Source organism: Eschscholzia californica, unplaced genomic scaffold (genome assembly GCF_041429995.1).
Source record: "Eschscholzia californica isolate CP2 unplaced genomic scaffold, dmEscCali1.0.p SCAF_3, whole genome shotgun sequence".
Lineage (NCBI taxonomy): Eukaryota > Viridiplantae > Streptophyta > Magnoliopsida > Ranunculales > Papaveraceae > Eschscholzia > Eschscholzia californica.
The window spans coordinates 30,529,678-30,601,766 of NW_028238420.1; the positions used below are offsets into that span (position 1 = coordinate 30,529,678).

Consider the following 72,089-nt stretch of genomic DNA (forward strand, 5'->3'; position numbering starts at 1 on the left):
GTTTTTGGTTCCACATGTTATCCCTACCTAGCTCACTCTAGAAAGGATAAGCTCAACCCGAAATCATCAAGATGTATATTCTTGGGATATATAGTACTGTGCATAAAGGATACAAACTAAGATGTTGTCTCAGATAAATTGCATATTTCAAGACATGTGATTTTTGATGAAACATCCTTTTATTACAAAACTCAATGCTTTGACAAGTCTAAATCAAGCTCTCAGACTTTATCTCAGCAAGTTACTCTTTCTATTCTTATGATTACAACTCATAGTTTGACTCAAGGACACAATTTACAACTCCCAGTACATTCTTCTTCAGGAAATATTACTGAGCAACCTATTTCTACCACTTTACCATGAGCACTGAAAATTGAGCATTATCACCTTCTTTTGTTCATCTTATGAACACAAGGTCAAAGAGTGGTATTCAAAAACCAAAATCCTTGCCTGATTATGTTGCTCATTATTCAATTTATCATCCTTTTCCATCTGCATTTGTTTCCGCCCTTCATAAGTTTCATAAGCCAACTTCCTTTAAAGAGACATATAAGTCCATAGAATGGTGTAATGATATGAAAGATGAGTTTTTGTCCTTACACAAGAATGATACATGGTCTCTAGTTCCTATTGATCCCTCCTCAATGAATGTTCTTGGATGCAAGCCGGTTTATAAAGTGAAACAGAGGTCTGATGGGTCTCTAGAGGGATATAAAGCTAGATTGGTTGCTAAAGGTTATAATTAGCAAGATGGTGTTGATTTCAATGAAACATTGAGCCCTGTGGTTAAGCCTACAACAGTTAGACTTATTCTTACTATAGCAGTCACCAAATCCTGGAGCATCAAACAACTTGATGTTCCAATGCTTTCTTACATGGGATTTTGGATGAAAAGGTCTATATAGTTCAACCACAAGAATTAATTGACAAATAAAAAAGGAACCATGTTTGTCTGTTACATAAATCTTTATATGGGCTGAAGCAAGCACCAAGAGCTTGGTTCAACAGATTGCTACCTTTCTTCTTAAGTTTGGTTTTGCCAAAAGTACCACTGATCATTCAATGTTCTTTCTACTTCAACAATGTGATGTATTAGTGCTTCTGTTATATGTTGGTGACATAATTCTCACTGGGCCATCTTCCATTTTGGTTGATTCTCTTATCAAGACATTGAGCTTTGAATTTGCTATGAAAGATCTTGGTCAATTGCATTACTTCTTAGTTATTGAAGTTATAAGGAATGGTACTGGCTCTATTTTGCTCACCCAAAATAAGTATACTCTTCAAATTCTTGAGAACGCTTCCATGATGTATTGTAACATCAGTAAAACACCAGTTGCTAGTGGTTCAAGAGTTTCAAAACTAGATGGTAATATTTTACCTGATTCCACCATGTATAAAAGCTTAGTGGGGTATTTACAATACCTATCTCTCACTAGACCAGATATCTCTTATGCAGTTAATTATACTGCTCAATTTATGCAGGAACCAAGAACTTCTCATTTACTTCTTGTGAAGAAAATTTTGAGGTATTTGAAAGGATATATTGGCTCTGGAGTCACTAGTAATCCAGGGAACTTGACTACTCTTCAAACTTACTCTGATTCTGATTGGGCAGGTTGTCCAGATACTAGAAGATCAAGAAGTGGTTTTTGCATTTTTCTTGGTTCTACTATCTTATGTTGGTCCTCAAAGAAACAACCAACTGTTGCTAGGTCTTCAACAGAAGCTGAGTATAAGTCACTTAGTGTGGCAACAACTGAAATGTTATGGATTAGCTATCTGTTAGATGAATTACATAAGCCTTTATCCAAACCTTATCTCATTTCATCTGATAATCAAGGAGCCAAGCATATTGCCTCTAATCCTATATTTCATGCTCGAGCTAAACACACAGAGGTCGACTATCATTTCATCAGGGATTTGGTTGCCAATGGTTCACTTCAGATCAAGTACATCCCCACCCATCTTCAATTAGCTGATATTTTTACTAAAAGTCTGCCTTTACCAAGCTTCACATCTCTCAAGAACAAGCTGATGCATTTTGAGGAAGCACAACTTGAGGGGGAATATAAGAGAGTTAAATCTAACTAAGCTGACTCAATTGAGCTGATTCAATAACTGACTCAATTAGTTAGTTTTGAATTATGATAGTTAGAGAAAGTTAGGCCGCGGCTTTGGGGAAGAAAGAAAAATCTCGAGGGAATAACAACTTAGTCAACTATGATTGACTTAGGGGGCATATTTATTTTTTGACCCAAAAATTAAGTAACTTGTCTCTTGCTCCCTATCTTCATCTTCCTTATCCTACCAAAAATTCCGCCCACCAACAATTCCGACCACCACCTTTGAAACTGATAGATCTTACAATGAGATCATCAAAACCTTCATCTATAGCATCATAATCAGCCAGGACAAGAAAACAATATTCCTAGTCGATATACACAACGAAATTATTGTTTTTCAACAAGGTCTATACTGGAGTCTCAATGAACAACAACTCGGAAGAAATACCTCCCAATTCCTGTAAAAAACAAATATTAAACAAGAGTGAATTACTACAATCAACAAAATTTCATATACATGAAACTGAATAATATTTTTTTGAAAGAATTTAAACAAAACTCAGTGAGGAAATTTATCAAACACTTAACATTCATCTCTATTATTTACAAAAATTGAGCAAAAACTGAAAGAGACCCCATTTCTAAAATTCAACTAACAATATCTGAACAAAAATCTAAGAAAAATGTAGAAAACCTCATTTCTATTATCCATATAAACTTGATGGAAGAAGAAAAACAGAAGAACCATATACCATAATGAGAAAATTTTGATTAGAAGCTCTTCTTACCTCTTAGGAATTTGGGGAATAGAGAAAATGATATCCTCTAAAAAACTAAAGATAACCCAGATGAGAGATTGGATCGGAGATGTATACGAATGCAAGGAAATTCGAGTAAAATGGAGAAGATAGAGAGAGAGGATGGTTAGAAAACAGAGTGGTTTTTCTTGTTGTAGTAACCTTTTTCAGAACTAAACAAAGATGGTTGTATCTGCTGCCCTGCTGTAACAATGAAGCCTTTCATTAATAGAAGAGACGCAGGGGTTTCCCCTTCATCATCTTCTTCAACTTCTTCAACTTGGAATATCACCTTCTTTAACTCAGATTCTGAGTTGAAGAAGATAGTCTTCAGAGATAGAAAGAAAGGGGAAAAGGGAGGAAGAGAGAAGAAAAATGAGGGAGAAAGAGAGAGAGGAGTTGAAAATGATGGTCAGAATCTATGGTGGTCGAAATTTGTAGTTCCCGAAATTGTTAGTGGCTGGAATTTCTGGTGGGATGAGGTGTGAGGCAGGGCCGTGCGGTGCCAAGTGCGGACAGGGCGTCCGCACTGGGCCCCGCAACCTAGAGGGCCCACAAAAGTCTAATTAAGTAAGGGAAGTAGTTAATTTGGGACGTGTTGACTGTTTCTCTCCGTATTTACTAAAAGAAAAAGATTGTTTCTCTCTCTAAACTTCTTTAGTTCTCTACGACCGTAGACGCATGTGGACGTGTGGCCCCACACTAAAGATTTTCATTTTCCACTTTCTATGTAACTGATACATTTTTTCAATTCTCTCTCTACTTTAATAATATTACCTCTCTCTTTGGTTTGTTTCCATATGTAATACTAGTACATACTATTCTTTCTCACTCTACTTTCTATATTATATTATATTTTTTATTAAAATAAATCTATATTATTTTTTTCACTTTCTACACAATCATAACTGGTCATACTTAAGTTCCTTTTATCTCTCCCCTATTATTTTTAATTTATTCTGTTTCTAAAATACCCTCACCTAAATGGATCCTAAATTATTTCTTATAAATTAAGAAAAGGGTTGAAATTTGCGTTCAATCTTGAGTTCTAGTAGTTTTCTGATTTTTCCTATCTACGAATTTTTATATAGCGATTACAAATTTACAGAGATGAAAAAATCATGTTTTAATTTGAGATATTTGATTTTTTTTCTAGTTAATATATGCGGCACCAAAATACAAAAATGTGGAAATTTGAAGAGGATGTAAAGTAAAAAAGGAAGAAAAATTGGTTCATACACAAATATGGTCAATTTATTTTGAATTTCTTTGTTATTTTGATTTTAAAGTATTTTTTTACCTTCGATTATACAAGGGCAGTGGCCCCAAATAAATTTGGCATTGGGCCCCCTGAATTCTCAGGCACGGCCCTGGTGTGAGGATGATGAAACTTAGGAGGAAAGAGACAAGTTTTTTGGGTCAAAAAATAAATATGCCACCTAAATCAATTAAAGTTGACTATGTCTTTATTCCCTCAAAAATTTTCTTTTATTCCCCAAAGCTGCGGCTAAAAGTTATTGTTTGAATAATGGTAGTTAGAGAAAGTTAGTTAAAGTGTATTAATAGTTAGAGAAGTTAGTTAAAGATTAACAACCTAACAGAATTTGTTAATAGTTGTTAATCACTCTCTACCTCTATAACGAACCGTTTCTCTCTCTCTCTCTCACACTAGATGGTATAAATAGAGATCGTCTCTTCTGTAATCTTTAATTGAGAAAAGTTACAGAGTTTATCAAAGGATTAATCAAAGTTCTCACATAGACACATCAAGATTCATGAAATGATTAGGTACTATAATCGTCTTATTTAAACTCTAAAGACTATTTACATTTGCCTTCAAAGGCCATCCTAAGTGCGTTTAAGGGTTAAAACCCATCTAATCTAGATCTACTTTATTTATACACAAGTTCATTAAACCCTAGATTTATATTTTCATGAGATCAAACCTCAAATCTTCGTGTTGCAGAGTGGGTATCAACCACTGCACCACAAGAGGTGGTGGACTTCTTTTCCTTATATATATACGCCCACCTATATCAATTAATTATGTTATCGCAAATTTATTTCTACAAGTAATTGAAAGCGAAAAGAACAATTAAGGGAGAAAAAACTGGCGCAATTTAGGTTGATATTAGTCAAATTTCATTATTCACATAATTCGAGTCTTAATTAGATTTTTTTTATATTTTTTTGTGTTGCAAGAGGTCTTTAGTTGTAACATTGATTGATAGTAGAAGACCCATTTCTAATTGTCCTAGTCAAAGAAACAATTAACATCTGCCAAGGCATTACCCACCAAGTTATTCGATCTGGGCATCGGGCACGTGGTCCTGCTCGCACATAGGTGCAACCAAAATGTTTCAGAACCAGAACCCTCTGGAAGAGATTCCCTATCATTATATATTGTAATCGGTCCTCAGCACCACTATGGTTTTGTTTTTCTCATGCAATATTACACCTGCTTCGATTTGATATAAACAGGTACTTGGGAGAACATGAACAAGAAGAAGAAGAATAAACTTAGTTTCTAAAGTTGTCGTTAAGTTTTTTATCCTCTATACTGAATTATATGAATAAGATTGAAAAATATATAACTGTAGTTGACACTTGACAACTTTCATTGATGAATCTATGTACACTTATTGGATTATAATATTTCAAATGGACTGTATAACGTTGGCCAATTACGATAGAATCAAGATTTGGACCCAAGGAGTGCGAAATTATATACAAACAAAAAAGTATTGCAAACACAATAATAAACTAGAGAAAAACTATCAAAATAAATACATTATATGGTATAGGGTATTATGAATGTATATCAAGTCAAGCGTGGAGCCAAAATTTTATTTTAGACTGAGCTGACCGTGAATTAAAACGGTATGAAATAAAAAATCGATACGTATGACTAGTTTTGAAGAAGATAATTATAGTGCGAATACAGGCTCTTAACTACATATGTTAATTGTCAAACAAATATTGTTGTTTCTTTTTTAAAGATAAGTGATAGTCAGGGGTGGCCCGTGACCAAAGCCACCAAAGCTGTCGCTTTGGGCCCTAAATAATCAAGGGCCTCATATTTCCTATTTCGTATGTAACTTTCGAAAAACTAACTATACTTTAAACCAATTTCAAGTATAATTTAAGGCTTAGTTTAGTGGTAAAGAGTTTAGATCTTGCATAAAAAGTCAAGAGTTTGATTCCGACTTTTTACATTGTTTAAATTTTTTTCTAATATCCATTGTATGGGGCCTCCCATATACTTGGGCAGGTCCCGGTAATAGTTTAGAAATCTTAAATTCATAATATTTTAAAGAGAGCAAAAATCTAAGGCCAAAAATCCTACCCAAAACCACAAACCCAGCCCAACACGGAAGATTATTCCAAAAAACACCCAAAAGATGAAAAGTCACTTTTAACCTCTTCAGACAATCATCCTTCCTATAGTATCCCTCCCTCATTTCCCGCTTTTTCTTTTTTTGTTTCAGCCTTCCTCCCGAAAAACGAGGGAAAAAGCTGTAATATGAAGCGACTTGACGTGACGCTTAAACCCTCTCTCTATTTCTCTCTCTTCATTCCCTCAAAACACAAAAACGAAATCAGACTCAACCATTTCTGGAGACATTTACAGCTATGTTTAAGACATTTGGGATTTTGTTTCAACCATTTAGGGTATTGTTGGTAATTTTTGGGTGTTTTACTTGGTAAAAAAGCTTATGTTCTTCTTTAAGCGTTTTCGAGGTTTTGGGAAAAATTTAAAGTTATGTTGAAGACATTTTAGGTTCTGTTTCAAACATTTAGGGGTTTTACTTGGTAAGAAAACTACTGTTCTTCGTTAAGCATTTTGGGGGTTTTTGGAGACATTTACAGTTATGTTGAAGACATCATCTGGGATTCTGTTTCAAACGTTCAGGGTTTTGTTGGTGATTTGTGGGTGTTTTACTTGGTAAAAAAAAATTTTGTTCTTCGTAAGCATTTGGAGATTTTGGAAAAAAATTTAAGTTATGTTGAAGGTATTTTGGATTTTGTTTCAAACATTTAGGAGTTTGTTGATGATTTTTGGTTGTTTTACTTGGTAAAAAAACTATTGTTCTTCGTTGAGCATTTTGGGAGGTTTTGGAGACATTTACAGTTATGTTGATGACATTTGGGATTCTGTTTCAAACATTTTGGGTAGTGTTGGTGATTTTTAGGTGTTTTACTTGGTAAAAATGCTATTGTTCTTCGTTAAGCATTTTGGTGGTTTTTGGAGACATTTACAGTTATGTTGAAGACATTTGGAATTTTGTTTCAAACATTTAGGGTATTGTTGGTGATTTTTGGGTGTTTCACTTGGTAAAAATCTTTTATTCTTCGTTAAGCATTTTGGGGGTTTTGAGAAAAATTTAAAGTTATGTTGAAGACATTTTGGGTTCTGTTTCAAACACTTAGGGGGTTGTTGATGATTTTTTTGGGGTTTTACTTGGTAAAAAAATATTGTTCTTCATTAAGCATTTTGAGGGTTTTTTGAGACATTTACAGTTATGTAGAAGACATTTGGGATTCTGTTTCAAACATTCAGAGTTTTGTTGGTGATTTGTGGGTGTTTTACTTGGTAAAAAAAAGTTTTGTTCTTCGTAAGCATTTTGGAAATTTTGAGAAAAAATTTAAGTTATGTTGAAGACATTTTGGGTTTTGTTTCAAACATTTAGGGGTTTGTTGATGATTTTTGGTTGTTTTACTTGGTAAAAAAACTATTGTTCTTCATTGAGCATTTTGGGGAGTTTTAGAGACATTTACAGTTATGTTGAAGACATTTGGGATTCTGTTTCAAACATTTTGGGTAGTGTTGGTGATTTTTGGGTGTTTTACTTGGTAAAAAAGCTATTGTTCTTCGTTAAGCATTTTGGTTGTTTTTTGAGACATTTACAGTTATGTTGAAGACATTTGGGATTTTGTTTCAAACATTTAGGGTATTGTTGGTGATTTTTGGGTGTTTCACTTGGTAAAAATCTTTTGTTCTTTGATGTGGTGTGAATTCACCACATTTATGTCACTTAATTTAAATGAGTTAGTCTACTTATTTTGATTAGTTATAAACTTCTTTTGATTAGGTACTATCTATGGAGTTGAACAAGAAAAACGGATAAAAATGGAAGAAAGGCGCTTGAAGGGCGAATTGGTCATTTGGACCAGAGGTGATTCAATAAATTTGTGTAAAAGTCAGAGGACCAATGAAAAGTAGAGCCAACGATGAGTCCAACGGTGAAGACAAGAATCGAATCGGAGTTCAGATGAAAAAGTGGTGATAGAAAGAAGTCGATGGATATTTCGGTCTTTGCTCAAAGTTAGAAGATGTAGAGAATGATGAGGGCACCCACTTTAATTTCTTAAAGAGAAGCAACAGCCCAAATTCCAAGCCCCAAGAGCCCAAGAAAGAGGAAGAAAGATAAGTTTTATGAGCACCCCTATTTGGCCCAAGTCAAACAACCAAGGCAAGGGACCTAGGTTTTTGTCTTGGAAACAAAAATGAGAGGAGAAGACTGATGGAGGGGACACGATTTTTATCAAGGAGGTTTTGAGGGTTCTTGGGAGGCGATTCTCAGAGAAGGAAAAAAAGAACGACTACATAGAGAAACCAGGGACGGATATTGGGAGGATTTGGTGGTGGCGGTTTTGATTATCTGGCTGGGTTGTTTCGAAGGCTGGTATTTGGTGGTGGTTTTGACGGTTTTGTGAAGATTTTGAAGGCTGTTTTGGTATTCAAAGGAGTAGTTTAATGTGGCTGTTTTGGGTGAGATTTAAGAAGTAGATTTGGGTTTTTGAAGGGCGGTTTTGGCTTCATTTGAAGTTGGTCTGTGGCTGAGAATTGAAGTGAGGATTGGAGCTGTTTGGACAAGAGAAGTGGTGAGCAAATCAAGTTGGACTAGGGTTTGTTTGGCTGCAGTGTTAATCAAATTTCAGCTGGGAAAACCCAAAACCTCTTCCATTTTCTCCCTTGTTCTTCCATTCTTTTTACTTGTTCTTTATCTTATTCAACAACTCCAAAAGCATATTAACTTGTGTTAAGTTACTTTTGTCAACTCATTTGTGATTCTTAGTATTTCAAATTATAAAATCATGTGTGTGGTTTCTTCTTTAACCTTGAATCTCAATATTTGTTTGACCATGAGTAGCTAATCAATTTGTTGAGGTCTAGGGATGAAATCTTGATATGTTTATGTACGTGTTTGTTTGATTAGATTAGTATGTTTGATATCTCTATCATGTTAGGTTAATCGGTTAAACTTGTTTCATGTCTTATGTCAAGCATATGTCATATAGATACTTGTTAATCGATCTTTCCGATCTAGACTCGATGTTAATGGAATATGATGACCCTTTGAGTAGTTATGACCATTAGGTATATCTAGCACTTAGAGCATCTAATTTAGAGTCGAGAAGACTCAAACTTGAGAATCGACCCAAACAAGCATCTACGCAAATATATCTCGATGGATTCTCGAATCCTTAAACTCTCTCATATTTAGAATAAAACCCTAGTCTCCCGAGAATCTTTAGTTAATAGTTCAAGTTTACGTATTTCTCTTCTATTTCTTTTTGGTCAATGCCTAATTAAAACCCCCCTCTTTACTTTATTTGTTTCTGTTTTTCTTCGTTAGTCATCCTTTCATACAAAAATTCCTTTTACTTGTTCCGATTTAGGTTTTCGTCACTTTAATCCTCTTTAGCTTGTATTTTAGTTACACTTGCCGTCTCGTGGATCGACCACGGTTTTACCGGGTACTACTTGATACCTCCGCTTGGGTTTGCAACCTTTTCGGGTGCATCAAGTTTTTGGCGCCGCTTCCGGGGATAGCAACGTGTAGCTTAGATATAAGTATTATTTTCTTTTATCCTAGATTCTAATTAGTTTTGTTTGCTTTGTGTTTGTCAGAAAAACAAAAATAACAAAAAGAGATACGCACCGAGATTCATTATCAATCAATACCAGATTTACTTTTAATCTAGACAGAAATATAGTAGGGACTGCTCTGACACCTCGTACGAAAACTATTGTAACTCCTCGCTCAGAACTCCAATTAACTCACCGTTTGAACCACTAGAAATATAGCTGGACACCTAGATTCGTTACCAATCAATCCAGATATATTTTTGAAGTTAGATCAAAATATTGTCCTATATAGATATTTTTTGGAATTCAAGATAAAACTAATATCTAAATCATTCAATCATTCTTTATAGAACTTATGTGATTAATAATACTAAACTTATCATGGAATAAATTGAAAAAACCTACAAAAGAATTAGGAGATAAGAAATCTACCTCTTTTGCCTTGGATGACATCAAGACCACAATCATGCCTCTTTCTCTCTCTGGAGAACTCCATCTCTACCTCTTTTCTTCTTTATCCATTCTTCATTCACTAAGAGTGGCTTGTTGAAGATTAAGAAGATATACTAACCATAACATAAACAATACATAGATTTCTTCAACTTACTCATCAAAATCTTCTCCAAAGAAATACCATTTCTCTTTCTCTCTCTAAGTTTTGTTCTAGATCCACAAAAAGAGCTCTAGAACCCTTTTTATATAATTAACTCAAGCAACCCTAGTTTTCCTTCTAACCCACTTCTATTTTATGATGCTCAAGCTCACACTAACTTACTCTTCATATTAGGCCCAACCTCAAATTGACCTAGAGTTTTGTTATTTCCACCTAATTTAATATATATATAGAAAATAGGGATGTTACAAGATTGAACCTTATAAGATAAAAAAACACCAAGAACAACCTCATTAATGGAGCTTCAAATAAGTAGATCTACAAATCTATACGAGAAAAACAAAAGAAATACAAACATTACCTGTACTTTTGGGTGAAGAAGATGATAAAATAGAGAAGTTTGGAGCTAGAAGATGATGAATCTCGATCTTTTTGGATGTCACAGATATTAAGATAAAGACAACCCAAAAAAAGATGAAGCTTTTGAAGGTCTGAAAACGAAGAAGATGAAGCTTTAGAAGTCTTAAAACGAAGAAGATGAAGCTTTAGAAGTGTGAAAACGAAGAAGATGATGAATGTTTTCGTCAAACAAGTTATGGTTTCCTTAAAAACGAAAGAAGATGGTGATATGAAGAGGAATGAACACGATGAAGAGAGATAAATGGAGAGGAAAAAGATAAGTCTCTGATTCCAAATAGAGAAAGAGTGAAATGTAGAGAGATAAAGATGAAAATTTTTTAGAGAGAGAAAACCAATAACTGATTTGATAGAGAGGGAGTGGAAATATTTGGTGAAGTATATATAAGAGGGTAAATGGGGAATTATGGAAATATAAGATGTCTTGGAGATGCGTTTTTGTGAGATATGGCACATAGGGATCCGTATTTGGGTTTGATATGAAATAATATTTGGGTTTTGGGTTTTATATGAGTTACTATTCCGGGTTGGGTTTTTTTTTTTAGATTAGGTCCCAAAAATTGGGTTTTTCATCAAAAATTTCTATTTTGTTTAAACATATGACCTCTTATGCCTCAATTAAACCAACAAACAGGGACATCACGAGAGTGCCGAGCTTCTTCATTCTTTGGGAGTGAGAGACTAGTCCCATCTTTTTTGTCAAACTACTGCGAACAATATCTATGTAAATACTTTTTTGCAGGTAAGCTCACATCCGGTGGAGCATTAGATCCTGCTGGTTTAGTCGCCATTGTCGTGGCACATGCCTTAGCATTGTTTGTGACTGTGTCCATAGCCGCCAATATCTCAGGCGGTCATGTAAATCCAGCTGTCACATTCGGATTGGCCATCGGAGGCCACATCACCATCCTAACTGGCATCTACTATTGGGTTGCCCAATTGCGCTTAACTTTGTTAAACTACCTTTCGATTCATCACCAGAACAATTGAAGACACAATACAGAAAGGTACGCTTCACATGGCAACAATTCTTCATCATGAGTTTACGAGTCTATTCATATTTAGGTTAAAGATGTTTATTTGCTTGTTTGTATTGCTTGGACTTTGTAGCTGTCCTTGCTGGTTCACCCTCATAAATGTAAGCATCCACAAGTAAAGGAGGCGTTTTCAGGTAATATAGAACAGCCCTTCCGCATATCAGTTACGGTGTGGGATACGGTCGATTTTTCTTACTTCATCTTCTCATTTATTTTCTGGTGCACTTTTGCTGAATGTAACATGGACTTCTACTAAAATTCTTCTCATATCTGTTAACGACTGCATTTCATCGACTAAACTTTTATTCTTGAAGAAGTTTACACGTTTCTTACAATATCATGAGTAAAATTGTTGCTCTATAAAGCATTACAACACATTAACTGTAGTTGTTCGCTTCAGTTGTTCTCTAACTGTTGTCGTTTACTCACTTTTATTGATTGAGGGATTCAGCTAGCTTTATCATTTGTTGCGGTGTGTAGTTTTTACCTTCTTGACGATCTCAACGCACTCATGTTCTGGCAATCTTATATAAGGTGAGAACATTGCATAACACTTCTTTTTTACATTTTCCCATCTTCTATTACTTTACTCCTTCCGGGTAACTACTTAGCTATTAATAAGAGGCAACATTTTCAGTCCGTAGCTTCTGCACAAAACCAACTTCCGTACTTTATAAATAAAAGAAAAGGATGTGGTTTACGTTACATTAGAATATTGTCTTCATCATCATCAAACATAATTTTAAAATTCATTAAATTTTTTCATCAACAAACCAACTAGGTTATCTTCCTATCCATTGAATGGTGTTCTTTTCTCTTTCCACAGTTTTATTTTAATTATTACAAGATGGTTATCTATTATGGTTTTACTTCCGTAGATAAAACATATAAATGAAAGGGAATTAAACAGGTCTGAAAGCTAGATACACAACCATTACAAAATTTACAACACAATTATATCTTCACATCTGCTGGATATAGTATTATTCATATACTATTGTTTAGGATGCAACCACAGAAGCAGATGTCCACATCCCCACCCCCACAACCATCAGAAATAGACCCCAACTTCACACCCACCATTGAGACACCTCAATTAAATGAAAGTTGACTAAATATTAAAACATTTTCTAACACTGAATATTCGTTTTATTTCAAAAAATTTATCTTTTTAGATGATTTCCTAACTATAGTATATGGAACCTCTTACATCATTCTTTTTTTCTTTCAAACAACCCACCAGAATTGTGTTATAGCACAACGTTTACGTCGTGCACGAGAACGTACTCAACGCCAAGATAAGGGAAAGGCGTTGGAAATTCAAACACATGCAAGTATTACTCAGTTATTTTCCCTTCCCTCTCAAGGCGACGTCCCCACGCAGGGTTCACCTCCACTCATTATTGAATGTATTACTGAGGTAATTTACCTTACATACCATTACAATGAATAATCTCCAACATTCATGTATTTTGCATTTGAGTCCGTAATTTTTGCACCATTCACCTAGAACCGTTGTACTACCCAACGTACAGGTCGGGGAAGGGAACCTCTAACACCAGCAGAAAAGGGAAAATCGCCGGCTCTACCTACTAATGTATGTCACTACCTCATTCTCTTTATTCCATCCTAATTTTAACCCCTTTTTATACTTTGCAGCCAACCTAAAAAGTAAAACATCTCAATCCCTTCATATTATTATGTACATTTGAATTTTTTGCCCATTCCTGTACAAAATTTACACAATATATATTTCGATTAATTGATGAAAGTATTAAACAATTTTATAAAGGTCCAAGATGAGGGGATGATCAACTCTTTAAACTATGTACCTTCACGGAGTTTGAGAATAGGTGAACCAAGAGATATTCCATTCATACAACCTTCACATCAAACAACCACCAGATTTGTTTATGAGGTTTGGTACCATTACTTTTCGCATTGTACATCTTCCTAACTTAGATATCTCTGCACTAAATTTCTTCTACAACATCAACGGTTACTTGCTTCACCAATAGAATCGTGTTATAGCACAACGTTTGCATCGTGCACGCGAACGTACTCAACGCCAAGATAAGGAAAGCCCGCTGGAAATTCAACCTAATGCATGTCAAACTAAAGGTGACGTCCCCATACAACTTTTAGCTGCAACTACTGTTGAATGTATTACTGAGGTAATTTCCTTTACCTTTCCACCATTACACTGATTTTTAAATTTTATAATCTACAATATGCATGTTTTCCTGTTAAGTACTTAAATTTCGTAACATCCACCTACAACCGCTGTATTGGACAACAGACACATTTGCAAAGGGAACGTCTAACCCAAGGAGGAAATGAAACATCAACGACAGTACCTACAAATGTATGTTCTTAACTGGTTCTGTTTAGTCTATCATAATTTAACCCCGTTATTTACTTTCCAATTCTACCAAACCTAAAAAGTTAAACTTCTTCATCCCTTCATATTATTAAATACATTTGGATTTATTCATTCTTCCTCACCGAAGTTCGTACAATATATTTGGATTCATTCATGAAAATATTTTAATATTTCTAAATGTCCAAGGTGATGGCCTAATCAACATTTTTCAAAATGCACCTTCAAGGAGTTTGAGAATAGTTGAACCAAGTGACACCCCAAACATACAACCTTCACATCGAACTACCACCGACTATGTATTTGAATTTGTTTACCATTACTTTTTTGCATTGTACCTGTCCTTCAAATTCAATATCTAATACACTAATTATCTTCTAAAATATCAATTGTTACTTACTTTCCCACTAGGATCGTGTTATAGCACGACGCTTGCGTCGTGCACGCGAACGTACTCAACCACAAGATAAGGGAAAGACGTATGAAGTTCATACTGATGTATGTCAAACTAGAGGCAATATCCCTATACTACCTTTACCTCCAACAAGTTTTCAATCTACTGATGAGGTGATATGCTTTAAATTTCAACTTTTACACTATTTTCCAACATTCATGTATTTGTAACTCAAGTACTTAATTTCTTCCACATCAACCTAGACCCACTGCATTGGACAACGTAGAAGTCGGGAAATGAAACGTCTAACCATAATAGAATAGGGAATATCACCGAAAATATCTACTAATGTATGTCAGTAACTGATTCTATTTAGTCCATAGTTATTTACCTCCTTCTTTACTTTACACCTAACCTCAAACAAAAACATCTATGTCCATTCATATTATTACGCACATTCAAATTTAATGGGTTTCCATGCCCAAAATTTATACATATAGTTGTGGATTAATTGATGAAAATATTGAAACAATTTTTAAACATCCAAGATGTAGGCGTAACCAACTTTTTATAAAGAAACACCTTATATATACTATGACGGAGTTTAAGATTAGGTAAACCAATAAACATCCCTAACGTACAACCTTCAAAACAACTACAAACTTTTTTAATGAGGTATTGGGGTTATTTACCATTACTTTTCCCCCATGTACATGTTCTCAACTTCAATATCTAGTATATTAATTATCTTCTAATATCTAATGTTACGTTTAATATTTAATAGGCGGCAACCTCATCAAGTCATGCTATGCGTGCATCTAAGCGGGCAAGAGTACATTCTCTCCAGCCCGAACAACCTCCACAATCTGAATCTATGTTTATAAAAGAATGTAATGCCCTTCCACAACCAACCTCTCCTTCATCTTCCCAAACAAATTACGGCTCTACTGTTTCAGTCGATCGTCATTACCTTGGATTAATGGAATTCATATGTTGTGATTGTCACGCACTTCACTGGATTGATGAGAGATTGCAAAAGTCTTCTCCCACATGTCCTTTATTTGGGACATGTTGTCTGCAAGGGAAAATTTGTCTTCCACAACTGAATGAACCACCATTGCCTTTAAAATCTTTATACGATTGAGTTGACTCATTATCAACATCCTTTCGAACCCATATTCGAAGGTTCAACGCGGCAAATGCATTTACAAGTCTCGGTGCAACCCTGGAACCTAGAGTTTTGAATGGTCGTGGGCCTAACTCATTCACGATTCATGGAGAGTTGCGTCATAGGACTGGATTACTATTACCTGAGGACGGGACAGAACCATCCTACGCACAACTTTATATCTATGATCCTTCTTACGCTTTACGAATCCGAAGCAGCAGAAATGTAGAGTTGGACATTAGAGTTCTCAAAATCATTCAAGATACTTTACTACAGTATAATGTCTTTTACCCAATATATAAACAAGCTCGTGCAATTCTATCCCATCTCAATCCTTCTAATAATCATCTACCGGTTTTTCTACATTACAACCCGGCAACTGATAGAAGAATTTATGATTTACCTACATCAAATGAGATAGCAATTCTAATGCCTGGAGATGGTACAGAATCAACAACTTCAAGAGATATTGTCCTGCACTTGAAAGGTTCAAGAGAATTTTTGATGATATTTGAATGTCACCCAGCCTACTTGCTGTTACATTATATTTTACTATTCCTGTATGGAGAGCTAGGATGGGATCCAGTATTAAAGCAATGGGATACGAAGAATAACCGGATAAGTAAAACACGACTAACACAGATGCAGTTTTATAGTTACCGTTTATTCCAACGCCCCAATGAATATTCAACTATATTAAAGGCATGCAACTTATTTCAAGAGTTTTTGGTGGATGCTTGGGCCTCAACCGAACAAAATCGTCTAACGTATATTAGGCAAAATCAGTCTCGATTGCAGTCAGAGCTTTACAACGGTCTTACCGATATATCTGCTGATGGGTTACGTCCTGACCAAGTGCGTCGTAGGTTCATTTTGCATTCTTCATTTACAGAGAGCAGTAGACATTTGTTTCAAATATACCAAGACTCTATGGAAATCACACGTTACTATCATCATCCAGATATATTTATTACAATGACAGCTAACCCCAAATGGCCAGAGATAACTTCTGCTCTGTTACCGAATCAAACTGTCGTTAATCGTTCTGATTTGGTTACTCGTGTTTTTGAACTAAAAAGGAAAAAATTAATGCATTCAATTCAAAAAGATTCTATCTTCGATAAAGTTGTTGCCCATGTATTCACAATTGAGTTTCAAAAGCGTGGATTACCCCATATGCATGCCCTCATATTCCTACAACAATCAGACAAAATTCACAAAGCTGATCAAATTGATTGTTTCGTTTCAGCTGAATTTCCTTCTGAAGATGAGGACCCACTGCTTTTTGAGACAGTTAAAAATTGTATGGTTCACGGTCCGTGTGGTCAACAAAGGGTCACGTCCCCATGTATGATCGACGGAAAATGCTCGAAAGGATATCCTAGAACTTTTGTTCATACAACCACACTTGCTGAAGATGGATACCCAACGTATCGTCGATGTAATGATAGACGTGTTTTCACAGTTAGGGGACACTTGGTTGATAACAGGAATGTTGTTCCATATAATCCACATCTTTCCAAACTCTTTAATTGTCACATTAATGTTGAAATTTGTGCAAGTGTACGATGTGTTAAGTACATTCACAAATATATTTATAAGGGTGACGATCGAGCTACAGTGGTTGTGGGAGAGAAAGACGAGATTCAACAGTATCTCGACTCACGTTATATTGCACCTCCTGAAGCTGCTTGGAGATTGTTGGGTTATTTGTGACATGAAGAAAACCGAAATGTTGTTAGGTTGGCCGTACATTTACCTGGTATGCACTCTATCGTTTTCAATCCTGCATGTGAGGTCGGGGTCATTCAATATCAAGCAGACCAACAAATGTCGACATTAATGGCATTTTTTTCCGATGTGGACTGGATGCTACGGCAAGAAACTACACCTACCAAGAGTTCCCAGAATACTATGTATGGGACAAAGAAAGCAAACTTTGGTACAAACGTATAAAGGGTTTCGCAATAGGACGATTGTACTTTGTTCGTCCTAATGCCGGGGAACGATTTTATCTTCGGTTATTGCTAACAGTTGTTACAGGGCCTTCCTCATTTGAATCTTTACGCACTTTCAATGGTGTTTTATATGACACATTCAGAGCAGTGTGTGTTTCGCGCGAACTTCTGGAAGATGATGGAGAGTACATAAAGTGCTTAGAAGAAGCAATAACTATGAATACAGGTGGTCAATTGCGCAGGTTATTTTCAATCATTTTATTAGAGTGCAATCCTGTCAATCCCCATGTTTTATGGGACAAGTATGCCCCCAAAATATGTGATGATATTGCACATCAACTGCGAACAAAACGGGAGGTTGCAAATCCAACTAACGCACAAATGCTAGATTTGGGTAAGGGTAGCTCGCCCGAGAGATGATTCTCCCAACAATGTCAAATATTCTCTCCAATACCCTCATTTCCACCAATATTCCGGCAACTTCACTGAATGGACCCTAAGGATCAAGTCGATGACATACCATTACTGTCGACGATCTTCGAGATTTCCATACCGAATATCGGAAGCTTTACTCTCTGTTGGTTTTTGTTCTACTTAGGAACCCATTGAGTGCCTCAATAGTATGGCTTATTAGGATGAAAAGTCACCATATGTTCATTAACAAGCTGGCTGATGAAGCTATTCTCACTGTGAACTTCATAACTTCCGAACAACCACCCACATTATTTCTTAACTTTTCCCGCAGTTATCATATTAGTGAAGAAGAAATAATCGAACTTTTTACCAGAATGTGGGGCGATTATGTGGAATAGAGCCAAATGCAAATAGTTACTTCAGACAAACAACCAATGTTTGCACACTTGGTGGTACGAAATTTTTCGCCTGTTCCCTTGGTTCTTGGAGAAAAAGAGTTGGTCCAGTATAAAGCCAATGCTAAAAACCTACGGATCCGACGTCATGTACCAAAATGGGGCTAGCCCTACCGCCACCCCAAGCGCGAACAATAGCCTGAGAGCATTAGTATGGTTCATTCAACACTATGAAAAAACTACTAGGATTAGTAGTATTGGCTTTTAATTTTTTTTTGGTACAAGATATTGGTATCAAAAAAATTTGATACCAATATCCAAAAAACTAGAGAAAAATAAGAAGTAGAAGTAATTAATCATAACGGAACAATGACTATTTGATATCGAAGAGACAGCAATGAAGTAAAAACTTGACACTGCCCTTAGTACCTCTAAATTATCAATGCCGTGAACCAAAATCACTTATAAACTAAGCAGTTCAAAGTGGAGCGGGGATTGGCTCGAGATTGGTCAATGGAAGATGCCGATCTCAACCACATCCAGGCTGAATTTCAGCCGCGTTTCACTAACTTTTGGGTCTGCGCGTGTATGTGTTTCATTCTACTCTACCAATTCGAATTTGACCCTAACTATTAAAAGTTTCTAACATAACAAGTTAACAACTATCTCGAGGTTTGGGCGTGAGACGACCCAGGCTACCCTGATCCCTATGGGATAGCGGAGTTACTGCGGTGGACCGGATAATCCCAACTACTTAGCCATTTGCTTTTAGGACACAAAATGACTAGTTAACCTTGATATATACTGACACTTAACAATTCATTATTTTGTACCACTAAACCAAAAAAGGGTTCAATATTGATCCATCAACACGATCGAATTAGTCACGAGATTGTTAGGGTTATAAACAACATATAGTACTAGATATTAGAATTCTCATTTTTACCCTTAGCTGGCTTCTTATAACTTAAAGATTTTTCAATCTGGAAGAAATCAATGAGTTTAGTTTGAACCATAGGGAATTCTGCAAATGAAATGAAAATAATCCATTAATGAAAAAAATATATTAAAAATAGAGGAAAACCCTTAACGTAAAAATTAGAAACCTTTTAGGAAGAAACCATTACTTTTAAGCTTCTTTGTTTTAAACAAGAGGGACAAAACCATGGTTCAACAAGGACTCAAACCAAAATGGGTCTAACGCAAAATGGATATACTCTCGGAGAACTGTTTTGATTACATGAAAGATATCGATAATCGATTAAATTTCATGTACTCTCTGAGAATAGTGTGTTGATATACTCTCTGAGAACTGTTTCGATAATCGATTTCTTTTGTGTAATCAAAACAATTCTCAGAGAATATATCTATTTTTCCTTAAACCCATTATAGTTCCAGTCCTTGTTGGTTCATGGTTTTGTCCCTCTTGTTCTAAACCAAAGAAGCTTAAAAGTGCGTTAATGGTTCTTCCTAAAGGGTTTCTAATTTTTACGTTAAAAGTTTTCCTCTATTTTCAACACATTCTTTTCATTAATGGATTATTTTGATTTCATTTGCAGAATTCCATGTGGTTCACATCCGGTACCCCCTACCACACAGGCTTGACAATAACTTTTAGGTACATTCAAAGTAAGAATTTCAAAGATCCACCTGTTTGACTAATTTATGAGTAAATTTGTCTCGAACAGTTCCCGAGCCAGATCTTTGATTAAAAACTCTTAATTTTTCATAAAAGATGAACAACGCGTTCTTTTAAAGTTCTTAAAAAACAATCTGAACTAATAACGCGAAACTTCAAAGGTCTTAGAACTTTGAAGAGATAAAAGTTCTGAACAATTGACCCCCACTTAAAGATCATGATTATTACAATGTACGATTGTCTTATTCTATTAGAACTATGTTTGAACATATTTTATCACACACTTGTAGGAACTTTATGTAGATTCTTTAGCTCAAGTGTTTATTTTGGCCATGAACCCATTTTGAGTCTAGTGAAATATGTTGTCTGTTGATAGATTAATTGACATTTGCTTTTCTGAATTTACCTCTCGTTAAAGCAATTAATCGATCTTCCTCTAACGTAATTGTCTTATACTTATCAATGAAAAAGCTCCTCATAAAAATTTTCAATGTGGGCAGGTGAAGATAAGGTCAGGGCTAATTATTTTAGTGGGATGTTAGTTACAAATAAATTTCAGCCGTCTAAACAGAAAAATAATCCTATTCTATTTATCAGAGGCAAAAATTGTTCGATAATATTGAAGTTGCAAATAACGTTATGTAATCGTCATTGTTTTTTGTCTGAAGATGACCTAGTCTGAGTCGGGTTTATCTGAACTTCAGTCATCTAGGTCGAACTTATTATTGTTAGGGTGAGAATAGTCATTTCAGATTAATAAATTTTTTATTCGGACTTATTATATATATGACTCGAATGGAAAAATCACTCTCAATCCAAATGAATCGGATAGATGAGTCAGATAAAAGATCAAACAACCTTAAATCCGCCCGAGTCAATTCAAATATCAAATTAGATTTACAATCTAGTTTTGAAAGAAACAAACACTACCTACATCTTGACAATCAAGAAAATAAATTGGGAAAAGTAAAAAACTTTTCTCTAACCATAATTAAATAATCTGAAATATAAAGAGAGATTTAGTTACCGTATTTATTGGGTGATGTCTTGGCAGTCGCTTTCCCATACCACACATTTCTAGATTGTTTCACCTCACCAACATCACTACTGGCATGGCATTTCAATTTTATAGGAAAAACTATGAAAGAAATTTTAGAATCAAACATAAATTAGAGGATAAAATTCATTCAAAATAAAATAATATGGACAAAATCAAAATCAGAGAAAATTACCATCATTTTTTAGCCCCTTGACCTGCTTATTGTGTATCGCAAACGCCATATCTATTATTTCAAATAGAAATTTTCTTAGGATGGCAGAGAAAGTGTCTGTGGTGTTTCTTTTTATATAGACCTAAAGTCCATAGTTATCTCTTCAAACCGCGGCGATGAGCCCCTAGTTTTGAAAAACTATGGTTTTTAAAAAATATTTCTCCTGTCTGACGTGGATCTTAAGATTCTAGTTTCTAGAAATACCTCTCTTACTCAATGTGCTTATATTTTTCAAATATACCGCTTCACACGTTGTAGGAGTATCATTTTTTACAAATATACCGTCTTGCGTGACTCTCAAGCAGTAATTTTAAAAAATATATCCAAATCCTTGCTATTCAAGGATCTTACGTAATGAAAAATCTCCCCTTTATTTGGTAAAATGTTAACTTTTCATATCATTCTAATTTTCTTATAGCTAGAAATAGACGTTAATAAGATGTGATTATAAAACAAAATATTCTTTTTTCGTAAGGGGCATGGATATTCTTCATTTTGTGAAAGAGACATGACCTTTTGATTAAGTAGGAATAGGGTCATGAATATTAACTGTCAGTTAACTTCAACTGACAACTGTGGGTGAATTTGTTAAATACAAGAGAATTACTTAAAATTTATTGAAGGCTATGTCAGGTATTGTTATTCTAAGAGTTTCTTAATCATTATCAACTCTTTGTCATGCCAGAAGATATGTTGGGTACTAAAATGCAGTTCTCCATTGGCATGTTATACAATTACAAATGATTAAATAGTAATTAGAAATAGTTATTACGAAAAAAACTAAACATCTTAAAAATTAGGTCTTTCGTGTTTTGACTATAATCTCATGTTGGATGTTTACGTTCTGCATTATATTTAGACTCCATTCAGTTAGATGTTCTATAAAATTAAGAAAAGTTTGTATGTTCATGAAATCCGAATGTAGTGTAAAATAACCCTAGAATTTTTAAGAGGTAACAATTCGTCGTCCGCGTGAAAATTAATTAACAATGGGTACTCATTCGGACTCTATTAACAACTCCACAAAACAAATCGATCATTGCCCTCCCTAGCTACTCGGACGGTTTTTTTTAATTATCAACTACCAACCAAGAAGTTGGGCCTTAGCATTTACAGATGCGATGTAGCTTGGTGTAGCCCTTGTGACCTAGCTAAGATCTCGTTGTCTCTTATAGCTAAGATCTTCATTTCTGGTTGATATTAATCATTCATTGTGATATCCACAAGGAGTGCTGCAGGAACTCATCTATTCATGCTTAATTCTTTGCAGGACCCAACTCAATCCCTTGTACTCTTGTTGCAATATTTAGTGAACTTAGTGCCTAACCAAGACAATGTATGCAGAACAATTTCCACAAACATCAAAATATTTGAGTCATTCCTCGAACGCGAAATAACGAACAAAGTTCATTTGCAAGTACCATGACATTCATCCAATTTTTCTTAGTGACAACGCAAATAGTTTTCCCATAAAACAAAGACAAAGAAGCAACTCATACATCAAAAAGTAAAACTAATAGCCAAAATATATACCTTTAAATTCTAAAACCATGAACATCAAACTCTGTAAAAGTATCACCGCTCCACACTCATAAGCATCTTAATAAACTCAATTGAGAAAAATCTGGAGAGAAAAAAGTGCATGGATCCCTAATAATCTCTGTCCTACAGGATATCATTAGGTCTGCAAAATCAAAATCAAAATCAAATCCAAAACATATCATCTTAAAACTTGAGTAAATTAGCATAAACGAAAGTAAGTATGCCAGAGTTAATTAATACAAACAAAATTAATTTCTATAATAATTCTATTGAAATCGGTACCTAGCTCAAAAGCAGCTGGACCAGTTTTTCCTTAATTTGATGTACCTATATTTATCATAATCTCAATCAAGATGTCTCGTTGGATTCGTCTCATTGGATTCTTCTCGTCGAGCTATTGTATTTAGACTCAAATTTTGTCCAAATACGATTCCGTATGAGTGAGTTATTAAAAAGCTAGTTTGGTATGGGTAGAATTAACTCTAAACCGGGATTTTGAGTTAGTACCACATTTATGATGGAGGAAATGTTTTATTTCCTTATATAGAATCTTCAATATATTTATGGTATGTTGGTTGAAATTGAAAGGTGTTTCACAGGGTTTGCACCACGCAAACCACACACGCGCGGCGTGGGCGCTTTAGAGGCGCCTGCACGTACGCATCGTCGCGAGGAGCGATTGGAGCCTTTGCTTTACGTTCGTTCGTCTATAGGCACCTGTCTGAAGTGTCACCAATATATCTATAACTACCAAACAGAACCCAGCAAACAAAACACGAAAATTTTAGCATTTAGAATTTAAGAAGTCAATTCATCTGTCATTCTTACTACTTGTTCTAAGTTCGCACGCTTTCAGAAAACGAAGTACTCTTAGTCGTCATACTGAAAGGTACAACTGTTTTATCATGGGAGACAAACACCTTATTGGTTTTAGTAATAATACCAGTGTGTTCACTGTCTTAAGGAAAAAGACAACTCGACTCGGCTTTCTCTCTCTAACCTTTTATTTAATCCTTGTTTTTAAATCATATTGTTTTCCTTTTAATCTGTTTGAAATACAGTATTAATTTTTAGAAATAAAATTATCTCTGAATCTATTTCAGAAAGACACTCTAAAGTGTATTTTTATTAAAACATGAAGATCAGATTCTTGGTTTTTCATAATACCAGAGAAAAAACAATCTTAAGAAAGTGAAATTTGTATATTTTAGTTTTTTTTCTGGTTGAAACAGAAAATTAATTTGTTGTGTTATTTTGATTATCAGAAATGGCAACAACAACATAATTTGTTGTTAAGCAAGTTGGTCCAAATCACGCTGAAAAAGCAAAGAAGCTTTCTGGAGTTGACTTTAAGCGTTACCAACAAAAGATGTTGTTTTATTTGACTACATTAGGGTTAGTCAAGTACCTATCTGAATTGAAGCCGACTCTTGAAAGGATGGAGATGTTCAACACCTATATGCTATTGAAGCATGGAAGCATTCAGACTTTCTATGTAAGAATTACATCCTTAACCCATTGGGAAATGGTTTATACAATGTCTATTATGGTATAGACACGGCTAAGGAACTCTGGGAGACCTTGGCTAGTAAATATAAAACTGAAACAATAGGAGTTAAGAAATTTATAGTGGGTAGATTTCTAGATTTTAAAATGAATGATATTAAACCAGTAATGATTGAAGTCCAAGAATTTCAACTTCTTTTACAAGAATTGAAGTCTGAGAATATGGTTGTAAACGGATCATTCCAAGTGAGGGCTATGATTGAAAAATTACCTCCATCTTGGAAGGATTTTAAGAAGTACTTGAGACATAAGAACAAGAAAATGTCTCTTGAAGAAATTATCCTCAAGTTTAGAATTGAAGAGGATAGTCATAATGCAGAAAAGAAGATAGAAAAGAATAATTCTTCTTCTGCAAAAGTCAACATGGTTGAGGGTGCACCAAACCCCAAACAGAAAATAAAGAGAATGAGACCAAGTAAGTCATCAAGGAAAAATAATGACGGCTTTGATGGTACTTGTCACAATTGTGGCAAAAATGGTCATTTTGCTAGAGATTGTCGTACTAAAAACGACAAATTCAACAAGAACAAGAAGGCTAAAAATCATGCCTCTCTTGTGGAAGATGAATAACTCCAGAACCTATGTGCTTTGGTATACTGGAATGGAGGAAGAAATAGAAGAAGTAACAGAGGACCTTCAGAAACTTAATATATGTAATGTAGCTTCTGAAGTTAACTTGGTTGGTTGAAATCCAAGTGATTGGCGGGTTGATACAGAGCCACTAAACATATTTGTGGAGACAAAAACTTGTTCTCTACATATACCAAAATTCCAAAAGGAGAAACCCTATTTATGGGAAATGCTTCTACTACACAAGTTGCTGGAAAAGGGAAGGTAGTTCTGAAATTCACATCAGGAAAAGAAGTTACCCTCAACGATGTATTTCATGCACCAGATATTCGTAAGAATTTGGTATCTGGTTCCTTGCTTTCATAAAATGGGTTCAAACTAGTATTTGAGTCGAATAATTTTGTTATATTTGTCCCATATGCTAACGAGAGGAAATTTTTGCCAAATTTTTAGGGACATACAATGGTTGTCTCAAATGCTAACGAAAAGAAATTCTCGCCAAATTTTTAGGGACACATATTAATTGTCTCAAATGCTAACGAGAGGAAATTTCCGTCAAATTTTTAGGGACCAATATATGTTGTCTCTAATAATCGTTGATATAGGGACAGTTACTAATCATCTCAAAAAATCTACGGGACAGATGCCATCAGTCCCTTAAACCGTCCCAAATATTATTTGGGACGACCCTTTCCTGGACAAATTCATACCGCCCCCAATACTCTATTAGGGACAGTGGTTCCACTTTTGAGATGACTTTTTTCCGTCCCTAATTGACCTATTTTTTGTAGTGAATCTGGACCGAAAAGAAAGAGCTAGAAAGGGTTAGAGCAACGAAAATGAGGAACACGAGAAACATTTGGCACGGTATATATAAAGAGCTAATTAATGAGTTGATCTGATCTTACACATGAAATTGCTTTAGGTTCTGAAAAAAAATATGACTCATAATTGAATAAAGGATCTAGGTAAGTGAAATTAACTTTAGAAATATTTTGATTATGTTTTAAATCAGATAGAGATTTGAACATAAAGTAAAAAAAAATGTAAGACTGACTATGAAAATAGATTGAATCAGGTCAAGAACATGAAAAAATGATTCTGAGAACAATTTTAGCATGTAAAAAAGATAGGACATGAGAAGCGAAGAAAAACTAATCTTACAGGAAAGTAAATATGGGGAAGATAAGATTCGAACTTATATTCCAGATGGCGTCCTTTCTTATTATATTCTTTTTATCAATCCTCTTATATGAGAATTACAAGCTAGTGAAAAGAATTAAGAAAGTTGGAGGAGGGGAACTGAGAGATCTAATGAAAACAGAATGAAAGTGATGAAAACAAACCAACCTGTCTAGGTTTATATAGAGAGAGCTAATTTAGCGCTTCTGCCTAACATTCATTCTAGAAGCTCCCACCAAACATTAATCTAGAAGCTCCCTTGATTATAATAATGTCAGTCCCATAAAAGACAAGTTTGGTGGTTGCCAAATGTGCACAATATACTTTAATAAACAAAACATACGAACAACTAATAACTGTGTAAAATTGTGATATCCAAAGGGGGTGGATAAACTCCAAGTCTCTGAGTTTCTTAGTTCGTCCAAAGGATTTTTAGTCATTAGAATTAAGATTTACTGCCTTCTCTTTTCTTTGCTATGAATCTAATTGAATCGAGATTCTTCTATAGTTTGATTTATGTTCCATTTTGGGAATGAATTGGAACTAATTTGAGATTGAACTTCACAAGATAATAAATGGATAGATTTGCTCCGCAATAGGAATATTATGAAATGAATCGAAAAAGTGTTTGACGTAGGATTAATGGTGAACAAAAACTGAATCTCATTTAGGGATTTTTAAGAATTTGTTTTGGTATAGTAAATCACTGTAAATTGGTTGAGGCCTTTTCATTATGATTTTCCACATAAATTGAATGATATTGGATGGAATAGAATTGTGTCAACTCGAGAAGAAATTGAAATTATACATAAGCCGAAACTAATGAGTACCTATTTTGAATTGAACTTGCTATAGATACGTGAGAATGATTTAGATTTTTTTTTTGGTAAAACTAGAGTGCACGTAGAGAGTTGAAAGTAGAAAAATCTTGAGATGGATAGACAATTACATATCCTGATCATGTTATCAGCTTAATAAATTAAGACAACGTTACAAATGCGTCAATTTGGTAGACTTAAAAGTTCAAAAATGGAAATGACCAACGTAAAAAAATTTCAAAAGTGGAAATGGCCGACAACAAAAAATTAACCGACCTTAAAAAATTTCTATGAGAAGTAGAAATCGGTCAACCAAAAGTTAGTCAGAGATGAGATAGGGAAATGTCTAAGATAGAATGAGAAAAAGATAAAAAAAAAAAAAAGCGGTACAAACGTAATCAGTAACACAGACAGGTGGGTGCCTATGAGGCCGGGATGTTGGAAGGAGGGACAGTGATCACCGATCGCGGGTACATGGTCAGTGTCCAAAAAGCGTGGGGCTAGAGAGGGAAATGGAAGGACAATGCAGACGGGTGCCTGAAGAAAAAGGTAAAGTAACTGAAGAATTTGAAGAGTCGAAAGAAAAACGGCCTAGAACGAATCTGTTTGGGAGCACGGCTCGTAGGAAAGACCATCCAATGCAGGGCGGTCTACAGGTCGCTCGATAGGCCAAGTCGTCACAGGCTATTTTTGGTCTAGAGGGTGGGGAAGTGGATGGGTCCTCCGTGGATGATGGTAAGGAATTAAGGGCAGGAATTTATTCAATTGTAGCACAGGGTAAATCTATTCACAGGTAGCCAAATAAAACAAGATAAACACTATACTATCAGCTAAGTCCAAACAAGATAAACACTATACTGAAACATTGATCTTTAAGCCAGGGACTAAATATAAAACCTAACTTAGAAAAACCCTAAATTGATACTGAAGATGAGGCTTCATTGATGGTTCTCTTTATCTTCTCCAATGTGGAGGATACAACTTCATTGACAGTCTCCACCAAGTTCATAGTCACCTGTTCTGTCAGTAAAGTCCTCACCAATACTTGAAATGCCACCGTTACTATCTAAGAAGTACTAATTACGGCAGAGGTACCGCCACCACCACCAAAACTATTACCATTGTTAGCTCCACCACGATCTACACGCATATAGTTCACACCATCTGGGACAATGAAGAGTCCGGAGGGAAGTAAAACCACATTGTTAGAATCACCTCCAGTCAACACTTCACGATAACTTACGATATCAACTGGTGCATACACTAGGCTTGACCCAGTTGAATCTACACAAGTTTCTTGTAGTAGGATCAAACTTTCGCCGTTTGGATACCTCGACTGAAATTATAAATGTAGTTAAATTATTATATATGCCTGAAAAATCGACATAAACGTATGGTAAAAAAATTTAGTTATGTGAAGAAGAAAAAACTCACAGTAGCACGAATGACAGATACAGCATTCCTTGAATCTCTTCCTTTAACTATTCGTGCTATTTCTTCGGATGTCCTAGCATCAGCTAACATGTCGGAGGCGATGTTGAAGCTTGTCTCCATCAAATAGTGGAACAATTTATCCCATGGAGAAGCTACAACAAAGGATGTCGCTGTGCTCACAACAATCCCCGATGGTTGACCGGGTATACCAATGGTGTCCCTTCGGATCCGAACGCGAACATCCCCACCCACGTTTATGCCGTCGACATTACTCCACTTATTTGGCGTAGTTATGCAAACACCATCACATAGATTATCCAACATTATCCTTGCTAGTTTCAACAATGTTTGTGTCTCGTTGTAGGAAAGCCCTACATCATACAAAAAACAGTTATTACGAACTATCCTAATTAATCGACTTTCCGATGCCATTACCTTCGTGTTCATAAAAAATGTATAATCACATTTTATACTTGTTTTTTTCGTGACGTTATTATCTTTTGTGATGTTCTTATTTCTTGCTACACTTTAATTAGGGCAAATGGAAGGTAATGTTTCCGGGTATGATTGCCAAAGCTGGAATAATCGAAGTATTATCTAGTGGTGATCAGAACACAAGAAATGTTAATATCACCTCTAGTTCCATTTCGGGATGTAAAATTTCTCTGCTTCTGCCAACAATATCTCCCGAGAGTTTGGATTGTCGTTGATATTCCAATCGGCAGAGAGGGTCCACCGGCATTGTAAACAAACCTAAAATGGTAAACAAACCTCGTTAAAATGTAGGTATACAGGGTCAACCATAAGGAATTATTGTGAGTGAAGAAACACTATACACCATTATCATACCACCAAAAAGCACACTAGAAATAACTTTTAATATTATTAATAATTAAAGAGTAAATCTTCGACTGTTATTATTTTCATTTACAGAAAATATGAGATGATTAGTTTAAAATTTACATGTCTATCTAGATAATGTCTTTATGGATCAAGGGAAACTATAGCGTAGAAAAAAATGGTTTTTAGAGTCCCGGCCATAAGGAGTTTTTGTTCTAGTTTGAAAGTTATCGGAGGTGTAAATTTTGTTTTTAGAGTCGCGGCCATAAGGGGTTTTTGTTCTAGTTTGAAATTTATGGGAGGTATAAATTTTGTCCATTCGTTCTCAAATCCCTACTATGAAAGTGATAGTGATGAAGCTTGATAAATACAATAAAATACTAACATGTTTTTATTGATTTCTTATGAATCTTATTAAATGTGTTTCAGTACTCGATTGTTTGTTATTTATCCACCAAACAAATGAAAAGAAAATAATATTTGTGAAATTCAAGATCAATAACAAAGATATCTCGGAACAAATAATTTAAAACAAAAAAGATTAAGACTAAAAATCTGAAAGTAGTACTTTACCAGAAGAAATATGTGTGAGTTGGAATCGGATTTGTGACCTTATACTTAAGATAACTTCATTTAGACGAACCTTCATGAGCTTAAATCTAATGACGAGCATTTTCTCGTTGAAAAATTTGATTCATATAATCGACCAGAATCTCTGCAAAGTTAAAATAGATTAATAAACTAATTTTATGAATCTATCCATATAACAATAGTGAAGATAGATGTATTAGTTAAATTAAGATCCTACTCTTTGTGAGGAGGGGAAACTATTGTACCACAAACCGTTTGTAAAACTAGTTTCTTGAATCCATCCATTTATTCATAAAAATCTAACTTTATTCAACAAACTAGCTATGGAGCTAAAGTCTAAAAAGAAGATGGATCCTGGAAATAAATTTGGTACAGACAGATTTGGACAACTTGTTACACCCTCCGTCCCATTTTGTTTGACCTTTTGGGAGATCCAACTTATTAAGGATTTTCATTTGTTGCTTCCTAATTAAATGTATTTTCCTATATCACCCATATTTACTTTAGAGTATTACAATGAAAATTACATTGCAACTAATGTAGAACCAATAGAAATTTTTTATTAGTATTAAAAGTAAGGGTAGATTGGGAAACATCATAAAACTAGTAATAAATAAGTCTTATTTAAAGTAAGTGGACAAACATTTTGGGACTTTCTTAAAAGGAATAACACCCAAACAAAATGGGACGGAGGGAGTATTAATTAATATTCAATGTAGATTTGATGGTGGAAATATATTGATCTGATTTAAGACATAAAATTGATTTTGATTCTATCAGAGAAAATACAAAGATCGATATGACTCAACATAGAATTAGAGGTCTAGGTGATGAAGTGAACACCGCCTCCCACCCCATGGATAATTGAAACTAAGAAACCCTCCTATTGTTAATCAAAACGAAGAAACCCCCCAAATTTAACCTGATCGTCAATTTGACCGTTAAGTCAAACAAAGATAGTCATTACCAGTTAACAAAGCTCAATAAATCAAAGACTACCTAATCAAATTTATAGTATAGGTTTCTTATATTTAAAAAACAACATAGCTTAATAAATCGTCATTTTTGAATTATCTTAATATGTTTCTGCAAAATTTAAACTTAAACAGAATACTTTTAACTGAGAAATAAATTCAAAAATTGATAAAATGAATATCTTGAACCCACATACAACAAGGTGTTGTATATCCCTAAACTCCAACAAATTGGCTTTTATGTTGATAAAAAAAAGTGCCTTTTTTTTTATCTTAATAAAAAAAAATGTTCATAGTTGACTGACTTAATAGTAGACCTTGTGAAACTCTTTAAAAATTGTTGCAACCATTTTGGTCACTTTTGTAGGTCCTGTGAGGGTAGTTTCGACAATTTTTTTGAAAAACAACTATCTTTGACTGACTTAACGGTCAAATTGATGGTCGGGTTAAATTTAGGGGGGAGGGAGGTTCTTAGTTTTGATTAATATTGAGGAGATTTCTTAGTTTCAATTATCCATGGGGGGGTGTAAAACTTAAATGATAATTTAAAAGTGAATATGAAAATAGATTGAATCAATAACGGAAATGAACAAATGATTAAGAGAACGACAAAAATAACAAACTAAAATATAAGTATTAAGAAACTACAAACATATCTCACCGAAAACTAAATTTTAAATTTTAAAAAAGATATGTCAAGAGAAACGAATAAAAACAATACATAAATGAATTGTGGGAAAGAAAAATTAGAAATCAAAAAAATAAAAAGAAAACACAAACCTATATTTGAGATGCTGCCTTTCCGGTTCCGCTATTTTTATGAATCCTCCAATGAGAATAATTTCAAGGTAGTACAAAATTACAAAGATTAGAGGAGGGGAATGGAGAGATCTACTGAAAACAAGATGAAACTGATGAAAACAAAAGAACCTGACTAGCTTTATATAGAGAGACCTAATTCAGCGCTTCCACCCAAAAATCATTTAGAAGCTCCCACTTAACACGCACGCATCTAAAAGATTCTCGATAATAATGTAACAGATTCCACAAAAGAAAATTTTGGTGAGTTTCTAAATATGTTGCCAAACACTTTAATAAAAAAGAGAATATGTAAACAAGTAATAATCATCTGAGATTGTGATATTCATAGGCACAACCGATAACTCCAAGTCTACCAACCCCACTCTGAGTGTCTTAGTTTGGTCAAAAATATTTTTAGTCATTAAATTTAAGATTTTGCTTCCTTTTTTTTCGTTTCAATGATTTTAATTGAAAGATTGCCCTCTAGTTTGATTTATGTCCCTTTGCAGTAATGAATGGAACCAATTAGAAATCGAACTTCATTGAATGAGAAAATTAAAAGATTTGTTTCGGCACAGGAATAATTGGTAATTAATTGAGAATGGTTATGATTGATGCCGGTCATGAGATTGAACAAAAAATGAATCTGATTGAAATTGGTTAATGCCTTTCGGTTATGACATTGAACCTAAACTAAATGATCTTGGATGAAATTAAATTGGGTCAAGTCCAGAAGAAGTTGTTCTGAAATTGGAAATAAATTGAAATTAATTAGTCCTCAAGTTGAATTGAACTCTATGCCGACATAAAATGATTTAGTGTTTTAGTTGCAAAGTCGTAGAAACTTAAAAAGTCAAAATTCTCCGCCAATCCTTAACTTTAAGTAAGATAACCTATGAATGTAAAGTAGATTACTAAAACCTCAAGTCACAAGTCACAACTAGGTCAAGAAGTCTTCTTTTTTGTTGCAACACTAGGTCATGAAGTCTACATAGCAAAATGTGATATATCAGTGTATAATGTTCTCTCATTTCCCAGTTAATCTAACATATATGAATTGCCTCCACGTTTATTTATATGTTTACATAGTTGGGGTTGAAAATGGTGCACGAAATTAAGCTGGAATAACGAGCAAGACTGAGCAAGATGAATGTGGTTCTAAGATCATTAAGTTGAAAATATAATATGAAACTCTCTTTAGTTGGGCGTGATTACGTTCACGATCCACGTGAGAGACCGAACGTCAAAACTTGTATTGTTTCTAAAAATAAGTTTGAAATGAATGAAGATCGATAAATATGCAATGTACACACATAACTTCATGGCTAACCTGTACCAAAACAAACTCCATAAAAGTCCTTGTACTGTTATATTTGTTAAAGGTCATTACATCATATTGCATGAGAATATTTTACATCATTGATATGGAATTAACCTATTGACAGCCATGAAAATCATATGAATTTAGATAAGCATAATTGTTGTGGTGCAAAACAGTAGGCCATGTTTGGCCTGCAAGAAAGGAAAAGAATGAGATTACTATGAAATATGAATAGCAATGTCGTAATGTGATTCATGACACCATTACATCCTTATATTGTTTTGTTTATCTAGAAAAATTATTGTTCGAGATTGATATTGGCAAAAAGTTATTTGATTAAAGATTCCAATAAAGGAGAACATGAATCCACCCCATCTAGAAAAAATAATTAAATTTTTTTCTCTCTCCTCTCTCTCTCTCTAAAAAGTTTTTATTTTTCTTCTAGAGAGAGAGAGAGAGAGGAAAGAAAAAAAAATTTAGAGAGAGAGTGAGGAGAGAGAAAAAAAGATTAATTTTTTTTTATGTTTGAAGGTCGTCGGCCTGAAATTTAGCCGGCCGGCGACCCCTGCCGGAGAAGATGATGATGTGGCGTTTCAGGTGACTTGGCAGAGAGAGGAAATGAGGTGGAAGAGTGAGAGTAACAGACAGTTAAAGATAACGGAAAAAGGGGGCCATATGGGTATTTTTGCTAATTTAGGGGGCTAGGCAGGAAGCTGGTCACAAAATTGGGGGTCATTTGGGAAATAACTCTTATTGAAGCATTTTTCTTTTCCTCGATCATTAATATGAGATCAGTTAGCATTTACCTATAAGTTGTATATAGTTGTACATAGTAGCATTCTTTTCTTCCATCAATTCTACATTGAACCATTAATGGGATAACAATATTATTTATTGAAAACTCATTAAAATTTTCTCATGGTCACTTCTAACACAATTATAGAATAATTTTTCTTCTTTTGTTTATATTTTTTTTTATTGAGATGGACCAAGTCTTCATTACAAGACATTAATTGATATATTATGAAGAGATAATATAGTATAAGCGAGTTAAATCTAACTGAGGTAACAGCTGATTTGAAAGATTTAGGTTTTGGGTGAGGAAAACCATAAACCTCTATGTTTATTTATGGCCAAACGTTTTGGGGAAAGCGGAAAAGTTTCAAGGGAAGACGGTGAAAAACTAAAAAAAAATCAAACCAAACACTGCCCCCAAGTCGCCGGAATTAAGGTGCCGATCGGAAATGGCCGGCAACGACGTGTTTCTCTCTCTATCTACTCTCTTCTCTCTTCTCTCTTCTTTCTTCTCTCTTTTCCTCTCCTCTATCTGCCACTTTTGTCTCTTCTCCCTTTTTTTTCTAACAGTTCCGACGAAGGGGCTTTCCTTTCGCCGGAAATTTCGTGAGAGAGGGGGAGAGTAGAGAGAGAAGAAAAGAGAAAGAAGAAAGAAGAAAGAAGAAAATATAGAGAAGAAAGAAGAATGTTGATGGTGATTACCGACATTAATGGTGAAACTCGCCGGAATCCGGTGGAGGTCGCCGGAGTTTTAGTTGAGATGAGAGGAGAAGAAGAAAAAAAAATTGAAACGGTGATGTTTGGAGGAAACAAAAAAAATTTGTTTCCACCCAAAACGTATTGCCCCGAAAATTTTGCTTATTTCCCCAGAACACTGGCCTTATTTATAATAGAAGAGAATTACAATGGTTGGAAATAAATAACGTAAATATCCTAATTCTAGTGTATCCATATCTTGGAGATATATATGATAATATTTCCCTGATTTATATCTTGGGAAGGAATTGTTGACTTGATTAACACTTTTACTCATATTACCCTCCCGCAAATTGAACGGAGGATCAAACCGAAAGTTCAATTTGGGAAATAACTTGATGAGACGTTCGTTGACACATTCTTCATTAAGGCAATCTAGAATTGGTTGATGAAGAAGCTTTTATTTTTGGTGTAGATCGATAGAAATATTACGGCAGTATAACGAGAAAGGTTGCACTTAGTGAGCATAACCACTCTGGGTTCAGAGGCTCACGGCAAAAACATGAGACGTCTGCCTTGTGAAGACAAACTGACAAAAATCAACGAGGAGGAGGCAACAACCTTGCACTCCAAATGACGACAAACAACGGCGAAAAATCAAAATTACCACTTTTTTTTCTTACCGTTCCTGTACCAATAATGAAGTAACTTTAAACTTTCTTGAACACCAATTTAACTCCATCCACGAAACTCATTAAGATTGAAAATCACCTTTCAATTATAATTAGATCGTTCATCATTGATAACAAAAAACTTCCCGATCCCCATAACCAATAATATTGATAACTGGAATCTCCACAATTGACACCTTATTGAAAAATATCAAAAAAAAACTTTGATAGTAAAACTTTACTAAATCAATTGAGAAGTATGAACGAAACTATTTAAAAAACTAGAAAAGAAAATAAAGGAGGAAAAAAAATAACATAATCCCCGCGGACGGTAGTCATTGAAGCGTCTACCGCCGCCGGTTTAGCGGAAGCAAAATAGAATCGAAACTATACTCTTTAGAGTTTTGTAGCTCTAATACCATGAAAGATTTAGGTTTTGGGTGAGGAAAACCATATACCTCTATGTTTATTTATAATAAGAGAATTACAATGGTTGGAAATAATAACGTAAATATAGAAATAATCCTAATTCTACTGTATCCATATCTTGGAGATATATATGATAATACAATTAGTTAGTTTTGAATAATGATAGTTAGAGAAAGTTATTGTTTGAATAATGGTAGTTAGAGAAAGTTAATTAAAGTGTAATGATAGTTAAAGAAGTTAGTTAAAGATTAACAACCTAATACAATTTGTTAAGTTTTGTTAATTACACACACACACACACACACACTCTCTCTCTATAACGAAATGTTTCCCTCTCTCTCTCTCTCTCTCACTAGATGATATAAATAGAGATCATCTCCTCTGTAATCTTTAATTGAGAAAAGTTAATAAAAGTTACAGAGTTTATCAAAGGATTAATCGAAGTTTTCATGGTATCAGATTTCTAAACAATGAATCGCACCTCCAATTCCGCTGCTTACTCTTCTTCTTCTTATTCTTCTGACCAATCGATCTCCAATATAGCTAACTTTGTCTCTGATAAACTAGATGGATCGAATTATCTAGTTTGAAAGGATCAAGTCGAAACATCCTATATGGAGCTGATCTTTGATTATGTTGATGGCTCCAATGAAATACTAGAAATGAAGATTGTTGAAGACGACAGGGAAATACTGAATCCTAAATATAAGAAATGGAAAAAGCAAGATAGCTTTGTGATGCACCCGAAAAGGTTGCACACCCAAGCGGAGGTATCAAGTAGTAACCGGTAAAACCGGAGTCGATCCAAGGATAGGAAGGTGATTTGGATAACGAAGGAGTCTCGTTCGCCGGCCTAGGTATCACTAGCTAACTTAGACTAAAAAGGAAGGGAAACAAAGATAAATGGGGGGTTTTGATTGTAAGAGTAACAAAAAGAATAAAGCAAGTAAACTAACTAAATAATAAAAGTAAACGGTCGAGAGAGAGTCGAGAGAAGAGTCGAAGGAACAAGAGTCGGGAGACGGTAAGACTCGATTCGGGCAACAAATAAGTGAGAGAGGTGTTGAAGTCTGGGAATCCATAATGATAAACCTACGACTATGTGTAGTCCGATCTAGTGTTTCAAAGTATAACCGATGTTCGACTCTTAAGGTGATCTCTATAAGCACTACGTATATCCGGAGATCATACTTAGTCAAACAAACATCATAACCGGTTTATCCCGACTCAACGAAAGTGTTGTCTGGTCGCCTAACTATGAAAATATGACTTAGACTGATATCGAATACTTCTTTTCGTCTATTAACTATGCGAAATGCATGACAAGACACATGAAAATACGATCAAAACCATAATCGAATTAAATGAACATCAATTCATAATCAAAACATCAAATCATATTAAACATAATCACGGATTCATCACATTTCATCTCATATAATCGACACATTAAAGTTAGCTAAACATGGTGATTGAATAAGAAATGGAAAGGAAATGGTGAGAGAATCCCCCTTTTTCGATGTGGTTCGAGGCTAAGATCGTCGGAAAATATGAGTTTTTAGTTGCAGCCGATCTCCCCTTAGCAATTTTCTGGGTTCCCCATAGCGACCACCATCATCTTCTCCATTTAGAACCCAACCTCCATTAAAGCGAAACCCTAGTTTTCTCTCTCTAGCAATTTCCAACCCAAAATCAAATCAAACCACATGGGTAGCTAGCCAACAACATGGGGAGTAAAAGCCCTAAGATTTCCGGCCAAGAAAGTTGCCGGAAACCCTTGAAATTTCCGGTCAAAGATGGTGAAATCCCGGCCAAGAAAAGTGGAGTTTCCGGCCAAATCAAGCAAATCCGAGCCTTCTTGAGCCGTCCCTTGCGTCCCGTGTTGCTGTCCCGAGCTAAATCAAGCCGTCCCGTGCTAGATGTGAAGAACCGAGCAGCTACACGTGAGATCCGGCCGGACCTTTGCTGCTCCCGAGCTGCATCTTCCCGTGTAGCTGCTGCTCCCGTGTTGCTCTTCACGGTCCGAGCTGTAGCAGCACGGCCAGAGCTGCTACCCGTGCCAACCCTTGCATCCCGAGCACACTTGTGTGCCGGCCTAGCTTGGCTGGCCAAGCTAAGGCCGGCTACTTTTCTTCTTATCTCCTTTCCTCTCTTTCAAACCCTTTAACCCTCAAGAACAAGAGAAACCCTAGAAACCCTTTTGCCTCTTTTTCTCTCTCTTCTTGGTTGTTCAATTGATGAAGATGATGAATAGTAGAATACACTACTAAAACCCTAGGGTCCATTGACTTAGTCAACTTCTTTAGACTATGTTGACTTGGATCCATAAAGAGAGGGTGCTTATAAAATCTTCCTTGTCATTCTTCTTTGGGCTCTTGGGCTTTGATTTAGAAACCAAGAGGGTGCCTCCATCCTTGTCTCTACATCTTCAAATTCTCACAAAGGACTAGAACCCTTTTGTCTTTGAAACCCATGGTCATGCATTGGTTATGGTCATATCCCGCATGCCCAAACTTAAAACTAACATTGTCCTCAATGTTTTAAGCATACACTCACCAAAAGATAAAGAGACACGTCAATTTAAAGAGAAGAGTGGAGGGATATTACCATAACCGAAGGAGATAAAGGATGATACTACCAAGACTCATGTATAACGAGGTTCCTAGTTGATGCCAAGCTCACGCCATCCCCAAACATGGAACAAACCACGCCTTAGAAGTAAAACATATAAGAAATGCTCCTAAAATATCAACAAATATCATAAGAATGAAGCACATAAAACACATGACCATATAAAACCTACCACTAACGCGGGTATACACGATTGCATTGAGCTATGCAATTAGCCTTTGATTCTCTTGTTGTCACACAAGAGCACAAGTTATGTCTCGCGGAGGGTTTCCAGAGATGTTACCCACAAACATCAAGGACCATCTTAGTCGGCTAACGATCATATAGCAAAAGACGGAAGATTTGGGGGTCAACCCAAAGAAAACTATATACAAATGGTAAAAGTCTCACAAGAATATTAAACGAAAGAAGTGCAAGTGAGACAAAAGCGGAAAGAGACCATCCCCAAACTTAGTGGATGCACGGTCCACTAAGTACGCATAAATGCTAGGGGCGACGACTAAAAAGTCGTCAAAAGGATCGACATACAAATGAAGGGTCAGGAAGTCAGTCGAAGGTAAAAAGTTAAACTCAAGCTTAGTGGATATAACATCCACTAAGTCCCTAGACATGCTAGGGAAGACGTCCGAAGTATCCCAAAAGGGGTCAACAAACGAGTCTGAGATCATGTGGAAGGTCGAACTAAACTCTAAGGGTAAGGCAATATGTTCGGGGACCAAGTCAAGGTCCGTGGTTTCCTTAGGTAAATAATCCAACAAACTATCCATTATCTCGCTAACTTCTATGTCGTCGATGTCCTTAAAGGCATCTGGAGCCTCAAAGTTGGTTACAACACCATTCCTTCCTAATATGGCATCTAAGACTGCCTCCTCACAAATGTCAAAAATTGGAAAGTTCATAATAGTTTCATCCCCAAACTTGCTCATAAAGCCCTCATCCTGAACATTAAGGTCTACTGTAGTCCTATCATGGTAAGATGACGAAGGTCGGGAGAGTGAGCAATAAGGGTCATCGGCCAGTTCATACTCTAAAGGTCTATCAGGAACTTCTTCGACATTTAACTTAAGACTAGAGTTAGGTGTATTACACTCACCATCATTCATAGTCTCCTCTTGAGTTTGGGGTGCGCAAACCCCTTCCTCGTTGACGATAGGCTCTGACTCAAGTCTATCAACAATTTTGAGAATCCGTTCCGTGATCTCCGTTATATCTTGATTAAATCTAGTTTGGTACTCTAAAATTGCTTGGAGAGTGTCTTCAGACATCTCCTCGTAATAAGGCACATGAGTATAACTAGACGAAGACTCTCGTGGAACACGGATCATGGGACAATACTCGGTCAAATGGTCTAAGCTCACACAAATAGCACAAACCGGGCTAATGGTCTCCATGGTCCTTTCTTCACTACCTTCATGTAGATACCTAGACTCGACTCTTTGAGTGGAACCATCGAGTCGGGAATTGTCATCACTAAGTGAACCGTTCATATATGCTTGTCGATAGTCACGAAGACTTCGACGTGGTCGATCAATACTAATAGAACTACGGTCCTCATCAAATGACAAATTCATACATGAAAGTGTGGTCATCCCAAATTCTTGTCGATAGTCTCGAAGACTCCTACGGGGTTCATTACCCTCGTGCTCATAATCCCTAAAACAATATTCATGACGAGTCTGACCGACTCCATACATCCGTCGGTATTCACCCATGGTCATCCTAGGTCGGTCAGGGTCAACTCGCCTATTCCTATCACTAGTCGGACCATTCCTATATAAATTTAAGTAGTCCTGATGACTTGTGGATGGTCGACTAGTGTTGGAAAGGGTTCGCATAAGGTCATTCTCATCAAATGACCAACTTGCCATGATCTCACAATGTTCAAGGATACTAACACACAATCACAAAATGGGGGCTAACACTTAAAGAACTAAACAATCACACACAAGTAAAAAGGATGAGATAGAATGCGATACTATCGAGTGTTCCTCTCGTTTCGTTCGCCTTTCTTCTTAAGCTTCTCGATTCCTTCCTTTTCCTTCGCCTTTATGTCACTTTTGGCTCTTTTCTTGAAACGGTGCCTAAAAAGAAAAAAAAAGATATGAAACCACAAAAACAAATAAAGCAAAAAAAAGCGTCTAAGTAAGCAAACAACACTAAACTAATGAACAAAACAAACAAACGATGTCCAAACTACTAAACCTATCCCCGACAGCGGCGACAAAAACTTGATGCACCCGAAAAGGTTGCACACCCAAGCGGAGGTATCAAGTAGTAATCGGTAAAACCGGAGTCGATCCAAGGATAGGAAGGTGATTTGGATAACGAAGGAGTCTCGTTCGCCGGCCTAGGTATCACTAGTTAACTTAGACTAAAAAGGAAAGGAAACAAAGATAAATGGGGGGTTTTGATTGTAAGAGTAACAAAAAGAATAAAGCAAGTAAACTAACTAAATAATAAAAGTAAACGGTCGAGAGAGAGTCGAGAGCAGAGTCGAAGGAACAAGAGTCGGGAGACGGTAAGACTCGATTCGGGCAACAAATAAGTGAGAGAGGTGTTGAAGTCTGGGAATCCATAATGATAAACCTACGACTATGTGTAGTCCGATCTAGTGTTTCAAAGTATAACCGATGTTCGACTCTTAAGGTGATGTCTAGCTATAAGCACTACGTATATCCGGAGATCATACTTAGTCAAACAAACATCATAACCGGTTTATCCCGAGTCAACGAAAGTGTTGTCTGGTCGCCTAACTATGAAAATATGACTTAGACTACGATCGATATCGAATACTTCGTTTCGTCTATTAACTATGCGAAATGCATGACAAGACACATGAAAATACGATCAAAACCATAATCGAATTAAATGAACATCAATTCATAATCAAAACATCAAATCATATTAAACATAATCACGAATTCATCACATTTCATCTCATATAATCGACACACTAAAGTTAGCTAAACATGGTGATTGAATAAGAAATGGAAAGGAAATGGTGAGAGAATCCCCCTTTTTCGATGTGGTTCGAGGCTAAGATCGTCTGAAATATGAGTTTTTAGTTGCAGCCGATCTCCCCTTTGCAATTTTCTGGGTTCCCCATAGCGACCACCATCATCTTCTCCATTTTGAACACAACCTCCATTAATGCTAAACCCTAGTTTTCTCTCTCTAGCAATTTCCAACCCAAAATCAAATCAAACCACATGGGTAGCTAGCCAACAACATGGGGAGTAAAAGCCCTAAGATTTCCGGCCAAGAAAGTTGCCGGAAACCCTTGAAATTTCCGGTCAAGGATGGTGAAATCCCGGCCTAGAAAAGTGGAGTTTCCGGCCAAATCAAGCAAATCCGAGCCTTCTTGAGCCGTCCCTTGCGTCCCGTGTTGCTGTCCCGAGCTAAATCAAGCCGTCCCGTGCTAGATATGAAGAACCGAGCAACTACACGTGAGATCCGGCCGGACCTTTGCTGCTCCCGAGCTGCATCTTCTCGTGTAGCTGCTGCTCCCGTGTTGCTCTTCACGGTCCGAGCTGTAGCAGCACGGCCGGAGCTGCTACCCGTGCCAACCCTTGCATCCCGAGCACACTTGTGTGCCGGCCTAGCTTGGCCGGCCAAGCTAAGGCCGGCTACTTTTCTTCTTATCTCCTTTCCTCTCTTTCAAACCCTTTAATCCTCAAGAACAAGAGAAACCTTAGAAACCCTTTTGCCTCTTTTTCTCTCCCTTCTTGGTTGTTCAATTGATGAAGATGATGAATAGTAGAATACACTACTAAAACTCTAGGGTCCAGTGACTTAGTCAACTTCTTTAGACTATGTTGACTTGGATCCAAAAAGAGAGGGTGCTTATAAAATCTTCCTTGTCATTCTTCTTTGGGCTCTTGGGCTTTGATTTAGAAACCAAGAGGGTGCCTCCATCCTTGTCTCTACATCTTCAAATTCTCACAAAGGACTAGAATACCCTCGGACTTCTTTCTTTTATATCTTCCCCGTCCGAACTCCGAATTGAATACCGTTTTCACCGTCGGAATCGTCATTGACTATACTTGTCATTTGATTTGGTTGAAGTCTTTTTCTCTCGTTTTCGGCACATGAAATGATAGTGACAATTCGTTCCCTTTATTCCGGTTTACATGTTTAACTCCAAAATAGGTACCTAACATGAAAAACACATAAAATATTATTTATAATACTCGAAAAGAACTAATTAGTCTAAGTTAGACCCTCCAAATCTGACATTTTCGTGTCACATCACTTTGTCAAATCTTGCTTAAAGGCTACATTTTCACACGATATCAAATCAGATGTTCTAGGTCTTAAATCAGCCTATGAAAGCTGGTTTTATCTTGATCTCATATACACAGAGGAGTTCGAAGCAAAGGAAGACTTACTTCGTTCTCAAATTCAATCTATAAAGGAAATTCTACTGTTAGTGAGTATATCAGGAAGATCAAATCACTTGCTGATGCTCTAATTGCTGTCAATTATAAGGTAAGTGATAAAGAACTATGTCGAATTACTCTTCTAGGTTAAGGCAAAGAAAATCGTCAATTTGTCATCTCTATGAACATTAGAGAAGGTTGAATTACATTTCCTGAACTTAGGTCAAAATTACTACATCACGAGCAATGGTTGGTTAATGAATCACAAGAAGAACCTGATAATGGCTTCCTTGTTCGCAATCATAGTACAAACAGAAGAATGATTATAAACAGAAACCTCAAGGTAAGATTTATCAAAATCATTCAAATTATAGTAAGAGCACACATGATTCTCATCAGGATCAGGTCAAATCGAGTTATTCAAACTCAAATAAAGGTAAAAACATCAGAGAAGGGCCTAAATTGGGTCCAAAAGCTGAAAATTTTGATTTAATTTGCTACAGTTCCTTGTGGAATCTGTAGAAGATGGGGTCATATGGCTGCCAATTGTTTCTTTTGGTTTGCTCAACCTAAGGTAAACAAGCCTTATCAACCAAATTTTGCTGGTCTTCATATTGAAGAAGAGGAAGATGAGAGTGATACAAAAGAATTTGAAGAAAGCTTTGATCTTTCAGATGATAATGAGGAAATAGTCATTGCTGAGCGTAACATGGCCATTCTATCTGGTTCTTCTATAACTGATGATGATGATTCACTTGAAGAATGTCATTTGGTAGAAACAACTCCTTGGTTAGCTGATAATGTGGCATCCAATCATATGACAAATAACAAGTCTATCTTAAGTGATTCAAAAGGTTACAAAGGCAAGGAAGGAGTGATGGTTGGTAATGGTTGGTGATGGTTGGTGATGGTAAATTCTTACCAATAAAGGAAACTGGTAATACTACTCTTTCTGTCTCCTCCCAACCTTTTAAACTCAATAATGTTCTTCATGTGCCTAATGTCAAAAAGAACTTACTGTCTGTTTCCAAATTTACAAATGAGAATCAATGCTCAGTTGAATTTCTTCCATGGGGGTACAATATCAAAGTTCTGAGGTCTGAAGCTATTCTAGCTGAGGGTCCTATAGTTAATGATTTATATCCTTTCAATTTTTCAAAGTCCAACACCTCACTTGAAGCTCACAGTGTTATTCAATGTCAAGAACCTCATTTTTGGCATTAGAGATTGGGACATCCATCCAAAGCTATGCTACTTTAACTGAAACATGAAGACAAAATCAAGTTTAAGTCTCAGACTATTGAGAACATATGTGACTCATGTCAACTAGACAAGAGTAAATGTCTTCCTTTCCCAACTTCATCTTCTAAATCATCACTACCTCTTGAAATTGATTCATTGTGACATATGGGGTCTAACTCCAGTCACAACCTCTACTAGCATAAGATATTATATACTCTTCATTGATGATTACAACGGATTCTCATGGATATATCCATTAACAGTTAGATCAGATAGCTTAATTGCTTAAAACACTTTAAAGCTTGAAATGAGAATCTCCTTTCTTTCAAGATAAAGAAGTTCCAAAGTGATGGTTCTCCTGAGTTAGCAAAGGGGGAGTTTAAAAGGCTTCTTGATGAGAGTGGTATTGTGTTTAGATGCTCGTGTCCATACACTCCTCAGTAGAATGGTAAAGTAGAAAGGAAGAACAAACATGTCACTGAAATGGGTAATACTCTACTTATTCATTCATCCATGTCGAAAGTTTTTTGATTTGATGCATTTTTCTACTTCTGCTTATATCATAAATAGGTTGCCCACTCTTATTTTAGACAACATTTCACCTTATGAATTCTTATTTCAGAAAGCATCAGACTACAAATTCATGAAAGTTTTTGGTTCCACATGTTATCCCTACCTAGCTCACTCTAGAAAGGATAAGCTCAGCCCGAAATCATCAAGATGTATATTCTTGGGATATAGTACTGTGCATAAAGGTTACAAACTATGATGTTGTCTCAGATATATTGCATATTTCAAGACATATGATTTTTGATGAAACATCCTTTTATTACAAAACTCAATGCTTTGACAAGTCTAAATCAAGCTCTCAGACTTTATCTCAGCAAGTTACTCTTTCTATTCTTATGATTACAACTCATAGTTTGACTCAAGGACACAATTTACAACTCCCACTACATTCTTCTTGAGGAAATATTACTGAGCAACCTATTTCTACCACTTTACCATGAGCACTGAAAATTCAGCATTATCACCTTCTTTTGTTCATCTTATGAACACAAGGTCAAAGAGTGGTATTCAAAAACCAAAATCCTTTCCTGATTATGTTGCTCATTATTCAATTTATCATCCTTTTCCATCTGCATTTGTTGCTGCCCTTCATAAGTTTCATGAGCCAACTTCCTTTAAAGAGGCATCTAAGTCCATAGAATGGTGTAATGATATGAAAGATGAGTTTTTGTCCTTACACAAGAATGATACATGGTCTCTAGTTCCTATTGATCCCTCCTCAATGAATGTTCTTGGATGCAAGCCGGTTTATAAAGTGAAACAGAGGTCTGATGGGTCTCTAGAGAGATATAAAGCTAGATTGGTTGCTAAAGGTTATAACTAGCAAGATGGTGTTGATTTCAATGAAACATTGAGCCCTGTGGTTAAGTCTACAACAGTTAGACTTATTCTTACGATAGCAGTCACCAAATCCTGGAGCATCAAACAACTTGATGTTTCCAATGCTTTCTTACATGGAATTTTGGATGAAAAGGTCTATATAGTTCAACCACAAGAATTAATTGACAAATAAAAAAGGAACCATATTTGTCTGTTACATAAATCTTTATAATGGCAGAAGCAAGCACTAAGAGCTTGGTTCAATAGATTGCTACCTTTCTTCTTAAGTTTGGTTTTGCCAAAAGTACCACTGATCATTCAAAGTTCTTTCTACTTCAACAATGTGATGTATTAGTGCTTCTGTTATATGTAGGTGACATAATTCTCACTGGGCCATCTTCTATTTTGGTTGCTTCTCTTATCAAGACATTGAGCTCTGAATTTGCTATGAAAGATCTTTGTCAATTGCATTACTTCTTAGTTATATATTGAAGTTATAAGGAATGATACTGGCTCTATTTTGCTCACCCAAAAGAAGTATACTCTTCAAATTCTTGAGAACGCTTCCATGATGTATTGTAACATCAGTAAAACACCAGTTGCTAGTGGTTCAAGAGTTTCAAAACTAGATGGTAATATTTTACCTGATTCCACCATGTATAAAAGCTTGGTGGGGGCTTTACAATACCTATCTCTCACCAGACCAGATATCTCTTATGCAGTTAATTATACTGCTCAATTTATGCAGGAACCAAGAACTTCTCATTTACTTCTTGTGAAGAAAATTTTGAGGTATTTGAAAGGATATATTGGCTTTGGAGTCACTAGTAATCCAGGGAATTTGACTACTCTTCAAGCTTACTCAGATTCTGATTGGGCAGGTTGTCCAGATACTAGAAGATCAACAAGTGGTTTTTGCATTTTTCTTGGTTTCTACTATCTTATCTTGGTCCTCAAAGAAACAACCAAATGTTATGGATTAGCTATCTGTTAGATGAATTACATATGCCTTTATCCAAACCTTATCTCATTTAATCTGATAATCAAGGAGCGAAGCATATTGCCTCTAATCCTATATTTTATGCTCGAGCTAAGCACACAGAGGTCGACTATCATTTCATCAGGGATTTGGTTGCCAATGGTTCACTTCAGATCAAGTACATCCCCACCCATCTTCAATTAGCTGATATTTTTACCAAAAGCCTGCCTTTACCAAGCTTCACATCTCTCAGGAACAAGCTGATGCATTTTGAGGAAGCACAACTTGAGGGGGGATATAAGAGAGTTAAATCTAACTAAGCTGACTCAATTAGTTAGTTTTGAATTATGATAGTTAGAGAAAGTTAGGCCGCGGCTTTGGGGAATAAAGAAAAATCTCGAGGGAATAACAACTTAGTCAACTATGATTGACTTAGGGGGCATATTTATTTTTTGACACAAAAATTAAGTAACTTGTCTCTTGCTCCCTATCTTCATCTTCCTTGTCCTACCAAAAATTCCGCCCACCAACAATTCCGGCCACCACCTTTGAAACTGATAGATCTTACAATGAGAGCATCAAAACCTTCATCTATAGCATCATAATCAGCCAGGACAAGAAAACAATATTCCTAGTCGATATACACAACGAAATTATTGTTTTTCAACAAGGTCTATAATGGAGTCTCAATGAACAACAACTTGGAAGAAACACCTCCCAATTACTGTAAAAAACAAATATTAAACAAGAGTGAATTACTACAATCAACAAAATTTCATATACATGAAACTGAATAATTTTTTTTTTTTTGAAAGAATTTAAACAAAACTCAGTGAGGAAATTTATCAAACACTTAACATTCATCTCTATTATTTACAAAAATTGAGCAGAAACTGAAAGAGACCCCATTTCTGAAATTCAACTAACAATATCTAAACAAAAATCTAAGAAAAATGTAGAAATACTCATTTCTATTATCCATATAAACTTGATGGAAGAAGAAAAACAGAAGAACCATATACCATAATGAGAAAATTTTGATTAGAAGCTCTTCTTACCTCTTAAGAATTTGGGGAATAGAGAAAATGATATCCTCTAAAAAACTGAAGATAACCCAGATGAGAGATTGGATCGGAGATGTATACGAATGCAAGGAAATTCGAGTAAAATGGAGAAGATAGAGAGAGAGGATGGTTAGAAAACAGAGTGGTTTTTCTTATTGTAGTAAACTTTTTCAGAACTAAACAAAGATGGTTGTATCTGCTACCCTGCTGTAACAATGAAGCCTTTCATTAATAGAAGAGACGCAGGGGTTTCCCCTTCATCATCTTCTTCAACTTCTTCAACTCGGAATATCACCTTCTTTAACCCAGATTCTGTGTTGAAGAAGATAGTCTTCAGAGATAGAAAGAAAGGGGAAAAGGGAGGAAGAGAGAAGAAAAATGAGGGAGAAAGAGAGAGAGGAGTTGAAAATGATGGTCAGAATCTATGGTGGTCGGAATCTGTAGTTCCCGAAATTGTTGGTGGCCGGAATTTCTGGTGGGATGAGGTGTGAGGATGATGAAACTTAGGAGGAAAGAGACAAGTTTTTTGGATCAAAAAATAAATATGCCACCTAAATCAATTATAGTTGACTATGTCTTTATTCCCTCAAAAATTTTCTTTTATTCCCCAAAGCTGCGACTAAAAGTTATTATTTGAATAATGGTAGTTAGAGAAAGTTAGTTAAAGTTTAATAATAATTAGAGAAGTTAGTTAAAGATTAACAACCTAACAGAATTTGTTAATAGTTGTTAAGCACTCTCTCTATCTCTATAACGAACCGTTTCTCTCTCTCTCTCTCTCACACTAGATGATATAAATAGAGATCATCTCTTCTGTAATCTTTAATTGAGAAAAGTTACAGAGTTTATCAAAGGATTAATCAAAGTTCTCACATAGACACATAAAGATTCATGAAATGATTAGGTACTATAATTGTCTTATTTAAACTCTAAAGACTATTTACATTTGCCTTCAAAGGCCATCCTAAGTGCGTTTAAGGGTTAAAACCCATCTAATCTAGATCTACATTATTTATACACAAGTTCGTTAAACCCTAGATTTATATTTTCATGAGATCAAACCTCAAATCTTCGTGTTGCAGAGTGGGTATCAACCACTGCACCAGAGGTGGTGGACTTCTTTTCCTTATATATATACGCCCACCTATATCAATTCATTATGTTATCGCAAATTTATTTCTACAAGTAATTGAAAGCGAAAAGAACAATTAAGGGAGAAAAAACTGGCGCAATTTAGGTTGATATTAGTCAAATTTCATTATTCACATAATTTGAGTCTTAATTAGATTTTTTTTTATATTTATTTGTGTTGCAAGAGGTCTTTAGTTTTAACATTGATTGATAGTAGAAGACCCATTTCTAATTGTCCTAGTCAAAGAAACAATTAACATCTGCCAAGGCATTACCCACCAAGTTATTCGATCTGGGCATCGGGCACGTGGTCCTGCTCGCACATAGGTGCAACCAAAATGTTTCAGAACCAGAACCCTCTGGAAGAGATTCCCTATCATTATATATTGTAATCGGTCCTCAGCACCACTATGGTTTTGTTTTTCTCATGCAATATTACACCTGTTTCGATTTGATATAAACAGGTACTTGGGAGAACATGAACAAGAAGAAGAAGAATAAACTTAGTTTCTAAAGTTGTCGTTAAGTTTTTTATCCTCTGTACTGAATTATATGAATAAGATTGAAAAATATATAAGTGTGGTTGACACTTGACAACTTTCGTTGATGAATCTATGTACACTTATTGGCCTATAATATTTCAAATGGACTTTAAAACGTTGACCAATTACGATAGAATCAAGATTTGGACCCGAGGAGTGCGAAATTATATACAAACAAAAAAGTATTGCAAAAACAATAATAAACTAGAGAAAAACTATCAACATAAATACATTATATGGTATAGGGTATTATGAATGTATATCAAGTCAAGCGTGGAGCCAAAATTTTATTTTAGACTGAGCTGACCGTGAATTAAAACGGTATGAAATAAAAAATCGATACGTATGACTAGTTTTGAAGAAGATAATTATAGTGCGAATACAGGCTCTTAACTACATATGTTAATTGTCAAACAAATATTGCTGTTTCTTTTTTAAAGATAAGTAATAGTCAGGGTGGCCCGTGACCAAAGCCACCAAAGCTGTCGCTTTGGGCCCTAAATAATCAAGGGCCTCATATTTCCTATTTCGTATGTAACTTTCGAAAAACTAATTATACTTTAAACCAATTTCAAGTATAATTTAAGGCTTAGTTTAGTGGTAAAGAGTTTAGATCTTGGATAAAAAGTCAAGAGTTTGATTCCTACTTTTTACATTGTTTAAATTTTTTTCTAATATCCATTGTATGGGGCCTCCCGTATACTTGGGCAGGTCCCGGTAATAGTTTAGAAAGCTTAAATTCATAATATTTTAAAGAGAGCAAAAATCTAAGGCCCAAAATCCTACCCAAAACCACAAACCCAGCCCAACACGGAAGATTATTCCAAAAAACACCCAAAAGATGAAAAGTCACTTTTAACCTCTTTAGACAATCATCCTTCCTCTAGTATCCCTCCCTCATTTCCCGCTTTTTCTTTTTTGTTTCAGCCTTCCTCCCGAAAAACGAGGGAAAAAGCTGTAATGTGAAGCGACTTGACGTGACGCTTAAACCCTATCTCTATTTCTCTCTCTTCATTCCCTCAAAACACAAAAACGAAATCAGACTCAACCATTTCTGGAGACATTTACAGCTATGTTTAAGACATTTGGGATTTTGTTTCAACCATTTAGGGTATTGTTGGTAATTTTTGGGTGTTTTACTTAGTAAAAAAGCTTATGTTCTTCATTAAGCGTTTTGGAGGTTTTGGGAAAATTTTAAAGTTATGTTGAAGACATTTTAGGTTCTGTTTCAAACATTGAGGGGTTTTACTTGGTAAAAAAACTACTGTTCTTCGTTAAGCATTTTGGGGGTTTTTGGAGACATTGACAGTTATGTTGAAGAGATCATCTGGGATTCTGTTTCAAACATTCAGGGTTTTGTTGGTGATTTGTGGGTGTTTTACTTGGTAAAAAAACTTTTGTTCTTCGTAAGCATTTTGGAGATTTTGGGAAAAAATTTAAGTTATGTTGAAGACATTTTGGATTTTGTTTCAAACATTTAGGAGTTTGTTGATGATTTTTTGTTGTTTTACTTGGTAAAAAAACTATTTTTCTTCGTTTAGCATTTTGGGGGGTTTTAGAGACATTTACAGTTATGTTGAAGACATTTGGGATTCTGTTTCAAACATTTTGGGTAGTTTTGGTGATTTTTTGGGTGCTTTACTTGGTAAAAATGCTATTGTTCTTCGTTAAGCATTTTGGTGGTTTTTGGAGACATTTACAGTTATTTTGAAGACATTTGGAATTTTGTTTCAAACATTTAGGGTATTGTTGGTGATTTTTGGGTGTTTCACTTGGTAAAAATCTTTTATTCTTCGTTAAGCATTTTGAGAAAAATTTAAAGTTATGTTGAAGACATTTTGGGTTCTGTTTCAAACACTTAGGTGGTTGTTGATGATTTTTGGGGGTTTTACTTGGTAAAAAAAATATTGTTCTTCATTAAGCATTTTGAGGGTTTTTTGAGACATTTACAGTTATGTTGAAGACATTTGGGATTCTCTTTCAAACATTCAGGGTTTTGTTGGTGATTTGTGGGTGTTTTACTTGGTAAAAAAAACTTTTGTTCTTCATAAGCATTTTGGAAATTTTGAGAAAAAATTTAAGTTATGTTGAAGACATTTTGGGTTTTGTTTCAAACATTTAGGGGTTTGTTGATGATTTTTGGTTGTTTTACTTGGTAAAAAAAAACTATTGTTCTTCGTTGAGCATTTTGGGGAGTTTTGGAGACATTTACAGTTATGTTGAAGACATTTGGGATTCTGTTTCAAACATTTTGGGTAGTGTTGGTGATTTTTGGGTGTTTTACTTGGTAAAAAAACTATTGTTCTTCGTTAAGCATTTTGGTTGTTTTTGGAGACATCTACAGTTATGTTGAAGACATTTGGGATTTTGTTTCAAATGAGTTAGTATATTTTATACTTTTATTTTGATTAGTTATAAACTTCTTTTGATTAGGTACTATCTATGGAGTTGAACAAGAAAAACGGATAAAAATGGAAGAAAGGCGCTTGAAGGGCGAATTGGTCATTTGGACTAGAGGTGATTCAGTAAATTTGTGTAAACGTCAGTGGACCAATGAAAAGTAGAGCCAACGATGAGTCCAACGGTGAAGACGAGAATCGAATCGGAGTTCGGATGAAAAAGTGGTGATAGAAAAAAGTCGATGGATATTTCGGTCTTCGCTAAAAGTTAGAAGATGTAGAGAATGATGAGGGCACCCACTTTAATTTCTTAAAGAGAAGCAACAGCCCAAATTCCAAGCCCCAAGAGCCCAAGAAAGAGGAAGAAAGATAAGTTTTATGAGCACCCCTATTTGGCCCAAGTCAAACAACCAAGGCAAGGGACCTAGGTTTTTGTCTTGGAAACAAAAATGAGAGGAGAAGACTGATGGAGGGGACACGATTTTTAACAAGGAGGTCTTGAGGGTTCTTGGGAGGCGATTTTGAGAGAAGGAAGAAAAGAACGGCTACATAGAGAAACCAGGGACGGATATTGGGAGGATTTGGTGGTGGCGGTTTTGATTATCTGGCTGGGTTGTTTCGAAGGCTGGTATTTGGTGGTGGTTTTGACGGTTTTGTGGAGGATTTTGAAGGCTGTTTTGGTATTCAAAGGGGTAGTTTAATGTGGCTGTTTTGGGTGAGATTTAAGATGTAGATTTGGGTTTTTGAAGGGCGGTGTTGGCTGGATTTGAAGTTGGTCTGTGGCTGAGAATTGAAGTGAGGATTGGAGCTGTTTGGACAAGAGAAGTGGTGAGCAAATCAAGTTGGACTAGGGTTTGTTTGGCTGCAGTGTTAATCGAATTTCAGCTGGGAAAACCCAAAACCTCTTCCATTTTCTCCCCTGTTCTTCCATTCTTTTTACTTGTTCTTTATCTTATTCAACAACTCCAAAAGCATATTAACTTGTGTTAAGTTACTTTTGTCAACTCATTTGTGATTCTTAGTATTTCAAATTATAAAATCATGTGTGTGGTTTCTTCTTTAACCTTGAATCTCAATATTTGTTTGACCATGAGTAGCTAATCAATTTGTTGAGGTCTAGGGATGAAATCTTGATATGTTTATGTATGTGTTTGTTTGATTAGATTAGTATGTTTGATATCTCTATCATGTTAGGTTAATCGGTTAAACTTGTTTCATGTCTTATGTCAAGCATATGTCATATAGTTACTTGTTAATCGATCTTTCCGATCTAGACTCGATGTTAATGGAATATGATGACCCTTTGACTAGTTATGACCATTAGGTATATCTAGCACTTAGAGCATCTAATTTAGAGTCGAGAAGACTCAAACTTGAGAATCGACCCAAACAAGCATCTACGCAAATATATCTCGATGGATTCCCGAATCCTTAACCTCTCTCATATTTAGAATAAAACCCTAGTCTCCCGAGAATCTTTAGTTAATTGTTCAAGTTTACGTATTTCTCTTCTATTTCTTTTTGGTCAATGCCTAATTAAAACCCCCCTCTTTACTTTATTTGTTTATGTTTTTCTTCCTTAGTCATCCTTTCATACAAAAATTCCTATTACTTGTTCCGATTTAGGTTTTAGTCACTTTAATTCTCTTTAGCTTGTATTTTAGTTACACTTGCAGTCTCGTGGATCGACCACGGTTTTACCGGGTACTACTTGATACCACCGCTTAGGTTTGCAACCTTTTCGGGTGCATCAAGTTTTTGGCGCCGCGGCGGGGATAACAACGTGTAGCTTAGATATAAGTATTATTTTCTTTTATCCTAGATTCTAATTAGTTTTGTTTGCTTTGTGTTTGTCAGAAAAACAAAAATAACAAAAAGAGATCGAAAGGAAGAAGTTTGGGGATTTCGGAGAAAAGTGGAAACCCGACTTCAAAATCAAACAACAAAAGGGGGTAACGAAGTTCTATCTTTTATATTGTCTGACTCTTGTGTGTGTTTGTGAGTGCATTTTGTTCTCTCTTTTTGTGCATGAATAGTTGGATTAGGAATAGTCATAATCGTTCAGAGAGGAACATAGAGCTTGGTAGCACGTCTGAGTCTGACCACAACAATCATCAGTCGGACACTATGGAGGACCAAGAGAGCACACATGGTAGTGAGGGTCATGAGATGAACCCTCCTATGAGGAGCTTGAGGGATTACTTGCAACCCGACCGAACTAGTCAACCATCTTGCATTGTCCTTCCTATGCATGTTGGCAACTTTGAGATTAAGCATGGTGTCATTAACTTACTTCCTAAGTTCCATGGCTTAGAGTCTGAAAGCCCTTAGCTTCATCTGAAGGAATATGACGAGGTCTGCTCGACACTCCGACTCGATGGAGTGCCGAGGACATCGTTAAGCTTAAGCTATTTCCTTTTTCATTAAAGGAAAGAGCTAAGCACTGGCTTCATTCTCTACGCCCTAGATCAATAGGGAGTTGGAAAAAGATGACCACACACTTTGTTTAGAGATTTTTTCCCACTCATAAAACGAACACATTGAGACGGAGCATCATGAACTTTTCACAAAAGGAGCATGAGTCGTTTTATGAGTGTTGGGAAAGATTCAAAGAGCTCATAAATTCTTGCCCACATCACGGTTATGAGGTGTGGAGGGTTATCAATTTCTTTTATGATGGTCTATCCTCCACCCAAAGACAACTTGTAGAAATGATGTGTAATGGGGAATTTATGAGTAAAGATCCCGAGGATGCTTGGGATTATTTCGACCACTTGGCGGAAAATGCCCAAAGTTGGGACATATCCGATACAAATGATCGAAGTAAATCCAAGGCTCAAACGAGCTCAAGGGGAGGGATGTACCTTTTAAATGAAAGTGATGATGTGCATGCAAAGTTATCCAATTTGACTAAACAGGTGGAGGCCTTAAAGTTGCAAAAGGTTAATGTTGTTAGAGCACCGGAAGCTCGTATAGTTGTTTGTGATGTTTGTGATAGCATGGACCACTCCACTACAGATTGTCCTCTGTTGGTCCATGAACAAGCAAATGTCATGAATAACTACAAAAGGCCATTTAGCTCGCCTTATTCTGACACTTATAACCCGGGTTGGAAGAACCATCCCAACTTGAGTTGGAAGAATGGTCCTACAGCAAATGATGTGCATAATCATCAAGGTCCCTCATCAAGCAATGCTTATGTACCACCTCCACGGAGGAACCTTGAGGATCCAATCCATGTAATGCTTCAGAATCATGAGCAAATGTTGCAAGGCCTTCGAAGAGTATGGTTAGAATTGAGGCAAGGTTAAGTGAGGATGAGAAAGGCAAACTACCTTCTCAAACTCAAGAAAACCCTAGGGGAAACAGTGAGGGTAATACATCCGACCATAGGGTTGCACATGTTAAGGCAGTTACTACTCTCAGAAATGGCAAAACGATTGGACAAGATGATCCTATGAGGGTTATTGAACCTGAGGAGCTTAACCAATCTGAGGGTAGTAGTGGTCATAACAAGGCATCCGACAAAACCTCAAGGCCTAACCACATTCTTATGCCTAGTGTGCCTTTCCCTGAGAGATTGGTCTCTACTCAACCAATGAAAGATAATAGTGATATCCTTGAGATCTTTAAGCAAGTTAAGATCAACATTCCTCTCTTGGATGCAATTAAGCAAATTCCTACTTATGCAAAATTCTTGAAGGATCTTTGCACTATGAAGAGGAAACATCATGTGAAGTCTAGAGCTTTCTTGGCTAAGAATGTGAGTGCCATCATTAAGGAGAACCTCTCACCTAAATATAAGGACCCTGGATCCCCCACCATTTCATGCACTATAGGGGCGACTCACATTAAGCAGACACTCCTTGATTTAGGTGCGAGCGTTAATCTTCCACCTTATTCGGTCTATGAGCAATTGGGCTTAGGTGAAATAAAACCCACCAAAGTAGTTTTACAACTTGCCGATCGCTCGATTAAGATGCCGAGAGGGGTGGTTGAGGATGTTTTGGTCCAAGTAGATAAGTTCTATTTTCCAGTAGACTTCTTTATCTTGGACACAAAACCAGTGATGAATGGTGAATCTCAAATTCTAGTCATTTTAGGTAGACCTTTCCTTGCAACATCACGGACTTTAATTGATTGTAGGAGTGGTGCTATGAAACTCTCATTTCGTAATATGACTCTTATGGTTACATTTTCAATTCTTGCAAGCATCCTATTTCTGATTAAGATGAGTTTGATGTTGATTATGATGAGTCTGATGTTCAGGAGTTGCACATGATTGAGTCTTTTGTTCAGGGAGGCCTTGCTTTATGTACCCAAGACCCATTAGAGACTAGTGTTATGAATTGCTTTACGTTTGATGATGAGATAACTATATCGGAATTGAACTCTCTCATGGATTCGGCACCTTTATTGGACACGGAGATGTGGAAGGTTAGATTTGAGTCACTTCCAATCAATGAGCCTAAACCACAACCGTCTTCAATAGAGTTTCCGAAACTTGATTTGAAGCCCTTACCGAGTGAATTGAAATATTCATATTTGGGCCAAGAGCCATCATTTCCGGTTATTATCTCATCACAACTAACCAATTCACAAGAATATAGTCTATTGGAGGTCTTGAGAGATCACAAAGGGGCCCTAGGTTGGACTATTGCCGACCTAAAAGGGATTAGCCCCACTGTGTGTACCCATAGAATCCATCTTGAGGATGATGCCAAACCTTCACGTGAGGGTCAACGAAGGTTGAACCCCTACATGAAAGAGGTTGTGAAGGCAGAAGTCCTCAAGCTATTAGAGGTCGGGATCATCTATCCCATCTCTGATAGCAAATGGGTGAGTCTGACTCAAGTTGTGCCTAAAAAGTCTGGAATTACCGTAGTCGAAAACGAGGCCAATGAACTAATCCCGACTAGGAAAGTCACGGGATGGAGAGTGTGTATCGACTATCAGAAGTTGAATTCGATGACGAGGAAGGACCATTTCCCCTTACCGTTCATCGACCAGATCCTTGAGAAACTTTCCGGTCATCCTTATTACTGCTTTCTAGATGGATATTCGGGGTACAACCAGATTGAGATTGATGAGCGAGATCAAGAAAATACTACTTTTACATGTCCCTTTGGAACGTTTGCATATCGGCGTATGCCATTTGGGTTATGTAATGCCCCTGCAACGTTTCAAAGACTCATGTTGAGTATCTTTTCTGATATGGTGGGCCAGTACCTAGAGGTATTTATGGATGACTTTTCTCTCTTTGGTGATTCTTTCGATGTGTGTTTGCATAATTTGAAATGTGTGTTGAATCGTTGCATTGAAATGAATCTTGTATTGAATTGGGAGAAATGTCATTTTATGGTCTCAAAGGGAATTGTGTTAGGTCATGTGGTGTCATCTAGTGGACTAGAAGTTGACCGTGCCAAAATAGAATTGATTTCGCACTTGCCTATACCTAAGAGTGTGAAAGACATTAGGTCATTTCTAGGACATGCAGGGTTCTATAGACGATTCATCAAGGACTTTAGCAAGATATCTAGGCCTTTATGTGCTCTTTTGTCTAAAGAGAAAGATTTTATATTTGGTGATGAATGTATGAAGGCCTTTGATACTCTTAAGACCTTGTTGACCACGACACCGATTATTCAACCACCCGATTGGTCTTTACCATTTGAAGTGATGTGCGATGCTAGTGACTATGCCCTTGGTGCTGTTTTAGGCCAGAGAAAAGACAAGCTACCATGTGTCATCTATTATGCGAGCAAAACTCTTAACGAGGCACAACTCAACTACTCCACCACGGAGAAAGAGTTGTTATCAGTTATTTTCGCATTAGACAAGTTAAGGTCATACTTGGTAGGATCTAAAGTTGTTGTATACACAGACCATGCGGCCCTGAAATATCTTTTATCCAAGAAAGATGCTAAGCCACGATTGATTAGATGGATTCTTCTTTTGTAAGAGTTCGATTTAGAGATAAAAGATAAGAAGGGGTCTGAAAATGTGGTAGCTGATCATTTGTCTAGGCTTGTTACCCATAGCACTATAGAGGCTATACCAGTGACCGAGACATTTCCAGATGAGCAGTTGTTTGAGGTCTCTTTAGCTTCACAGTGTCCTTGGTATGCAGATATTGCTAACTACTTTGCTGTAGGACATGTGCCTTCTCAGTGGAGTGCTCAGGACAAGAAGAAATTCTTTGTCGAGGTGCGAAACTTCATTTGGGATGACCCGTTGTTGTTTAAGTATTGCCCTGATCAGATTATCAGACGATGTGTCCCAGACAGGGAGCAAAAAGGTATACTTAAGTTTTGTCATTCTGAGGCATGTGGAGGTCACTTCTCTGGTAAGAAGACTGCCTTTAAGATCTTGCAATGTGGTTTCTATTGGCCTTCAATTTTTAAGGATGCATATCAATTTTGCAAAGCATGTGATAGATGCCAAAGAGTAGGATGCATGACCCGTAGAGACATGATGCCCCTTAACCCTATATTGATTGTTGAGTTATTTGATGTTTGTGGTATTGACTTTATGGGCCCTTTCCCTTCTTCTTTTGGTTATGTGTATATCTTAGTTGCAGTTGATTATGTATCTAAGTGGATAGAAGCAGCCCCACGCAAGAATAATAGTCATAGGGTGGTCATAAAGTTCTTGAAAGAACACATTTTTGCTCGATTTGGCACCCCTAAGGCTATTATTAGTGATGGAGGTAGTCACTTTTGCAATAAACCATTTGAAAGCTTGATGCGGACATATGGAATAACGCATAAAGTGGCCACCCCCTATCACCCTCAGGCAAGCGGGCAAGTGGAAGTGTCTAATAGGGAGATAAAGCGTATTTTGCATAAGACGGTAAACCCGAATCGCAAAGATTGGTCCTTAAGACTAGTCGATGCTTTGTGGGCATATAGGACAGCTTTTAAGACCCCTTTAGGAATGTCCCCTTTCCACCTTGTGTATGGCAAGGCATGTCATCTGCCAGTAGAGTTGGAACATAAGGCATATTGGGCCATAAAACGGCTCAACTTTGACTTAGACAAAGCATGAGCAAAGAGGAAGCTTGATCTTAATGAGCTTGAGGAGATTAGGAATGAGGCTTACACGAGTGCCAAGATTTATAAGAGTAGAATGAAGGCATTTCATGATAAACGAATTCTTAGGAAGACGTTTGAACCTTTACACAAAGTTCTTCTCTATAACTCTAGGCTCCATTTATTTCCCGGTAAATTCAAGTCTCGTTGGACTGGCCCATATATTGTGATGACCGTGTTCCCTTACGGTACCGTTGAGATCGAGGATCCCAAAGATGGCAATTCTTTTAAAGTGAATGGCCAACGGTTAAAGCCATTTTTGGACCTTGAAGACCTGGAAGTTGAGACTACCCCATTGGTTGATCCGGTGTACAAGGATCAATCTCCCTCTCATGTTGGTCAATCCTGTACATCAGGGTTGACCCCCCTCTCATAGTCAAACCTCTCGGAGTCGATGTTTGTGGGTATTATCTCTAGAAACCCTCCACGAGACAAAACTCGTGCTCTCGTGCATACGAGAGACTCAAAGGCTAGTTGCATAGCTTGATGCAATCGAGTGATCCGGCGTGAGTGGTCATTTTTATATGGTCATGCTTATGCTTCATTCTTATGTTTTATATTGATGTGTTAGGAGTGTTTCTCACTTTGTATACTTTTGGGACGTGGTTCGTTCCAAGTTTGGGGACGGCGATGGGCTTATCATCAACTTGGAACTCGAATACATAAGTCTTGGTAGTATCAATTTTTATCTCCGTCGGCTATGGTAATATCCTTCCACTCTTCTCTTCAACTTATTGTACCTCTTATCTTTTGGTGAGTATATGCTTAGAACATTGAGGACAATGTTAGTTTTAAGTTTGGGGATGGGGATACGACCGTTTAGTTGCATGACATCATGACCTTCGATTTCAAAAGGCAAGAGGGTTCAACAAATTGACCAAATTTGAAAATTTTTGGGTAGATTTGGTATGACTCTAGTGGTATTTTTAAGTATGTTGATACATGTGGTTCTTTCTTGATAAATCTTATGCATGTTCTTAGTCTTTTCATGAATGTTAAGTCCTTTGGTGTTGGTGTCTTATCATGTGAGTAGCATCTTAAGGAAGAAGGAACACTTCTAAGTGACCTAAAATAGTCATTAGTGGAGACTTCAACCCATGTGAGATATCTGAGCCTTTCTAATTCTTTTGAGTGTACTCTTCCGCGCTAACTCCGAGTAGAATGAAGAGCTACTCAACTTCGCAACTTCCAATTGAGCTTAGACGATCTCATGAGCTCAACTTCCTTAGCCACTAGGAGTGACATCAGGATAGCGAATAAACCTTACTCTTGTAGTCCACGAAACCCAATAATGGTGTCAACTTTAGGGAAACGGATACTCCACCATCCATTCATCATACTACTCCCGAGAATGAAAGCATGAAAAGTAAAGAAGAAAGAATGTGAAAGCAAAGTGTGAAAGTAAAAGTGATTTGTTGAGAATACTAGTTTGTATTTTTGTTTTGGTGTTTGGTTATTTGTGTAAAAAAAAAAAAGCAAAGAAAGGAAAGAAAGTGAAAAAAAAGTGAAAAAAAAGGAAAAAGAAAGGAAGTTGTTTTTGTGCAAAAGTTCATGTGAACTTTTAAGTGTTTTGACTGTTGTGGAAAATAAAGTATTCAATGCAAGAAGTCCAGTTTAAAGGTTGTTTGAGTGTTCTTTTATCATTGAAGGCGTCGACATTCTCGGGATTTCATACATCTTCCATTTCATCACTAGTATCCGTTTACCTTTAGGAGACATTATTAGAGGGTAGAGTGGGTGAGAAGGGTGAGTGAGCTTCCCCATTCCGTTAGTGGTTATTTCCATTCCTAAGAGATCATTTCGTTTTAGAACTTGATATCCTCATTTAATTTTTTTATGTGTTGAGTTTACTTTATTCCATGCTCACACATGAGAGTAAACCATTATGATTCGTTTTTGAGTGATTTCATGTTTAAGAGCGTATAACCGTGAGGCCAAAGTCGAGGCGAAATGTGCTATGATAGGAAACAAGGTTTTGTTACTTTAGACATGGATGATACTTATGATGATGGGATACTTGCATTTGAGTACAAAACTATTAGTGAGGAGACTCTTAGCATGTTTTTGTGTTTATTGGTTTGATTCATATGTTTGGCATACTTAAGTCTCTCACTTGTTGATCATCACCTTATTTGCATCGATAGTTGGACTCTTATGTCTTTTGGAAATCTAGAACTTTGTGGGTGTATTCACTGGAAACCCTCACGAGACAAAACTCGTCCACTAGGGGTAACATAGGGGTTTAACAGCTTGTTGCATACGCTAAATGAAACCGGGATTCCTCCGAAAGTGAGTTAGGATTTTACTTTATTGTTTTGTTTTGTTCGTTTGCTCGAGGACTATCAAATTTTAAGTTTGGGGATGTTGATGTGGTGTGAATTCACCACATTTATGTCACTTAATTTAAATGAGTTAGTCTATTTTATACTTTTATTTTGATTAGTTATAAACTTCTTTTGATTAGGTACTATCTATGGAGTTGAACAAAAAAAACGGATAAAAATGGAAGAAAGGCGCTTGAAGGGCGAATTGGTCATTTGGACTAGAGACGATTCAGTAAATTTGTGTAAAAGTCCAACGGTGAAGACGAGAATCGAATCGGAGTTCGGATGAAAAAGTGGTGATAGAAAAAAGTCGATGGATATTTCGGTCTTTGCTAAAAGTTAGAAGATGTAGAGAATGATGAGGGCACCCACTTTAATTTCTTAAAGAGAAGCAACAGCCCAAATTCCAAGCCCCAAGAGCCCAAGAAAGAGGAAGAAAGATAAGTTTTATGAGCACCCCTATTTGGCCCAAGTCAAACAACCAAGGCAAGGGACCTAGGTTTTTGTCTTGGAAACAAAAATGAGAGGAGAAGACTGATGGAGGGGACACGATTTTTAACAAGGAGGTCTTGAGGGTTCTTGTGAGGCGATTTTGAGAGAAGGAAGAAAAGAACGGCTACATAGAGAAACCAGGGACGGATATTGGGAGGATTTGGTGGTGGCGGTTTTGATTATCTGGCTGGGTTGTTTCGAAGGCTGGTATTTGGTGGTGGTTTTGACGGTTTTGTGGAGGATTTTGAAGGCTGTTTTGGTATTCAAAGGGGTAGTTTAACGTGGCTGTTTTGGGTGAGATTTAAGATGTAGATTTGGGTTTTTGAAGGGCGGTGTTGGCTGGATTTGAAGTTGGTCTGTGGCCGAGAATTGAAGTGAGGATTGGAGCTGTTTGGACAAGAGAAGTGGTGAGCAAATCAAGTTGGACTAGGGTTTGTTTGGCTGCAGTGTTAATCGAATTTCAGCTGGGAAAACCCAAAACCTCTTCCATTTTCTCCCCTGTTCTTCCATTCTTTTTACTTGTTCTTTATCTTATTCAACAACTCCAAAAGCATATTAACTTGTGTTAAGTTACTTTTGTCAACTCATTTGTGATTCTTAGTATTTCAAATTATAAAATCATGTGTGTGGTTTCTTCTTTAACCTTGAATCTCAATATTTGTTTGACCATGAGTAGCTAATCAATTTGTTGAGGTCTAGGGATGAAATCTTGATATGTTTATGTATGTGTTTGTTTGATTAGATTAGTATGTTTGATATCTCTATCATGTTAGGTTAATCGGTTAAACTTGTTTCATGTCTTATGTCAAGCATATGTCATATAGTTACTTGTTAATCGATCTTTCCGATCTAGACTCGATGTTAATGGAATATGATGACCCTTTGACTAGTTATGACCATTAGGTATATCTAGCACTTAGAGCATCTAATTTAGAGTCGAGAAGACTCAAACTTGAGAATCGACCCAAACAAGCATCTACGCAAATATATCTCGATGGATTCCCGAATCCTTAACCTCTCTCATATTTAGAATAAAACCCTAGTCTCCCGAGAATCTTTAGTTAATTGTTCAAGTTTACGTATTTCTCTTCTATTTCTTTTTGGTCAATGCCTAATTAAAACCCCCCTCTTTACTTTATTTGTTTATGTTTTTCTTCCTTAGTCATCCTTTCATACAAAAATTCCTATTACTTGTTCCGATTTAGGTTTTAGTCACTTTAATTCTCTTTAGCTTGTATTTTAGTTACACTTGCAGTCTCGTGGATCGACCACGGTTTTACCGGGTACTACTTGATACCACCGCTTAGGTTTGCAACCTTTTCGGGTGCATCAAGTTTTTGGCGCCGCGGCGGGGATAACAACGTGTAGCTTAGATATAAGTATTATTTTCTTTTATCCTACATTCTAATTAGTTTTGTTTGCTTTGTGTTTGTCAGAAAAACAAAAATAACAAAAAGAGATCGAAAGGAAGAAGTTTGGGGATTTCGGAGAAAAGTGGAAACCCGACTTCAAAATCAAACAACAAAAGGGGGTAACGAAGTTCTATCTTTTATATTGTCTGACTCTTGTGTGTGTTTGTGAGTGCATTTTGTTCTCTCTTTTTGTGCATGAATAGTTGGATTAGGAATAGTCATAATCGTTCAGAGAGGAACATAGAGCTTGGTAGCACGTCTGAGTCTGACCACAACAATCATCAGTCGGACACTATGGAGGACCAAGAGAGCACACATGGTAGTGAGGGTCATGAGATGAACCCTCCTATGAGGAGCTTGAGAGATTACTTGCAACCCGACCGAACTAGTCAACCATCTTGCATTGTCCTTCCTATGCATGTTGGCAACTTTGAGATTAAGCATGGTGTCATTAACTTACTCCCGAAGTTCCATGGCTTAGAGTCAGAAAGCCCTTACCTTCATCTGAAGGAATATGACGAGCTCTGCTCGACACTCCGACTCGATGGAGTGCCCGAGGACATCGTTAAGCTTAAGCTATTTCCTTTTTCATTAAAGGAAAGAGCTAAGCAATGGCTTCATTCTCTACGCTCTAGATCAATAGGGAGTTGGAAAGAGATGACCACACACTTTCTTTAGAGATTTTTTCCCACTCATAAAACGAACACATTGAGACGGAGCATCATGAACTTTTCACAAAAGGAGCATGTGTCGTTTTATGAGTGTTGGGAAAGATTCAAAGAGCTCATAAATTCTTGCCCACATCACGGTTATGAGGTGTGGAGGGTTATCAATTTCTTTTATGATGGTCTATCCTCCACCCAAAGACAACTTGTAGAAATGATGTGTAATGGGAAATTTATAAGTAAAGATCCCGAGGATGCTTGGGATTATTTCGACCACTTGGCGGAAAATGCCCAAAGGTGGGACATATCCGATACAAATGATCGAAGTAAACCCAAGGCTCAAATGAGCTCAAGGGGAGGGATGTACCTTTTAAATGAAAGTGATGATGTGCATGCAAAGTTAGCCAATTTGACTAAACAGGCGGAGGCCTTAAAGGTTAATGTTGTTAGAGCACCGGAAGCTCGTATAGTTGTTTGTGATGTTTGTGATAGCATGGACCACTCCACTAGAGATTGTCCTCTGTTGGTCCATGAACAAGTAAATGTCATGAATAACTACAAAAGGCCATTTTGGGGGTTTTTGGAGACATTTACATTTATGTTGAAGACATTTGGGATTCTGTTTCAAACATCTACACAACATATGCAAACATTCTGTTTCAAAATATTGTTCTTGGTATAAAATTCATATACAAAAAGTAGAGTTTCTAAGACAAATAAACAACATATGCAAACATTCTAATCAATGTTGGAGACATACGAAAGAAATGGCAACTACAATTGGGTTCGACATGATTCACATATCATTATTTTGAGAAATAGCAGGTACTCTATCCGGTTCCATCTTTATCATTCTATCCGGGTGGGTTCTGTCACGACACCCTATTTATCATTCTCTCAGATAACATTATCCCCCTGGTCATCCACAGTGTTTAGGGATTTGCTTGTATAACAAATAACACAAGATACAATGTTCTAATTGATGTGTTTGTGTCGGTATAACAAATAACTATTTAAAGATTAAGATTTATGTTTATAACACGACAAAAAATGCTCACAAAAACATGATTTTGTCTGTATAACAAAGAAAAATGCACAAGAATCAACACAGAATTATATGCCTACGGGAAAGACATAATTGCACAAGACATTTCTGAGAATGCACATGACAAATTTGTAAATGTTTACAAATGTCGAAAAATGTAAAAGACGAAATATTTAAAATTAAGCATTATGTTAACAACACTACAGAAAATTTCGAAAAATATTTACAAGTGCTCAAAACATATGTAAAAGTGTTTAAAACACCAATCGATTTCTGTAAAAAACAGAATCTTATTTATGATGGTAACATCTATGAAAAAAACTAAAGCATTTTTGAGTGTGCTCGCTGTTTTAACATCGTTTAACAACATATTTTAAAATGTTTAATGCACCAGTCAATAGATTTGAAATTGTACTTTTTGATTCTTTTGAAAAAAAATTGTTTGTAAAGCTTTCTCACACTATTGTTTTTGAAAGTATATAGTGTGGAAGTAAAGCCCATAGACTTCATAAGAAGATTTGTAGCGCCCCAAATCCCAAATCTCAAGACAACCGCCTTGAAATCGAAGATTTAAGACCTTCAAACTGGATCCACGAGCGACGCCTACCATGAGAGCACAATCAATACCTGAAAAAACAAAATAGCTGGGTTAAAACCCCAACTGCAGTAGATTTCCTTAAACCTAAGTCTCGGGTAGGCAAGCTCAATCCCCAATCAAGAAAGTATTTCATTCATATTCATTATTGGTGTTATCTGAAATTTAACGTGACAACTAACATGATACAACGAGATTTACCACTGTGGACGGGTAGAAAGTCACACGGTTAGAAGGATCGTCGGGTGGGCACCAGCAACTAGGTTTCGGGCCTTCAAATAGACGGGTTGACGGGCAGGCAAACGTCAGAGAAGGAAACAGCTACTGTCGGGCCAACATCAGGGTAGAAAACGAGTACCAGTAGCCTGTAAACCTGCACAAGGGAAACACAACCGTGAAGTCCAAGGGGGCACCGGAGATGGTGTCGGCCAAGGACCCTCCGACGGTCAAGTCAGTAACTTAGTTCGATGTAATAAAGTGAATAAACCGAAGGTAGAGTTACTAATGATGGTAGAATCGTTGTAGCGTCGGGGTGGCACGACTCGTAGAGTGGCCGGAGCTCGGTTCTACGGAATGATGAGTTGTGGCAGCTTCTGGACTACTTGGTCAGTAGAGTAGACTTCTGGTTATGGAAGAGTAGGATTCTGCTTGCGGAAGGGTAGATCTGTGCTTGCAGAAGGGTAGTCTTCGGCTCTTGGGGGAGCACGGTTGTTGGATCCGCAATAGTAGGATCACACTAGACCGCTTCCATGGCCGTTGATCTCTTGAGAGAGAAGGGTAGCCTTACGATACCCGTTGCCCTAGCCTGTTCGTTGCCAGTAGAAATAGTCCACCACCCCTTTAAAGTAGCGCAAGACTCGGTCTTCTACCATGACCCCAACGTGTAGCAGAATGCTAGGATTGGACTGACTCAATCTCTAACAATTTGGCCACGTGTACGCACAACTAGCTGGAGTGTGGGTGGATCGTCATGGCAGACTTTATCTCGGCATGCCAGGAGCGTGGGCTTGGGTAGGCCTGCTTAGAATTTCAGGGCTTGCGAGGCGTGTTGGGCTTTCGGTCGGCTTCCTTGCTAGACCGTAGAGGCTACTGAAGGCACCCCTCATATGTTACACGAGGGTGGGCGCATAAGGAAGGCCCAATGCTGTTTTTTGCCAATACAGTTTGTCCCCCACTCCCTGAGTTAGCGAGTGGCTGACTTAAGGAGTAGTTGTAGCTGGAACTATTAGAATCGTGCCCGGAAGCTTTGTATCGTTGTTTCATTTTCCCGTGTGGTACGCCGGAGCGTTTTGACATGAGTCGGATGGAGCGGCACCGTAACTGGTGGGCAGCGAGTCAAGGAGGCTTGTAATTGGTAGAGAGACGGATGCCAGAGCGTTGGCCACGTTCGGGACGTGGCAAGTCAGGGGGAGAGATTGTCGGGTTGACCGAAGGAAGAGGAGCTGAGGCGGGCAGACGCGTCTTGCCCTGCATGAGCGCGCAGGCAGGCGCTTCCTGCCCTGCAGGAGCGCGTAGGGAAGGCGCTTCCTGCCCTGCAGGTGCGCGCAGGGAAGGCGCTTCCTGCCCTGCAGGTGCGCGCAGGGCAGGCGCGTCCTGCCCTGTCCCGAGTAGGTTCCTGTCCCGATTTTTTAGCCTCTTTTATTTATTATTATTATTTTTTTTATTGTTTTATGTATATAATATATATGATACGTATATATTGGAGAAGGGTACCTGAAGTTTTTGTTCCCGGATGGTTGGTTTGGTTCGACAAGTAAGCTGGTTCGGCACGTGACGACCAGTGTCGTTCATTCGACCTTGAGTCTTCGCAAAATTACTCCGCCAAGTTCTGCTCTTATTGGTGGCATCTCGTCCATAACGCCTTTGAAGGTTCTAGACGAGCCGTGTAGCAATGAGATGTGTCGGACGACGTGGTCCGCTTAACTTACTTTTCGACTCATATATAAGGGGATGAGGGGTCTTGGACCCTTGTGGTTTGTTGGAGTCATTTTTGGAGTGGAGTTTGGAGAAAAAGCTAGGAGAGAGAAAAACTTGAAGATCTTGAGGTAATCTTCGAATTTTTCTTCAACGTTCTTCGTGTTCTTCGTATGTTGGTAGAAAAACTTATATTTTGATCTCCTCAACAATAATTTGTAGCATGTTTTCCGTATTTTGATCTTATGGTAGCGTAGGGTTCCACCAAATCATGTTTCTTGCTTGCCATGTTAGTATAGTGAACTTGGCACATGCATGCTAGAAAATGTGTAACGGCGGGGTAGAATCACACTAGGCTTGTGGTAGCCGTGCAAGCTAGGATAGGATTCCACCGAATCATGTTTCTTGCTTGCCATGTTAGTATAGTGAACTTGACACATGCATGCTAGAAAATGTGTAATGGGGTGGTAGAATCACGCTAGGCTTGTGGTAGCCGTGCAAGCTAGGGTAGAGATTTCTTACCATGACCATGTGGGCTAGGGTAGCCATATGTTTGCCTTGCTTTACTCTTGTAGTAGAATTCGGCCAAATTATGTTCTCTGCGTGCTTTGTTAGTGTAGCGAACTTAACATATCCATAGCAGAATATGTGTGGTGACGGGGTAGGATCACGCTAGGCAGAAAATGTGTAACAACAGGGCTGAATCATGTTGGTCTTGTAGTTGCCAAGTTATCTAGGGTAGGACCTTGTTGCCACCACTGCGAGGGCTAGGCTAGATCCTTGGTAGGAGTACCTTATTCTTACTCGAACGTGTGCTCCGTAGGATGGACGAACGGGTAGGCGACTCTTCTAGTGAGTACGCTGGGGCTTCGACACAAGACGGGGTTAGTTCGCGTGTTCCTGCGGGGGGACCTGTGGTGTTGATAAACCCTCCATCTGCTATTACCGACACATGTTTGAAGAAAATCAGGAGGAAATACAAGATACCTAAGGATGTGAAGCTTAGAGCTCCCGGGCCGTCTGAATTGGTAGACGGTGATACGCCAGGTTGGGTTGTTCTATACGAGCATTGCTTCGAAACTGGCCTCCGGCTTCCAATCCCTACCTTGGTGAATGACATCATTAGGCGATTCGAGATTCACCCGTCCCAGCTGATGCCCAATGCTTGGAGGGTTCTGCTGTGTCTCGACCAGTTGGCTGGGCCGGGTAGGGTATTGCATGGAGAGGATGTGTCTGCATTCTACCTCCTGAAACTCGACAAGGGTCGGTATCAGTTTCGCATTCGAGATGGTAGGACCCATGTGGTGACAGGCTTGCCTACCAGCGAGAGGCGACGATACGACCGGTACTTCTTCGCGCAGGGTCCAAGCTTGTTTGGTGGGCGTGACGTGTCGTGGATGCCTCCGGGGTGGAGACTTGCTAGTGAGTGATATTTATTGTTTGTTTGTCGATGTTGACGCGAGTTTTGTCGTTTCCTGCGTTACCTAGTCTAACCGTGTTGGTTCATGTAGATAGCGGGCAGGGCAACGAAATTGACTTTGTAGCACGGGACGCTGTTAGGCGTTTTGACTTCTGCCTGGCTCTTAGCCCCATCGAGAGGCATTGGGAGGTCATACTTGGCCATAAGAGAGTTGACGAAGTGACCCTTGGTATGCGCTTTATCCTTTTTGCATCTCGTTGTTCCGTTTTCTTGCTTTTGGTTCTTTTGAAATAGTATGTGCTTACTTTCCTTCAGAGGACGTTATGCCGAAGAAGAGGTATCGTATGCCCGAGGTTCCTGGTGCTAGAAAAGCAGCTGCCGCAAGTACGGCAGTGTCGCCCCATCATCCTCTGCGCATCCGTCTCAGGCCTTCTGTCGCTCCTTCCCCTTCTGTTGCAAGTGCCGAGCCGCTGCCTATGACCGTGGCTCCCTCGGCGGGTAGCAGTGGCAGTATGGTGCATTTCGAGGTGTCACCTCCATCGTCAGCGCTTCACGATTCTTCTTTCGTGCCACAGGTGGTCCCTCACTTGCTCATGGAGTGGGACAGGCCAGGCTTTAGGGAGATGGGGTATGGCGGGACCATGGACTGGTCTATGACCCAGGCTTATCGGGTTTGTATTCCTTCTTTCTTACTTAGGTGTGTTCAGCATTCCTCGTATCGATTTGTTATCTAACGTTGTGTTTTTATGTGCTTCCGTCGCAGGCTTTGTCTGGCATGGGTCATGCTAGAGATCTTCAAGACCAGCAGATTAACGAGTGGAAGCAGAAATACCATGCAGAGCATCTTCTCGTCGAGGAGAAATCTCGCCTTGTTGAGGAGCAGACTCGTCTTGCCGAGGAGCAGGCTCGTCTTGTTGAGGAGCAGAGGCGTCTTGCTGAAGAGTTCAAAGGCAAGTTGAAGGTGAAAACAGACGAGTTCGATGAGGCAGTTGAGGATCACGGGGCGCGGGTACAGATACATGCAAGGGGCATGCTTATGCGGGAGTACGTGGCGGGGACGCACCTTACCGATTGGGACCCGGCTGGCACGATTGCGCTTCTTGACCAACAAGAGGCGGAGGATAGGGCGATCGAAGAGGCAGAGCAGGCTCAAGCTAGGGCTAGAGCGTCGGGTAGTCGTGCCCGTTGAGTTGTGCTACCCTTGGGCTAGCTTCTTCTACTGAGCGGTAGTTAGATTTACTTTCTTTTGCTTGCCCATGGGGCTATGTCAGGAATACCGTGTCGTTAGTTTGTGTTAAACTTAGACTTTCGGAGGGCTGTAGTATCCCTTGTTGCCCATGGGGCATGCTAAACTTTTGTGCGGTGACTCCCCTTGTTACTCTAACTTCTGGGTTTGACTTTGAAAATGAAGCTAGAATTGCTTTAACTATGCTTTATTGATGACTTGCGAATTGATAAATCATTGAGTACAGTAATTCAATAAAAAGTGCAACAAGTATGTAGTAGACAAACAGTGGTGTTCTGGGGCAGCCTTAGGACAAAGAGTGGTGCTCCAGGGCAGCCTAGGGCTGGGGTAAGGAGAGGCACACATCAGGGTAGCCTGAGTCGTCGGCTGCGCACACTTTGTTAGTCTTTGGTGGACTCGTTGATCAACGTTGCATGTCTAGTTGAGTAGAGGGTAGGTTGTGCCCCGCATTTTGCTTTGTACTACTCCGACCCGGGCAGGGATATGCATGCCAACGGCGGGGAAGCGTCATCTGGGCAGAGGTGTCGAATTGTCCGTGTGAACACTGTCTTGCCATCTATTGTCCCCCCAGCCTAAGTGTAGAGTTAATTTGCTCTGAATTTAGGCTGTCATTTTCGTTGGCGTCGTAGGATGGAAGAAGGGCGTCCTTCCCCAGCTTGTCCAAGTCTGCCGTTAGATAGCCAGCCTGCACACTGGAATGATGGGTGGTCGACGGCAACGCCATCGACCTTCAGAAACTCGAGTTAGCAACGTCCTGAGATGACAAAGAAAAAATACTACAAAGGAGGTAAGGGCTTGTGTTACTCTCCCTCAGGTTAAAGGTCGGACTAGGCTTGTTCTGGGCTTAGGTCGTCATCCTTGTTGATGTTGCAGGGTGGGAGAAGAGTGTTCTGTTTCCAGCTTGCCCATGTCTACCGTAGGATAATCAACCTGTACAGAAAAGAAGAAAAGGTGGTCGATGGCATTGCCATCGACCCTCCGACGCCCAAGTCAGTAATGTTCTGAGGAGAGAGTAGAAAATGGACAGAGGGAATAAGAATATGTGGTACTCCCTGTTCCCCTCTGAGGGGTTCGGTATGGGCATGTCGTATGCTACCGAGTTATACTGGAGCCGCAACTGCCCTTATGCTCCTTGGTCTGGGAGTTGAACCAACTTCACCAGGTGTGTATGTCTACGCTGGTAGACCAGCAGGTCTAATGGGGTGTGTCCCATTTTATTGTCAAGAATCCTGTCACAAAATGGGTGAGAGGGGTAGTCGGTGGCATGGCCACCGACTCTCCGATGCTTAAGTCAGAACAAGTGTTATTAGACGGGTAAGTAAAGTAAGGAGGTAGGGTTAGAAGTGGTACAACTTTAGATGAGTGGCGTTCCAACTGTTGTTAATATTGAGCCCATCTTTTGCTTGGAGCTTGTATGCTCCCTGGCCTATCACCCTGGTGATTAGGTAAGGGCCTTCCCAGTTGGGGGCTAGTTTACCTGCTCCAGCCTCTCTGGTATTCTGGAAAACCTTTCGGAGCACCCAGTCACCTACTTTGAAGGTACGAGCTCTGATGTTCCGGTTGTAATGACGGGCTACCTTTTGCTGGTATGTTGCATTCCTTATTACTGCCATATCTCGAAGCTCGTCGACCGTGTGGAGGTTGTGGTTGAGTTGATCCCAATTTGACTCTTCTGTAGTCCATTGACAACGTACTGATGGTACTCCAGCTTCCACTGGTATGACCGTTTCAGAACCGTAGGCTAGGGAGAAAGGAGTTTCGCCAGTTGGGGTTCTAGTAGTAGTTCGATACGACCAGAGAACCCCTGGCAACTCGTCTGCCCAAGCCCCTTTAGCTTTTTTGAGCCTCTTCTTCATAGTTTTCATGATGGTCTTATTAGAAGACTCTGCTTGTCCATTAGATTGAGGGTAGCGTGGGGTAGAGAAGCTAAGCTTGATTCCCCATCCCTTGCAGAAGTCCTGGAAGTCGAAACTAATGAACTGGGAACCGTTGTCGGTAACGATCTCCTTGGGTACCCCGAACCTGCAAATAACATTTTTCCAAATAAAATTCTTTACCTCGCGGTCTCTGACCTGGTGGAATGCCTCAGCCTCGATCCACTTGGTGAAGTAGTCTGTCACGGCTAGCATGTAAACTCTCTGCCCTGGAGCAGTGGGTAGTTTTCCCACGATGTCCATACCCCACTTCATGAATGGCCATGGTGAAAGTATGGAGTTGAGTTTTTCTGGAGGTAAATGGGAGGAGTTGGCAAACCTCTGGCAACTGTCGCAATTCCTGTCGTGACTTATAGAATCTGCTCGCATGGTAGGCCAGTAGTAGCCGGCTGTGAGGACTCGACTGGCTAGACTACGGCTTCCTGAGTGGTTGCCACATTCTCCCTCATGAAGCTCGGCTAGCACGTATTTGGCTTCCTCTGGAGTGACACATTTGAGATAGGGTCCAGAGTAGGACCTTTTAAGTAGTTGACCTTCCAGCA

The 72,089-nt window shown here is 37.5% G+C and overlaps 3 protein-coding genes, 2 long non-coding RNA genes and 1 pseudogene across 6 annotated transcripts; 4 read left to right on the plus strand and 2 right to left on the minus strand.

Moving 5' to 3' along the window:
* Positions 1-160: 160 nt before the first annotated feature.
* LOC147549470 (uncharacterized) lies at positions 161-3,276 on the minus strand. The gene is made up of 2 exons (XR_015238520.1): positions 2,855-3,276; positions 161-2,524 (listed from the first exon to the last, which is right to left on the minus strand). It is a non-coding gene; the product is annotated as an uncharacterized LOC147549470 (long non-coding RNA).
* Positions 3,277-8,361: 5,085 nt separating this feature from the next.
* LOC147549471 (uncharacterized) lies at positions 8,362-16,035 on the plus strand. Of its 2 annotated transcripts, none has more exons than XM_086671576.1 (12): positions 8,362-8,749; positions 9,780-9,864; positions 11,510-11,774; positions 11,878-11,938; positions 12,256-12,338; positions 13,048-13,224; positions 13,315-13,401; positions 13,597-13,722; positions 13,823-13,978; positions 14,104-14,169; positions 14,596-14,751; positions 15,363-16,035. In XM_086671576.1, the coding sequence occupies exons 8-12, from the start codon at positions 13,612-13,614 to the stop codon at positions 15,720-15,722; spliced, it is 849 nt and encodes a 282-aa protein (XP_086527702.1). In that variant the 5' UTR covers positions 8,362-8,749; positions 9,780-9,864; positions 11,510-11,774; positions 11,878-11,938; positions 12,256-12,338; positions 13,048-13,224; positions 13,315-13,401; positions 13,597-13,611; the 3' UTR covers positions 15,723-16,035. The 2 variants fall into 2 exon arrangements, with proteins under 2 accessions (XP_086527702.1, XP_086527703.1); XM_086671577.1 differs by having other exon boundaries at positions 8,391-8,749; positions 13,048-13,148.
* A 140-nt stretch (positions 16,036-16,175) lies between these two features.
* On the plus strand, positions 16,176-17,462 carry LOC147549472 (uncharacterized). Its single transcript, XM_086668307.1, has one exon. It carries the CDS (start codon positions 16,176-16,178, stop codon positions 17,460-17,462), a length of 1,287 nt encoding a protein of 428 aa, XP_086524433.1.
* Positions 17,463-28,025: 10,563 nt separating this feature from the next.
* Positions 28,026-30,061, minus strand: LOC147549473 (homeobox-leucine zipper protein ROC5-like). Its single transcript, XM_086672510.1, has 4 exons — positions 29,949-30,061; positions 29,170-29,288; positions 28,536-28,906; positions 28,026-28,437 (listed from the first exon to the last, which is right to left on the minus strand). The coding sequence occupies exons 3-4, from the start codon at positions 28,857-28,859 to the stop codon at positions 28,168-28,170; spliced, it is 594 nt and encodes a 197-aa protein (XP_086528636.1). The 5' UTR covers positions 28,860-28,906; positions 29,170-29,288; positions 29,949-30,061; the 3' UTR covers positions 28,026-28,167.
* Positions 30,062-53,437: 23,376 nt separating this feature from the next.
* On the plus strand, positions 53,438-55,639 carry LOC147549474 (uncharacterized; annotated as a pseudogene).
* A 5,439-nt stretch (positions 55,640-61,078) lies between these two features.
* On the plus strand, positions 61,079-64,648 carry LOC147549475 (uncharacterized). Its single transcript, XR_015237201.1, has 2 exons — positions 61,079-61,723; positions 62,753-64,648. It is a non-coding gene; the product is annotated as an uncharacterized LOC147549475 (long non-coding RNA).
* The last annotated feature ends 7,441 nt before the right edge of the window (positions 64,649-72,089 follow it).

Coding starts and splice junctions, on each gene's coding strand:
- LOC147549472 (XM_086668307.1), top strand. CDS start 16,176: ATGCCTGGAGATGGTACAGAATCAACAACTTCAAGAGATATTGTCCTG.
- LOC147549471 (XM_086671576.1), top strand. CDS start 13,612: ATGATCAACTCTTTAAACTATGTACCTTCACGGAGTTTGAGAATAGGT. Junction 13,723..13,822: donor CCACCAGATTTGTTTATGAG/GTTTGGTACCAT, acceptor CTTCACCAATAG/AATCGTGTTATAGCACAACG. Junction 14,170..14,595: donor CAACGACAGTACCTACAAAT/GTATGTTCTTAA, acceptor CTTTCCCACTAG/GATCGTGTTATAGCACGACG.
- LOC147549473 (XM_086672510.1), bottom strand. CDS start 28,859: ATGTTGGATAATCTATGTGATGGTGTTTGCATAACTACGCCAAATAAG. Junction 28,438..28,535: donor TATCTGTCATTCGTGCTACT/GTGAGTTTTTTC, acceptor TTATAATTTCAG/TCGAGGTATCCAAACGGCGA.